We start from the raw sequence: 72,089 nt of genomic DNA, 5'->3' as shown, positions 1-72,089 counted from the left end.
TGACATGGGTGCAAGTGCTAGTGTTATACCGCATACTTTATATGAAGAAATTAAGAATCAAATTACACCTGCTGAGTTCGAAGGTATTGATGTCATAATTAAACTTGCCAATAGAGATACTATTTCACCAATTGGAATTGTTAGAGATGTTGAAGTCTTGTGTGGGAAAACTAAATATCCTGCTGATTTTCATGTTCTTACTTCTCCGCAAGATAGCTTTTGTCCCATTATATTTGGTAGACCCTTCTTAAATACTGTTAATGCTACCATAGATTGCACAAAGAATGTTGTTACTGTTGGCTTGGATGCTATCGTTCATGAGTTTAATTTCTCTAAATTTAGTAAACAACATCATGAGGAAGAATTACCTAGAAAGGATGAAATTATTGGTCTTGCTTCTATTGCCGTACCTCCTAGTGATCCTTTAGAACACTATTTGCTAGACCATGAAAATGATATGTTCATGAATGAAAGAAGGGAAATAGATGAAGTATTCTTTAAACAGGAACCTATTCTGCAACACAATTTGCCTGTTGAAGTTTTAGGGAATCCACCTCCACCTAAGGGTGATCCCGTGTTTGAGCTTAAACCTTTGTCTGATAATCTTACATATGCTTATCTTGATGAAAAAGATATATCCTGTTATTATTAGTGCTAACCTTTCAGAGCATGAAGAAGAAAGATTATTGAAAACTCTAAAGAAGCATGGTGCTGCTATTGGATATACTCTTGATGATCTTAAGGGCATTAGTCCCACTCTATGTCAACATAAAATAAATTTGGAAGCAGATGCCAAACCAGTTCGTGATCCTCAACGACGTCTAAATCCTAAAATGAAAGAAGTGGTAAGAAAAGAAATACTCAAGCTTCTGGAGGCATGTATAATTTATCCCGTTGCTGATAGTGAGTGGGTAAGTCCTGTCCATTGTGTCCCTAAGAAGGGAGGTATTACTATTGTTCCTAATGATAAAGATGAATTGATTCCACAAAGAATTATCATAGGTTATAGGATGGTAATTGATTTCCACAAATTAAATAAAGATACTAAGAAAGATCATTACCCCTTCCCTTTTATTAATCAAATGCTAGAAATATTATGCAAACATACACACTATTGCTTTCTAGATGGTTATTCTGGTTTTCTCTCAAATACCTGTGTCGGCTAGAGATCAATCAAAGACTACTTTTAGATGCCCTTTTGGTACTTTTGCTTATAGACATATGCCTTTTGGTTTCTGTAATGCACCTGCTACCTTTCAAATATGCATGATGGCTATATTCTTTGACTTTTGTGAAAAGATTTGTGAGGTTTTCATGGATGACTTTTCCGTCTATGGTTCCTCTTTTGATGATTGCTTGAGCAATCTTGATCGAGTTTTGCAGAGATGTGAAGAAACTAATCTTGTCTTGAATTTGGAAAAGTGCCACTTTATGGTTAATGAAGGTATTGTCTTGGGGCATAATCTTTCTGAAAGAGGTATTGAAGTTGATAAAGCCAAGGTTGATGCTATTGAAAAGATGCCATGTCCCAAGGACATCAAAGGTATAAGAAGTTTCCTTGGTCACGCCGGATTTTACAGGAGGTTCATTAAGGACTTCTCAAAAAAATTCTCAGCCTCTGACTAATTTATTGCAAAAAGATATACCATTTGTCTTTGATGATGATTGTGTAGAAGCATTTGAAATACTTAAGAAAGCATTAGTCACTCCACCTATTGTTCAGCCACCTAATTGGAACCTACCCTTTGAAATTATGTGTGATGCTAGTGATTATGCTGTAGGTGTTGTTCTAGGGCAAAGAGTTGATAAGAAATTAAATGTTATTCATTATGCTAGTAAGACTCTAGATAATGCTCAAAGAAATTATGCTACTACTGAAAAAGAGCTTTTAGCAATTGTATTTGCTTGTGATAAGTTCAGATCTTATATTGTTGATTCTAAAGTAACTATTCAAACTGATCATGCTGCTATTAAATATCTTATGGAAAAGAAAGATGCTAAACCTAGACTTATTAGATGGGTTCTCTTGCTACAAGAATTTGATTTGCATATTGTTGATAGAAAAGGGAGCTGAGAACCCCGTTGCAGACAACTTGTCTAGGTTAGAAAATATTCTTGATGACCCACTACCTATTAATGATAGCTTTCCTGATGAACAATTAAATGTTATAAGTACTTCTCGTAGTACTCCATGGTATGCTGATTATGCTAATTATGTTGTTGCTAAATTTATACGACCTACCTTCACATACCAACAAAAGAAAAAGTTCTTCTATGATTTGAGACATTACTTTTGGGATGACCCACATCTTTATAAAGAAGGAGTTGATGGTGTTATTAGACGTTGTGTACTTGAGCATGAACAGGAACAGATCCTACGCAAGTGTCATTCCGAGTCTTATGGAGGACACCACGCTGGAGAAAGAACTGCACATAAAGTATTGCAATCTGGTTTTTATTGGCCTACTCTCTTCAAGGATGCCCGTAAGTTTTTCTTATCTTGTGATGAATGTCAAAGAATTGGCAATATTAGTAGACATCAAGAAATGCCTATGAATTATTCTCTTGTTATTGAACCATTTGATGTTTGGGGCTTTGATTATATGGGACCTTTTCCTGCCTCTAATAGATACACACATATTCTAGTTGCTATTGATTACGTTACTAAGTGGGTAGAAGCTATTCCAACTAGTAGTGCTGATCATAACACTTCTATTAAAATGCTTAAGGAAGTTATTTTCCCGAGGTTCGGAGTCCCTAGATATTTAATGACTGATGGTGGTTCACACTTTATTCATGGTGCTTTCCGTCAAATGCTTGCTAAATATGATGTTAATCATAGAATTGCATCTCCTTATCACCCACAGTCTAGTGGTCAAGTAGAGTTGAGCAATAGAGAGCTCAAATTAATTTTGCAAAAGACTAGAACATAGAACATAAGGCATAGAACATAAGGCATATTGGGCTATTAAAGAGCTCAACTATGATTTTAAACTTGTCGGTGAAAAGAGGTTATTTGATATTAGTTCACTTGATGAATGGAGAACCCAAGCATAGGAAAATGCCAAGTTGTTTAAAGAAAAAGTTAAAAGATGGCATGACAAAAGGATACAAAAGCGTGAGTTTAATGTAGGTTATTATGTATTGCTATACAACTCTAATTTAAGATTTTTTGCAGGAAAACATCTCTCTAAATGGGAAGGCCCCTATGCTATCGAAGAGGTCTATCGTTCTGGTGCCATAAAATTCAACAACATCGAGGGCACAAATCCGGAGGTGGTAAACGGTCAAAGAATTAAACATTATATCTCAGGTAATCCCATAAATGTTGAAACCAATATTATTAAAACTGTAACCCAGGAGAAATACATAAGGGACACTTTTCTGAACGTTTCAGACTCCAAAAAGGAATAGGTATGTGGTACGGTAAGTAAACCGACTCCAAAACAATTTTTAAGGCAATATTTCTCCGACGTCCGCGCTCCGCCTCATGCCAACGCTGCACCGCGCCAGCTTCAGCTCCTGCTATCTTCCCCAGATTAATGTCGCGCCCACCCTTCTTCTCCCTCAACTCAAGCAGCTCGACCTCTTTGACGTTGGCATCTCGAAGCAGGCTATGGAGCACCTGCTCCGCAGCTGTACTACGCTCGAGTACATTCGTCTTGAGCAGATCCACGGGTTCATTAGCCTCCACATCGCCTCGACGAATCTCCGATGGATATTTGTGTCTTGCTGGCCCCGCAACAAGACTATAATTGGGAAGAGATCACTCCAGCTGTTCCGGGTTATGGTAATTGAGAATGTGGCTTTCCTTGAGAGATTGCTTGTATCTGATCTAGAAGGTCCAACAAAAATCTGGGTCATTGACGCGCCAAAATTGACAGCGTTGGTGTACTCGTCTGCCAAATTCTCCGAACTCTTTATTGGATCCGTAATCGTTCAGGTACAACACTCATCTTCTTCTTTGTCTTCTTGAAATTCACATTTTTAAATTTCTTCTTGATGTATTTATGACCGTCTTCCAGAAAATGATTCCACAAGCTTGACCCAGTCTATGCGCACAGTGAAGATCTTGGCAATAAAATCTATCATCAAGTTGTTGGATTCCTTACATGCTTTCCGAGCACAGAGAAGCTACTCATTGAGGTGAAACTTCTTTCCTATTAGTAAATGGTAATCACAACATAGCTCAATTTTTTCATAATTTTCCCAAATTACAATGACAAGTGTAGTGTTCAAAATTTCATCTACGCACTGCACCGAAAGAAATGTTTTTAGTATTTTTTTCTCACGTGATCACCTGCATCGTTTTGTTGTTGTACTACTACAGTAGCCTAGGCTAGTCATAGTGGAAAGTAACTTAGACTAGTAACTCTATGCTGGTTTACTCTTCCTATCAAGTACTACCTCCATCCTGGTTTACTCTTCCAATTTTATAGTAGAGTATCAAAATTTGACCATAGATTTAACTGACAAAATGTCAATGCATGTCACTAAAAATTATATCGTTTGACTCATATTTGAACAGAATTTCAAATGGTATAATTATTGGTGACATGCATTGGTATTTTCTTAGGTAAATATATGGTTAAAATTTTACACTAAATATGAGGTAGTACAAAAGTGGGATGTAACAGCCCTCCACTATGTAGGCCAAAACACGTGCCAAATTCACTAGTGATGCATTTGGCATCGATGCCCCTCCATTGCTCACCTGGTGCCCCAATCTGGATCACCTACTTTGCTTCGGTGCCAAATCAACTCACGCAATGAAAAAACACTTGCGTGGGAGAGAGAGGACTGAGGCAATAAAAAACACTTGTTTGGGAGAGTGAGAGGCTGGTGTCGTTGGTTTGATTGATTTGTCTGTACATGTGGTTCTGTGTGCACAGCGGTGCCAACTCTCTTACATCGCGAGAGCGGTGCCAAAATCTTTTGATTTGACATCGATGCGTATTATGTGGCATACTTTTGAGAAATATGGCATCGGCCACATAATGGAAGGCCACAAAAGCCCAAGCTCTTCACGTGATCCTAGGTAAATGAGAGAGAGAGAGAGAGAGAGAGTGAAAAAATATCACTAGCCAGCCAACCCTATCATATGAGCGAAAGATATTGGTACCTCTTGATGACACGACAATCTTATAGAGCCAGCTGCTCTAATATGTTCTCTTATTTTGCGGATAAAAAAGACCCGAAAGTGAAAAATGTGATGCACTATAACAATATCATCGAATGCCTTGATCTCCATCTTACAGAAATTGATTTGATCGACTATCGAGGTAGCACATCTGAGATTAAATTGGCCAGGTTCTTTGTTCTGCAGGCAAGTGTGCTCAAGGTAATGAGGTTTGGCGTTCTCTAGCGCAACAATGAATGGCGTGCTGATCACCGCAAGTGTCTAAGCCTAAATGACAAAGTCTCTGCAGAAGCTGAATTTGTTTTTGAAACATCAAGTGGCCAGAGACTCGAAAATTTATTTGCCCATTAGTGACTTGTTAGGGCGGTGGATTTTAGTTTGTACGATAATCCTGCATCCACCTAAAGCAACGAATGTTCTTACGTAAACTTCCTAGTAATTCCGTCTTCGTAGGTACAACATTACTCCTAACATTTGTAATATCAGTTTGAAACTTGTAATATTGTCGTGTCATGTTCCTGCGTTATCAAAATCTTGCGAATCAAAGAGGGCCTGAGTTGGTGATGATGTTGCGCCTGCCATCTTTCACCAATAGCCGTCGGATCTAGATCTGACGCACACAAACCAAACTTCACCAGTTTTTGCAAAAAGGTGCCCGCACTTGTTCCCTATTTATGAACAACTCGTTGTCTCTCACAATCAGCCTTATCTCCTCCCAACCACATCTAGAAGGCCATGGAAAAATCTGGCATGATGGCCGCTGTCGGTGCCGTCCACCCCCAATCTTGGTGTTCCGTGCAATGCACGGGCATCTACACACGGGAAATTATGTCAAACATGGCTAAGTTGTCAGCAGGCTAGCTCTACAGCCATGATGATAGTGACTGCAGACAGTGAGGCTGACTATGGTATGCCGAACACGGCGCCTATACTCAGGTGTCATCTCCGGCGCAGGGTCTTGTCACATCACTATGAGGAGCAACACATAATAATTCGACCAACAGGTAGTACAGTGCTACTAGTACATTGGTAGTACTACTACTAGTACTAGCACCACCGTCTGGATTTAGTAGTACTACCACGTCCATCTGGATTTAGTATTTGACTAGCAATATCTAGTAATGCATGTCACAAAAAATGTACTACTCCCTCTGTAAATAAATACTTGGTGTATTGTTTTATTCCTATCGGTGAGAGAACTTAGTGTATTTTTGCTAATTAATATGATTACATGCAATGAACTAACCACTTCATGTCATGTTTGGTAGTCTCAAGTCATTGAAAGCATGCACAACTCACATCTCTCATTGGTTGATATGTCACGAAATTAGAAATGAGGAGGGAGTTAATGTACCATGCCCAAGACTACCCAGAGTGGGAGTAACATAGGTGGTAACATGACACTTATCTAGGCAAAATAGATGATGTAGCTTCTAATTAATGAAGAAAGAGAGGCATGTGGTAACATAGCTAGTTACTATAACATCACACATATTAAGAAAAGATGAGTCTATAACATAATAAATGAAGTGATGCATGACACAACACATATGTTACTACCCACTTTGGAGGTAGTAACATATAGTAGTAACATACGCATGTTACTACTCTAAGTTACTCCCCACTGTGACTAGTCTAAGTGTTTTGGGATTACACAACATTTTTTGTTATATGCATTAACATTTTATTAGTTAAATCAAAGGTCAAAACTTGGCGCAAAATGCAAAGGGGAGCAATAAACCAGTAAACATCAAAGTTCTCTCGTTTGGCCCCAACTAGAGGTCCGGTGAGATGACTATACTGCACCGGCATGGAGGGGGACGCAACTTCATTGACTTACTGCACCTGCCTTTAGTTGTATGACACGTGGGCCCAATAGGTGGATGGCCCGCTGCTACCTCTTTTAGCACTGTGTTGGTTTTCCCCGAAGAGGAAGGGATGATGCAGCAAAGTAGCGTAAGTATTTCCCTCGGTTTTTGAGAACCAAGGTATCAATCCAGTAGGAGGCTACGCGCGAGTACCTGCACAAAACAAATAAATCCTCGCAACCAACGCAAATAGGGGTTGTCAATCCCTATGAGGCCACTTATGAGAGTGAGATCTGATAGATATGATAAAGATAACATTTTTTGTATTTTTATGATAAAGATGCAAAGTAAAATAGAGGCAAAGCAAATAGCAAAGTAGTAGGAGAACAATATGATAGAGATAGACCCGGGGGCCATAGGTTTCACTAGTGGCTTCTCTCGAGAGCATAAGTATTCTACAATGAGTGAACAAATTACTGTTGAGAAATTGACAAAATTGAGCATAGTTATGAGAATATCTAGGTATGATCATGTATATAGGCATCACGTCCGAGACAAGTAGACCGAGTCCTGCCTGCATCTACTACTATTACTCCACTCATCGACCGCTATCCAGCATGCATCTAGAGTATTAAGTTAAAAACAGAGTAACGCCTTAAGCAAGATGACATGATGTAGAAGGATAGACTCATCCAATATGAAGAAAACCTCATCTTGTTATCCTCGATGGCAACAATACAATACGTGCCTTGCTGCCCTTACTGTCACCAGGAAAGGACACCGCAAGATTGAACCCAAAGCTAAGCACTTCTCCCATTGCAAGAAAGATCAATCTAGTAGGCCAAACCAAACTGATAATTCGAAGAGACTTGCAAAGATAACCAATCATACATAAAAGAATTCAGAGAAGATTCAAATATTATTCATAGATAGACTTGATCATAAAGCCATAATTCATCGATCTCAACAAACACACCATAAAAAGAAGATTACATCGAATAGATCTCCACGAGGGAGGGGGAGAACATTGTATTGAGATCCAAAAAGAGAGAAGAAGCCATCTAGCTACTAACTATGGACCCGAAGGTCTGAAGTAAACTACTCACACTTCATCGGAGAGGCTATGGTGTTGATGTAGAAGCCCTCCGTGATCGATGCCCCCTCTAACGGAGCTCCAGAATAGGCCCCAAGATGGGATCTTGTGGATACAGAAAGTTAGGGAGGTGGAATTAGGGTTTTGACTCCTGTTCTGATCGTTTGGGGGTACGTGGGTATATACAAGAGGAAGAAGTACGTCGGTGGAGCAATAGGGGGCCCACGAGGGTGGAGGGCGCGCTTGGGTGGGCAGGCGTGCCCCCCTACCTCATGGCCTCCTGTTAATTGGCTTGATGTAGGGTCCAAGTCTCCTGAATTGTATTCGGTGAGAAAATCACATTCCCAAAGGTTTCATTCCGTTTGGACTCCGTTTGATATTCCTTTTCTTGGAAACCCTAAAACAGGCAAAAAACAACAATTCTGGGCTGGGCCTTCGGTTAATAGGTTAGTCCCAAAAATAATATAAAAGTGGATAATAAAGCCCAATAATGTCCAAAATAGTAGATAAATATAGCATGGAGCAATCAAAAATTATAGATATGTTGGAGACGTATCAAGCATCCCCAAGCTTAATTCCTGCTCGTCCTCGAGCAGGTAAATGATAAAAAACAGAATTTTTGATGCGGAGTGCTACTTGGCATAATTTTAATGTAATTCTTCTTAATTGTGGTATGAATATTCAGATCCGAAAGATTCAAGACAAATTTTTATATTGACATAGAAAATAATAATACTTCAAGCATACTAACAAAGCAATTATGTCTTCTCAAAATAACATGGCTAAAGAAAGTTATCCCTACAAAATCATATAGTCTGGCTATGCTCTATCTTCACCACACAAAATATTTAAATCATGCACAACCCCGATGACAAGCCAAGCAATTGTTTCATACTTTTGACATTCTCAAAACTTTTTCAATCTTCACGCAATACATGAGCGTGGGCCATGGATATAGCACTATAGGTGGACTAGAGTGGTGGTTGTGGAGAAGACAAAAAGGGGAAGATAGTCTCACATCAACTAGGCGTATCAACGGGCTATGGAGATGCCCATCAATAGATATCAATGTGAGTGAGTAGGGATTGCCATGCAACGGATGCACTAGAGCTATAAGTATATGAAAGCTCAAAAAGAAACTAAGTGGGTGTGCATCCAACTTGCTTGCTCATGAAGACCTAGGGAAATTTTGAGAAGGCCCATCATTGGGATATACAAGCCAAGTTCTATAATTAAAAATTCCCACTAGTATATGAAAGTGATAACATGAGAGACTCTCTACTATGAAGATCATGGTGCTACTTTGAAGCACAAGTGTGGTAAATGGATAGTAACATTGTCCCTTCTCTCTTTTTCTCTCATTTTTTGGGCCTTTTATCTTTTTATGGCCTCTTTTCTTTCTCTTTTTTTATTTGGGCTTCTTTGGCCTCTTTTATTTATTTTTCGTCCGGAGTCTCATCCCAACTTGTGGGGGAATCATAGTCTCCATCATCCTTTCCTCACTTGGGACAATGCTCTAATAATGATGATCATCACACTTTTCTTTTTCTTACAACTCAACAATTACAACTCGATACTTAGAACAAAATACGACTCTATATGAATGCCTCCAACGGTGTACCAGGATATGCAATGATGCATGAGTGACAAGTATGAAAGAATTATGAACGGTGGCTTTGCCACAAATACTATGTCAACTACATGATCATGCTAAGCAATATGACAATGATGGAGTGTGTCATAAACGGAACGGTGGAAAGTTGCATTGCAATATATCTCGGAATGGCCATGGAAATGCCATAATAGGTAGGTATGGTGGCTGTTTTGAGGAAGGTATATGGTGGGTGTATGATACCGGCGAAAGGTGCGTGGTATTAGATAGGCTAGCAAAGGTGGAAGGGTGAGAGTGCGTATAATCCATGGACTCAAAATTAGTCATAAAGAACTCATATACTTATTGCAAAATTCTACAAGTTATCAAAGCAAAGTATTACGCGCATGCTCCTAGGGGGATAGATTGGTAGGAAAATACCATCGCTCGTCCCCGACCGCCACTCATAAGGAAGACAATCAATAAATAAATCATGCTCCGACTTCATCACATAACGGTTCACCATACGTGCATGCTACGGGAATCACAAGCTTCAACACAAGTATTTCTCAAATTCACAACTACTCAACTAGCATGACTTTAATATCACCATCTCCATATCTCAAAACAATTATCAAGTATCAAACTTCTCATAGTATTCAACACACTCATAAGAGAGTTTTATTATTAATCTTGCATACCAAGCATATTAGGATTTTAAGCAAATTACCATGCTATTTAGGACTCTCAAAATAATCTAAGTGAAGCATGAGAGATCACTAGTTTCTATAAAACAAATCCACCACCGTGCTCTAAAAGATATAAGTGAAGTACTAGAGCAAAATTATATAACTCAAAAGATCTAAGCGAAGCACATAGAGTATTCTAACAAATTCCAAATCATGAATGGCTCTCTCAAAAGAGGTGTACAGCAAAGATGATTGTGGTAAACTAATAAGCAAAGACTCAAATCATACAAGACGCTCCAAGCAAAACACATATCATGGGGTAAATAAAAATATAGCTCGAAGTAAAGTTACCGATAGAAGTAGACTAAAGAGGGGATGCCTTCCGGGGCATCCCCAAGCTTTGGCTTTTAGGTGTCCTTAGATTATCTTGGGGTGCCATGGGCATCCCCAAGCTTAGGCTCTTGCCACTCCTTGTTCCATAATCCATCAAATCTTTACCCAAAACTTGAAAACTTCACAACACAAAACTTAAAGTAGAAAATCTCGTGAGCTCCGTTAGCGAAAGAAAATAAAAGACCACTTCAAGATACTGTAAAGAACTCATTCTTTATTTACATGGGTGTTATACCTACTGTATTACAACTTCTATATTGTTTATAAACTAATTTACTAGCCATAGATTCATCAAAATAACCAAACAACACACGCAAAACAGAATCTGTCAAAAACAGAACAGTCTGTAGTAATCTGTAGCTAGCGCAAGATCTGGAACCCCAAAAATTCTAACTACATTTCTGGACGTGAGGAATTTATCTATTAATCATCTTCAAAACTAATTAACTAAATAGCACTTTCCAAATAAAAATGACAGCAGTTCTCATGAGCGCTAAAGTTTCTGTTTTTTACAGCAAGTTCAACAAGACTTTTCCCAAGTCTTCCCAACGGTTCTACTTGGCACAAACACTAATTAAACACAAAAAGAACAACCAAAACAGAGGCTAAATAATTTATTTATTACTAAGCAGGAGCAAAAAGCAAGGAATAAAAATAAAATTGGGTTGCCTCCCAACAAGGCTATCGTTTAACGCCCCTAGCTAGGCATAACAAGCAAGAAAAGATCTAGGTATTGCCATCTTTGGTAGGCAATCCATAAGTGGCTCTCAAAATAGATTCATAAGGTAATTTAATTTTCTTTCTAGGAAAGTGTTCCATGCCTTTCCTTAACGGAAATTGGAATCTAATATTTCCATTCTTCATATCAATAATTGCACCAATCGTTCTAAGGATAGGTCTACCAAGAATAATAGGACATGGAGGATTGCAATCTGTGTCAAGAACAATAAAATCTACGGGCACATAATTCCTATTTGCAACAATAAGAACATCATTAATTCTTCCCATAGGTTTCTTAATAGTGGAATCCGCAAGGTGCAAGTTTAGAGAGCAATCATCAAAATCACGGAAACCTAACAAATCACACAAAGTCTTTGGAATCGTGGAAACACTAGCGCCCAATCACATAAAGCATAGCATTCATGATCTTTAATTTTAATTTTAATAGTTGGTTCCCACTCATCATAAAGTTTTCTAGGGATAGAAACTTCCAATTCAAGTTTATCTTCAGAAGATTGCATCAAGGCATCAACGATATGTTTAGTAAACGCTTTATTTTGACTATAAGCATGAGGAGAATTTAGCACGGATTGCAAAAAGGAAATACAATCAATCAAAGAGCAATTTTCATAGTTAAATTCCTTGAAATCCATAATAGTGCGTTTAGCAACATCTAGGTTTTAATTTCTTCAATCCCACTTTTATCAAATTTAGCATCAAGATCAAAAGATTCAGAATTCTTGGAATGCCTTCTAGGTAAAGGTGCATCATATTCAGTCCCATCATTATCAAGATTCATATTGCAAAACAAAGATTTAATAGGGGACACATCAATAACTTTTAGATCTTGATCATTATTTTCATAGGAACTAGAAGAACACGCTTTTATAAAGGCATCTTTCTTAGCACGCATCCTAGTGGTTCTTTCTTTGCACTCATCAATGGAAATTCTCATGGCTTTGAGAGGCTCATTGATATCATGCTTAGGTGGAATAGATCTAAGTTTCAAAGAATCAACATCAAGAGCAATTCTATCAACGTTCCTAGCCAAATCATCAATCTTAAGCAATTTTTCTTCAATCATAGCATTAAATTTCTTTTGCGAAGTAATAAATTCTTTAATATTAGAATCAAAATCAGAGGGCATCTTATTATAATTTCCATAAGAATTGTTGCCGGAATTACCATAATTATTAGAGGGATTACTAGGATAAGGCCTAGGATTGAAATTTCCTCTATACGCATTATTACCAAAATTGTTCCTACCAACAAAATTCACATCCATAGATTCATTATTATTATCAATCAAAGTAGACAAGGGCATATCATTAGGATCAGAAGAAACACTCTTATTAGCAAATAATTTCATAAGTTCATCCATCTTTCCACTCAAAACATTAATTTCTTCTATCGCATACACCTTTTTATTAGTGGATCTTTCAGTATGCCATTGAGAATAATTAACCATAATATTATCTAGGAGTTTAGTAGCTTCTCTTAAGGTGATTTCCATAAAAGTGCCTCCCGCGGCCGAATCCAAAAGATTTCTAGAAGCAAAATTCAATCCGGCATAAATTTTTTGTATAATCATCCACAAATTTAAACCATGAGTAGGGCAATTACGTATCATTAATTTCATTCTCTCCCAAGCTTGTGCAACATGTTCATGATCAAGTTTCTTAAAGTTCATAATATCATTTCTAAGAGAGTTGATTTTAGCAGGAGGAAAATACTTAGAGATAAAATCATCTTTGCACTTATTCCATGAATCAATACTATTTTTAGGCAAAGACGAAAACCAAGCTTTACCACGATCTCTAAGCGAAAAAGGAAATAGCTTCAATTTAACAATATCATCATCCACATCTTTCTTCTTTTGCATGTCACACAAATCAACGAAGCTATTTAGATGGGTAGCGACATCTTCACTAGGAAGGCCGGAGAACGGATCTTTCATGACAAGATTCAGCAAAGCAGTATTAATTTCACAAGATTCAGCATTGGTAAGAGGAGCAATCGGAGTGCTAATAAAATCATTGTTGTTGGTATTGGTGAAGTCACACAATTTAGTATTATCTTGAGCCATCGCGACAAACAAGCAAACTAACACACAAGCAAACAAAAAGCAAGTGGACAAAAGGGGGCAAATAGATAGGGAGGATAGGGAGAGAGAGGGCGAATAAAACGGCAAGGGTGAATTGGGGGAGAGGAAAACAAGAGGCAAATGGCAAATAATGTAATGTGGGAGATAAGGGTATGTGATGGGTACTTGGTATGTTGATTTTTGCGTAGACCTCCCCGGCAATGGCGCCAGAAATCCTTCTTGCTACCGCTTTTAGCACTGCGTTGGTTTTCCCCAAAGAGGAAGGGATGATGTAGCAAAGTAGCGTAAGTATTTCCCTCAGTTTTTGAGAACCAAGGTATCAATCTAGTAGGAGGCTATGCGTGAGTCCCTCGTACCTGCACAAAACAAATAAATCCTCGCAACCAACGCAAATAGGGGTTGTCAATCCCTATGAGGCCACTTACGAGAGTGAGATCTGATAGATATGATAAAGATAATATTTTTGGTATTTTTATGATAAAGATGCAATGTGAAATAAAGGAAAAGTAAATAGCAAAGTAGTAGCAGAACAATATGATAGAGATGGACCCCGGGGCCATAGGTTTCACTAGTGGCTTCTCTCGAGAGCATAAGTATTCTATGGTGGGTGAACAAATTACTATTGAGCAATTAACATAATTGAGCATTGTTATAAGAATATCTAGGTATGATCACGTATATAGGCATCACGTCCGATATCCGATACAAGTAGACCGAGTTTTGCCTGCATCTACTACTATTACTCCACTCATCGACCGCTATCCAGCATGTATCTAGAGTATTAAGTTAAAAACAGAGTAATGCCTTAAGCAAGATGGCATGATGTAGAGGGATAGACTCATGCAATATGAAGAAAACCCCATCTTGTTATCCTCGATGGCAACAATACAATACGTGCCTTGCTGCCCTTACTATCACCGGGAAAGGACACCGCAAGATTGAACCCAAAGCTAAGCACTTCTCCCAATGCAAGAAAGATCAATCTAGTAGGGCAAACCAAACTGATAATTTGAAGAGACTTGCAAAGATAACCAATCATACATAAAAGAATTAAAAGAAGATTCAAATATTATTCATAAATAGACTTGATCATACACCCACAATTCATCGGTCTCAACAAACACACCGCAAAAAGAAGATTACATCGAATAGATCTCCACAAGGGAGGGGGAGAATATTGTATTGAGATCCAAAAAGAGAGAAGAAGCCATCTAGCTACTAACTATGGACCCGAAGGTCTGAACTAAACTACTCACACTTCATTGGAGAGGCTATGGTGTTGATGTAGAAGTTCTCCGTGATCGATGACCCCTCCGGCGGAGCTCTGGAACAGGCCCCAAGATGGGATCTCGTGGATACAGAAAGTTACGGCGGTGGAATTAGGGATTTGGCTCCTGTTTTGATCGTTCGGGGGTACGTGGGTATATATAGGAGGAAGAAGTACGTCGGTGGAGCAACAGGGGGCCCACCAGGGTGGAGGGCGCGCCTGGGGGGGAGGCGCCCCCCCTACCTCGTGCCCTCCTATTAATTGGCTTGACGTAGGGTCCAAGTCTCCTGAGTTGTATTCGGTGAGAAAATCACGTTCCCGAAGGTTTCATTCCGTTTGGACTCCGTTTGATATTCCTTTTCTTCGAAACCCTAAAACAGGCAAACAACAGCAATTCTGGGCTGGGCCTCTGGTTAATAGGTTAGTCCCAAAAATTATATAAAAATGGATAATAAAACCCAATAATGTCCAAAACAGTAGATAATATAGCATGGAGCAATCAAAAATTATAGATACGTTGGAGACGTATCACCCGCCTGTCATACAGCCAAAGGCAGGTGCAGTAGATGGCCGATGAGTAGATGGCCAACACGCATGTGAATTCAACGCAGTCTGCACTTCTCATATAAAGGCTCCCCGCCAGTCCAATCTACGAAATCCTATGCGCCTACGCACCCTAACCAAGGGCAAGAGTGATCACTCCAATCGCAAGATTAGTTGACTAGAAGCTGGACCCATGGAGGCGATGAGCGTGAGCATCAGCTGGCTGTGCCAGATGGTCCATGATCCGGCCTGCGGCCCGGCACCGAGGAACGTCTCCAGGTCGTGCTTGAGGCCGCCAGGGTGAGAGGCCTCATGGACGACAGCTTCGTCTCCTTGTTCGACAAGGTCCTCGTTGGCTTCCTCGACAAGTTCATCGTCGTCAAGAAGCTCGCGGACGACCTTGGCTGTAACGCCCCGAGACCGATGTGCCAGGTGTCGTCTAGTTATTCTCTGTTGTTGCGTTCTCATTGCTTGCATGTCATGCATTGCATATCATGTCATCATGTGCATTTCATTTACATACATGTTCGTCTCATGCATCCGAGCATTTTTCCCGTTGTCCGTTTTGCAATCCGGCGCTTCGTTCTCCTCCGGTGGTCATTTCTACCTTTCTTTCATGTGTGGGGTTTAAACATTTCCGGATTGGACTGAGACTTGCCAAGCGGCCTTGGTTTACTACCGGTAGACCGTCTGTCAAGTTTCGTTCCATTTGGACTTCGTTTGATGCTCCAACGGTTAACCGAGGGACCGAGAAGGCCTTGTGTGTGTTGCAGCCCAACACCCTTCCAATTTGGCCCATAGCCCACCTAAACCTCCTCCATCCTCTCGGTCGTTCGATCACGATCGCGTGGCCGAAAACCGCACCTCATTTGGACTCTCCTAGCTCCCTCTACCTATAAATATGTGATCCCCTCCGAAATCCCGCAGTCCAAACCCTAAAACTCCTCCTCTAGCGCCGCCGGACGTGTCCACGCCGCGCCGGACGTGTCCACCACCCGCCGTGACGTCGCCCGGCCAATGGGAGCATGCCACCTCAGCATCTCCGCCGCCTCAGCCACTCAGGCTTCGCCACCTCAGCGTGGACCGCGCCCCACTTCGCCGCACCACTCGCCGAAGCCCGCCGGGGCCCGAGGCAGGCCGGCCCGGGCCCGGATCCGCCGCGACCGCGCCGAGCCGCGCCGGCCAGCTCCCGTCGACGCCACGCTCGCACGCCAACCGAGACCGCCGCCGCCGCCATGCGCCCTCTCGCCGGCGCCGCCCCGCCGCCTAGGCCGCCGTGCGCCGCCTCCACTGCCCGCCGCCTTCGCGCCTCGCCGCACGCGAGCTCGCCACCGCCATCCGCTGTTGCCAGGCCGGCCCGAGCACCTCACCTCGCCGGCGTGCCCCGCTCCTCTCGCCGGAGCCCCTCGTCGCCGGAGCGAGCCGCCTCGCCGGAGTCCTCCTCCCTTGCCGGCCGGAGCTGGTGAGGTTGGACCAGATCCACCGGTTCGTGAACCAAATGCCCGCGCCGTTCCCCAGATCTCTTCGTCCCGGATATCCTCTTCCCGGGTTGACTTTCCCGCGGGGTAAAAATTTCACTAAGTCCCCGAGATTCCCATGTTTCATATGCCCATATTCATTATGCCGTAACTTTGCATCCGTAGCTCCGATTCATGCATATAGCATATCAAAATGTTCGTCTCAGAGGGTACATCATTTGATCTCATTGCATCATTTTCATTTGAGTTCATCTTGATGCCCGAAGTGCTGTTAGAAGTATGCTACTTGAGATAATTGTCAGATCTGCTGCTCCATTTAGCTATTTGTCATTTTTGCCATGATTATTGTGTGCATGATATGCCCATGAGCTCTACATATGTTTTGTTAAGGGTTTTGCCATCTTTCCAGAGGTGCAACCCATGTATTTTTGTGATGTGCGTGGCGACTAGCACAAGCTTGCCAAGTGAGGCACTTGGTAAAGCTGATTTCAGGGACTTAGCATTTCCACCAAGTCCTTGACCTGTTTATCTCATTATGCCATATGTTCATGTTGTTTCCTAGTGATCCGTGCCTCTTTTGAGGATGATCAGTAAGGATGTTTTGTTAATCTTGTAGTGCTCTATCCATCCATGTCTTTGTTTGCAATTATGGAGCACCGTAGCTTGAGTCAATCGAGCTCTACTTTTGCTACTTCGTGAATCTGGGCAGATTGTCTACCTGTTAGCGATTTTGCCGATGATGTTGTAGTTGATCCGTGCATGCTATGCTATTGTTCTTGCCATGTCTAGCTTGTATTTTGTGTATTCTTGATGGGTGTATGCTTAGATTATCATGACTTTCTCCGTAGTGAGTGCATCGAGCTCGTAAACATGCCTACTTGATATCTGTTTTCAGCATGCTCCAGTTTTCACTAAGTCTGAGAACTGATTATGTTTTTGCCATGTTCACATGCTTGCAATTGTATTTTCTGATCCCTTTTGGCTCAAGGTCACTAAGGGACTTTTGTTAAGCTCTTTGAGTAGCTCCATGCCATGCTTTACTTTTCCATGTTCAAGTCCCGTAGCATGTAGTTTTGTTGCTCCAAAGAGTGCTATCTGATCTGAAATTCCAGACAAGTGTTAATTTCACCAAGTCTGAAATCTGTTTGCCATATGCATCTTTGACATGCTTGTTTGAACCTGTTAATGGATGAATTGGCCGTAGCTCAGTGCTAGACTTTTGTTAAGAATCTTCAATGGACCCCTACCATGTATTTGGTTGCCATGTTTGAGTGCCGTAGCATGTTCACCTTGTTGCATTTAGATGGTCACTTGCTGTATATCGCAGACCGGTGCCATATTTGAATTGCTTGCCTTTTCCAAACCGTAACTCCGATTCCGGCGTTCTTTATATCGTTTTCAAGCGATTTCATCTCACCTTTCCAGTGGCACACTTGGATTTCCATGTTGAGGCTAGGTTCATGCATTCATTGTCCAATCATGCATATGCATCGCATACCGCATCCCCGCATATCATACCATGTTCATGTGTTGTTTGTTTACTATGTTGTGTGCTTCTTTTCCGGTGTTTGCTTCTTCGGGTTGGTTCCGTTAACATCGCGTTTGTGAGGAACCGTTCGACTATGCCCGTTTTTCTTCTTCATGGATGCGTTCTTCTTCCTTGCGGGATCTCAGGCAAGATGACCATACCCTCGAAATCACTACTATCTTTGCTTTGCTAGATGCTCGCTCTTTTGCTATGCCTATGCTGCGATACCTACCACTTGCTTATCATGCCTCCTATATTGTTGAACCAAGCCTCTAACCCACCTTGTCCTAGCAAACCATTGATTGGCTATGTTACCGCTTTGCTCAGCCCCTCTTATAGCGTTGTTAGTTGCAGGTGAAGATTGAAGTTTGTTCCTTGTTGGAACATGGAGATGTTGTTCCTTGTTGGAACATGTTTACTTGTTGGGATATCACTATATATCTTTTTTAATTAATGCATCTATATACTTGGTAAAGGGTGGAAGGCTCGGCCTTATGCCTGGTGTATTGTTCCACTCTTGCCGCCCTAGTTTCCGTCATATCGGTGTTATGTTCCCGGATTTTGCGTTCCTTATGCGGTTGGGCTATAATGGGAACCCCTTGACAGTTCGCCTTAAGTAAAGCTCTTCCAGCAATGCCCAACATTGATTTTACCATTCGCCACCTAGCCTTTTTTCCCTTGGGTTTCGCTGACTCAAGGGTCATCATTATTTTACCCCCCCGGGCCAGTGCTCCTTTGAGTGTTGGTCCAACCTGTCAGCTGTCGGTGACCACCAGGGGAAACTCTGGGCTGGCCTACCTGTACCTAGGACAATCTGAGTGTGCCCTGAGAAAGAGATATGTGCAGCTCCTATTGGGATTTGTCGGCACATTCGGGCGGTGTTGCTGGTTTAGTTTTACCCTGTCGAAATGTCTTGTTGTACCGAGATACCGAGTCTGATCGGAACGTCTCGGGAGGAGGTCTATTCCTTCGTTGACCGTGAGAGCTTGTGATGGGCTAAGTTGGGACACCCCTGCAGGGATTTGAACTTTCGAAAGCCGTGCCCGCGGTTATGGGCAGATGGGAATTTGTTAACGTCCGGTTGTAGAAAACCTGAAGTTGACCTGAATTTAAAATACATCAACCGCGTGTGTAACCGTGATGGTCTCTTTCCGGCGGAGTCCGGGAAGTGAAGACGGTGTTGGAGTTATGCTTGACGTAGGTTGTTTAGGATCACTTCTTGATCATACTTTTATCGACCGTGCTTTGCCTTCTCTTCTCGCTCTCATTTCCGTATGTTAGCCACCATATATGCTTGTCGCTTGCTGCAGCTCCACCTCATACCTTTTACCTTACCCATAAGCTCAAATAGTCTTGATCGCGAGGGTGTGAGATTGCTGAGTCCCCGTGGCTCACAGATACTTCCAAAACCAGCTTGCAGGTGCTGATGAGTCCGTGCAGATGACGCAACCAAGCTCAAGGAGGAGCTCTATGAAGATCTTGTCCTTTATGTTGTTTCGTTCTAGTTGATCAGTAGTGGAGCCTAGTTGGGGTCGATCGGGGACCTTTGTCGCATTTGGGGTTCTTCTTTTATTTTGGTTCCGTAGTCGGACCTTGAGTGTAGTATGATGATGTAATTCTTTATTCATGTAATTGTGTGAAGTGGCGATTGTAAGCCAACTATGTATCTTTTCCCCTATTGTATTACATGGGTTGTTTGAAAAGATTACCTCACTTGCGACATTGCTTTCAATGCCGTTATGCCTCTAAGTCCTGCTTCGACACGTGGGAGATATAGCCGCATCGAGGGTGTTACATTGGCGTACGCCTCCAGCCCACGCGCCCAGGCTCTGCGATGCCCGCCACCCTCAAGGGCCTCTATGGTGACAACCTCTCGATGCACTGGTGGCCCTGCGACTGCCCGGCGTCACGCCGGAGAATGTCCACCTCGAGGTCGCGCTCGCCGCACAGTGCCTAGCGCAGCAAGACACCGTCGACATAATCTCCCACGTCTACCCGCAAATCGTCCACAAGGACTACTACGTGCTAGAGGAGGACGATAGGTCGCTGGCCTTCTTGACCCGCAGGGCAACCTTGGACGGCATTGTTCAGAAGCACGTTGAGCTCGCCGCCAACGCCGTTGCTCCTCACACGTCAGTTGGTGACCAGGGGCACTAGGGCGTGAGGATGTCGTTGATGGATTCGTATGTACCTTTATATTTCCATCAAATCCATGTAGTAGTATATGGTACTACTTGTAATTATCTTACCTTTCACATCAACTTCATAATTTTTGTACGTACTCCATGCATGAACTGCGCCAGAACCTAACTTCTCATTACTCTAGGGAAAATCGTTATTTCTATCTATCGGTCACACCATGTAGCAGAAACAAATTTTACAAGTTACAATTTCAAAAGGAAAAGCTTGTCGTGTTCGCGTCGCACCCCGCTGCCGACACCGTTGGTCCAGCATGCCGCTCAAGGGGTAATGTGTGCTATGTTGCATTTTCACTTACAAGTGGGACCGTAGTTGAGCGAACCGACTATCGGCAAACCCCCACCCCGCCCAGCGTGCGATGGCTGAGAAAACAGGAGGGAGAAGAGATGGATGTAGCATGGACTCCAAGAAAATTGGTGTCAGATGGGACTCGTGTGGGTGGCGTGTGTCGTACTACTAAACATGAATGCTAGTTATGGCCCATGCCACCCCACCATATCGAGCCTATATCGAGGTGCTGGTTACATACAACCAATTTCCTAGAGTCCGTGCTCAGCCCTCCTCTAATCTCTCTTCTCAGCCAGCCAGCAGATATGCGGAGCCCATCGTTTGTTTGCTCACATGCGGTCCCATATGTCAGTGAAAACGCAAGAGGACCTACTGAACCTGCACATCTTTCACCTCGACGTGCTGGTGATGAAAAACTAATCCAATAAAGATCTTTGGTGGCCGCTTTTGGAGTTACTCAAGAGTAGTAAGATTCTATTTATAGTTTAACCCAAGATGCACATCATGTGGCTTCAATACCACTCCATTTTCTTACATGACACGACCTGGATGCTGGATGTCCCACGTGTCGGCAAAAGGAGGAAGACCTCGACCAAATCTTCTCAACATTTAGACCGGAGGAGTAGGAACACGGCAAGCCCTGTGCGTACATCATACTACGTACAAGCCCACCTCACGCAATCACGCTATCACCACATTTCCCGGCCTCCGTGCGACACCTAACTATTGGTTGGCTCTATGTGATGTGGCAACTTCATACTACTACAGATGCTGGCTATAATACTATGGCACTAACAGTCCAAGAAGTGAGTCGAAAACCATTTATAAATTGACTTTATGACATGCATATGCAAATGTACCATTAATTACATACAACAAGTCATCAACACACAACGGCAACGAGGATACATGTTGGATTATAGATTAGTTCCAACAAAACATTCTAGTAGATACTAAAGTTTTCATCACACAACAAATAACAAGCAATGAAATGAACTTCAGCTCAACCACTCCTCAGCGTTGGAAACTCTTGCTTTGAACCAGAAGAATTTGTCTCAAAAGGGCAAACTACTGTCATTCTCGAGACCAACGCAGGACTGATCATCCAGGCTGAAGTAGCCTATTTCTTGACCCATATTGTGATAGCCACGGTAGGGAAGCATAGAAATGTCCGAGGTATAGATACAATTGCTTCTCATAAATGGTAGTAATGTTGTGTCAACAGCAGCTGGATCGCCTTTCACCATAATTGGATAGTTTTGTCCAAGGAAGAGCGAGTTTCCTCCAAGAGTATCAGTACTAAACCAGGGAGAAGGTGTTGGCGCTAGCACAGTAGTATCCATTCCGAATACCCTGCAACGGATGTTGGAATAGGTTCGTAGAGTGCGACCATGGGAGACAACACCTGCTTCCTTAGTCACATCAACGGTGCCCTGTACAAGAAGAGGTGATCCATCGAAATAAGTTGCCAGGCGCCACTGGTGATTCATCAAGTGCTCAACTGATGGGGTATGTGCTACTTTAGCTTTGGTTGTGCTCTCGGATTAGACTTGTTGTGCTAACTTAAAATTTTATTGTGTAGAATGGATGCAAGTTTTGGTATTCGGAAGAAGAGTACATCGACATATTCATAGGGAGCAATTTAGCAGATGTTGTAGCACTTTTAGCTAGCATAGAGGCTAGAGATGAGACTAGTGCACTTGTTGATAGAATAGGGGCTATACATGAGACTAGATGCGAGGAAGAAACGTCTACTTCTTTACACTCGTAGAAGAAATAAGCACGCAAGATCGAGCCTCTGCAGATCAACAATGAATGCATCGAGAAGGCACTAATCCAACTTACAGGAGCAATTATGGAAGTTGGATATCTTCTAAAATGTATTCTTGTGGTTCTTGTTTTCTTTGGTATTGCTTTTCTAGTAAAATTTTGGTAATGTATTTCCATGTACGAAAAATCAATGATGAAAAAAAGATATGTGTTTGCAAAGAAAAATGTACGCGGCCGGGATGCGTCCGTGCGTTGGGCGCACAGCCAGCGCATCCGAGAAATGGCCTGGACACGACCCCATTCCCCTACCCAAACAGACATAATCCGGGCAAAACAAAGGTCCGTTTTGGGTCATGCATTGGAGTTGGCCTTACAAGTGGGACCGCAATTGAGGAAACCGACTATCGGCAAACCCCCGCCTCACCCGCTGCGCGATGGCTGAGTTGGAGAAACGACGAGGTTGAAGAGATAGTTGTAGCACGGACTCCAAGAAATATGGTGTCAGATGGAAGTCGTGCTGGTGGCGTGTGCCGTACTCCTGGACGTGAATGCTTGTTCTGGCCCATGCCACCCTATTAGTACTCCAAGTAGTAGTATATAATAGTAGTAGTATCGAGGATTTGAGGTGCTGGTTACGTAGAGTAACCACATTAACATATGGCCCACCTCGCACTGTGGCCAAATTTCCTGGAGTCTGTGCTAGGTTAAAAAGTGTTCTTTGTGAGGGTCGGTGGCTGGTCTCAAGTTTAAAACTTGTTGTATTACGTACGTAGACATAGAGATAGTGCAACATGTGAAGATAGTACAAATAGTGTACTATTGTTGATTGGTCTCATTCGATAACCTGTTGCAATGCACGTACAATTATGTGTTCGGAAAATATTTTTTTTGCCTCATTGCAGCACCCACTTAGAGAAGTGACTCGAAAGCCATTCATAAATTTAGTAAGTATCTCACAGGCATATCATTTTATTACATACAAACAGGTCATCAACCCACAACGACAACGAGGATACATTTTAAATACTAAAGTTTTCATCACACAACAAATAACAAGCAATGAAATGAACTTCACCTCAACCAATCCTCGACATTGGAAACACTTTCTTTGAACCACAAGTGATTCTCTGGGAAGGGAAAGCTACTGTCGATCTCGAGACCAACACAGGACTAATCCAGGCTAAAGTGGCCTACTATATCACGACCAGGGTAGGGAACCACCGCAATGTCTGAGGTATAGATACAGTTGCTTCTCATAAATGGTAGTAATGTTGTGTCAACAGCAGTTGGATCACCTTTCACCATCATTGGATAGTTTTGTCCAAGAGCGAGTTTTCTCCAAGACTATCAATACTATACCAGGGAGAAGGTGTTGGCGCTATCACACTAGTATCCATCCAGAATACCATGCAACGTGTGTTGGAATAGGTCCGGAGAGTGCGACCATGGGAGACAACACCTACTTCCTTAGTAGTCACATCAGCAGTGGGCTGTATACAGACAAGAAGGGGTGATCCATCGGAATAAGTTGCCAGGCGCCACTGGGTATATGGGCCCTCATCGTCCTCATGCTCGTGATCATCACCATCGTCATCTCCCCCTTGGTTATAAAAACTTTCAAGTATAGGTGGTGGAATGTTCACAGGACCTTGGAAACACAAGAAGAAGGTTAATTAGTAAAGGGGAACTTGCTAACTCGCATGCATGTGGACGAAACAATTATAATTACGATGGAAGACAAACGTACCAAAACTACGAGGATCCCATGCAAAAGCAGTGCCATGAGTGGTGGAAGAAAACACAACATCCTCGTATTCAATTGCATCACAGTACACATACGTGTATAAAAACTGATTTTTGAGCAATATCCATCCAGTCGAACCATGAAGGATGGCAACAAGCTTGTCGAAGATAGCAACAACTCCATAGTTCCTGTAGTGCCAGGAGCGGTTGGGAACTCGACAAATTGCTATCTTCCGTAGAAGACAGTCACCATGATCGTATTTGAACATGCGTAGAATACTTGTGTGCTCAACCTCTGGGCAGTCTAAGATTTTTGGAAGTGGAACACGGTGACGAGTGTACACATTTACAAGTTCCCACTCGCAGTTGTACCCACTATAAATAACCCAATCTCCATTTGCGCCTGCCCAAGCCTTGCCCTCAAGTGATGGCATCTTAACATCATACGTATCATTATCAAGCGGCATCAACTTGCACAAGGTAAGGCTTCCCTCGTCCCCGGGCCAGTCAGCAGGGTCACGGCAAAGAAGATAGGGGAGATCAAACCGCTCCTGGACCCTTGGGTTCCTTGCAATGATGTTATTAGTTGCCTCGAGAATGGTCTTGAACGAACCTGCCATGCTAGCCGAGGTGATGACGTCGCACCAGTCAATGAGTTCCTCCACCATGTCATCTTTCAGATCGGGCCAAGAATAACGTGGTCGTTTCTGGCCTATTCCCTCCATGGAGAAGACGATCAAACAATGGCAGAAGGAAAGGGTGAAGGCAAATGGAGAAGGGAGGAAGAGCATGTGACAGCAGTTCCAAATCGAGAGGGAAAGGCGAAGAGTCGGTGGACGGTTGCCAGTTTGCCATGGTTCCCGAAGAGGCGCCCCGGCCTACACGTACGTTCGAAAAATGTACAAAAGGACTCGCCATCGTCTCACTGCCATGTTTGAACAGAACCACATGTCAACGAAACATGGTGTGTAACTTCTCGTGCAAAATGCCATCTGGCCGTGTTGGCCTGAGGTGTCGCATTAGTTATCGACCTTTATTTTTTTAACATACAATCTGAGTGGATAGCTCCTGTGGTCATCACACGCGAGCGGATATATAGGTGGGCTAGGTGGGCAGGCGTCAACAATCTAAGTGCTAATAGAATGGTATAGGAACGTGGAGAGATTTGGCTGATTTTATATCACTGAATAATATAAAATATTATGAGTGCAGACGCTCCACCGCAAGGTTTGTTGCTCCTTCTTGGTCGTCGGGAATCTATGTGCTTCAACTCTTTCGTTTAAGGCATGAGCTTTGTTCATCGTTTTGCTGACATACGGCACATCTATATGCCTCCATTTTAAAAATCATACTATATGCCTCCATGACACGCGGGGCATCTAGCATCAAGGTGGCGTGTCATGCAAGAAAATGGAGATATGCAGTGCGTAAGTGAGTCATGTACTTCGATGGCACCTAGTACTACGCAATATTTTTGCTCCTCGAGGGCACATCAGTAGTGCACGTACTCAATGACAGAGCACGGGATGGTAGCCATGGACATGGTCGGCCCTTTTTGAAGAGAGTACTAATAAATGTATGTAACTTTGATGTGTCCCGTCAACTCGCAGAACGACAAGAAGCTTGCTTACTATGCCTTATCCCTCGCCAATGCGTGCATAGTGGCTCGCAACACGAGGAGAAACTTTTGCTTACAAGCATTGGACGTGCAACAGTTCATTTGGTGTCAGATTACTAGAAGTACTACTGTAGTACCGTCATTATTGTTCGACTTCCGAAAGAGGAGAAGAGGCAAGCGCAAGGTCACCTACTTACCTAGTACAGTACTACTATAGCCAAAGCTGATCCACCTTTTTAGAGCATGGTTAATTAATATAGGCGGCTGAGGGAGTCCAGGACTAAGGTGTCCTCGGGCGTCCGGCCTGTTAGCCATGGGCCGGACTGATGGGCTTTGAAGAACACGAAGACCAAAGACTGCACCCTTGTCCGGATGGGACTCTCCTTGGCGTGGAAGGAAAGCTTGGAGACCAAATATGTAGATTCCTTTCTTTGTAACCGCCCTTGTGTAACCCTAGATCCTCCTGGTGTCAATATAAACCGGAGGACTTAGTCCAGACGGATGAGATATATATTCATTACCGTAGCCATACAAGCTAGACCTCTAGGGTTTAGCCATTACGGTCTCGTGGTAGATCAACTCTTGTAATACTCATATTCATCAAGATCAATCAAGCAGGACGTAGGGTATTGCCTCCATAGAGAGGGCCCGAACCTGGGTAAACATCATGTCCCTTGTCTCCTGTTACCATCGACCATAGACGGACAGTTTGGGACCCCCTACCCGAGATCCACCGGTTTTGACACCGACGTTGGTGCTTTCATTGAGAGTTCCACTTTGCCGTCCTCAAAAGGTTTGATGGCCCCTTCAATCATCAACAATGACGCTATAAAAGGAGAAACCTTCCTCCACGGACAGATTTTCGTGTTCAGCGGCTTCGCACTACGGGCCAACTCATTTGGCCATCTGGAGCAGATCGATAGCCATGCCCCTGGCCATCAGGTTAGATTTGGGAGCTTGAACTATGTCACAGACATCCATGGAGATTTGATCTTCACTGGATTCGAGACCGCGGTGATCGCTCCTGGTCACCTTGATGAACATGACCTAAATCTGTCATAGGACCACATTCAGGAAATAGCTCCTGTAACTACTCTGGCCTTAGATCCGGAGCATACGGCGACATCTAAGGACTGGAGGTTCAACCCCACCACGAATGCCATAGATTCCCCGACGTTGGAGCCGCTCATGGACTTAACCTCACATGATATATGCGTCTCCGGAACTCCGGACTCATTTCCCGCAGTAAGTTCCGAACCATGTGAGTTCGCGGACGCCGAACTTGATCGTTTATCGATCTTCGAATTCAGCACCGCAGACTTCTTCAGGCGATGTGCTAAACTCATTAAAGAACCTGTCCTTGGCGGGGGACTCACAGCCGAACTATATCCGGTTCGAACTAGAAGCTGATGGCAGGGAATTTCGCTCCCCACCCATCACCCACTTCATAGCCACTGTCGAGGATTTAACAAACACGCTCGATTACGACTTCGAAGACATCGATGGTATTGACGACGATGTTGATGAGGAGCAAAGTCAAAGTCTGCCATTCACTGGATGCTGGACAGCCACCTCTTTGTACGATGTGTACATGGTGAACACATCCAAAACAACCAAGGACAATGACAAAGAAAATCGAGTTGAGAATAAACCTCCTGAGACATAGCAAAAATGCCGGCATCCTCGGTGCCGCTCTAAGTCACGTCGTTCAAAGGATAGTAACACTGGCACCGGGGAAAATAGTACTCCGGATGAACCCAAAGATAATAAAGACCCCGTTGAGGTAACCCCCGAACAGGAGGAATAGGAAAACAGGCAAGTTAGCCCTGATGAACAGGCCATACATGACGATTTGGAGGATGATAATTATCTTCCGCTCTCCGAAGATGAGGTAAGCCTCGACGATGAGGATTTCATCATGCCCGAGGAACCTCTCGAGCAGGAGCGCTTCAAGGAGCCTAAAAAGAAACAACAGCAGTTTCAAGCTGACCAAGATCTGCTCAAGGACAGATGGACTAATGTCCTGGCAGCCGGAGAATAGCCTCAAGCTCCCAGCCAGGAGTTACCAGAAGCGCAAACTGCTACCCTAGTTTGATAAGGAGGCGCTAGAGCTCATACCTCACTCATGCAATGCGGCCGACTGAACACAACGCAGTCGGAACAATGCTGCAGGTCGACCACAACTTGGCCGGGATAAAGCGGCAATTAAAGCCAAACAACAACCTACCCCACCGCCACGTAAAAACAGAAACAACACAGCTCAGTGTAATACATACGACCTTCGGTAGGACCTGGACTGTAAAGCAGGATATACCAGATCGATCTACAGATCACGAGGACGTACCGCGACACGCGATGATGGCTATCTATTTGGATGCGACAAACCTTGTCACGCCCGGGCCGGAAACTGCAGACGGACTCCATCGGAGCTACGTCGCGATGCGGCCCGATATAGAGGCGCCGCACACCCTCTTTGCTTCACGGATGGAGTAATGTGTCACGAGTTCCTAGAAGGGTTTAAACCCGTAAATATTGAATCATATGACGGAACAACAGATCCCACGGTGTGGATTGAGGATTTCCTTCTCCATATCCTCATGGCCCGCGGAGACAACCTTCATGCCATCAAATACCTCCCATTAAAACTCAAAGGACCAGCTCCGCACTGGTTAAAAGTCTGCCTGAAAACTCAATTGGCACCTACGAGGAGTTGGAAGATGCCTTCCACGATAACTTTCAACGTACATATGTCCGGCCACCAGATGCCAATGACCTAAGTCACATTGTCCAGCAGCCCGGAGAGTCTGCCGGAAAGCTCTAGACTAGGTTTTTAGTTAAAATGAACCAAATTGTTGACTGTTTGGACGCGGAAGCCCTCGCAGCCTTCAAACACAGCGTCCATGACGAGTGGCTTCCCCGGCACCTCGGTCAGGAAAAACCAAAGTCTATGTCAGCCCTTACCGCTCTGATGAGCCACTTTTGCGTGGGAGAAGAGAGCTGGCTCGCCCGTAGAAGCAATAGCGCCAGCGATCCGCGCATCTCCGAAATGCGGGACGGTAATGGAAAGCCACGACACAATAAAAACAAACGTCACAATAATAATGAGGGAACATAGGACACATCGGTCAACGCTGGATTCACCGGCCGCAAACCCGGCCAACGTAAAAAGCCATTTACGTCAAACAAAGACGGACCATCCAATCTAGAAAAAATATTGGATAGGCCTTGCCAGATCCATGGCCACCCCAATAAACCTGCTAATCACACCAACAAAAGCTATTGGGTCTTCAAACAGGCCGGCAAGTTAAATGCTGAACACAAGGGGAAGAGGCCGCCCGGCGATAGCGATGACGAACAAGCTTGCCAACCAAACAACGGGGGTCAGAAGCAGTTACCCCTTGACGCAAAAATAGTAAACATGGTATAGTGACACACACCCCTAGAGGTGAGCACATGGAGCACTTCCTCCGTACAGGAGATCATACTACGACTACCTTAGCCGAACTACACAGCGGCCTTATCACGCTGCATACCATGTCGGCCATCATGCCGCTGGTCTCCATTCAACATGACCGATCAATGTCCATATTGGACTAGCAATTCGGCTTCCGCCATTCACCTAATATGCCTTCGAAGTTGGTACCACGCATACATAATTATGCACTTGAAATACCCTGGGCATCGGCGGAAGCACAATGAGGGTGGGCCTGCAAACCCCCATACTTCTGTAACTGCCCTTTTCCTTTTTTACTATTCCCTCTACAGGTAGCTCAAGGGCCGGTCACCCCGGGGACTCTACCAGAGTTCGGGTTCGTACAATCACCCAAGGGTTATTCCTGTCAAGGAATCCCTTAATCGAGGATAGGCGGCGCAGACATGCGACAGGAGGTCCAAAATAATTTTTGTAGACCGTGCTCTCTATTCTGAGCCTGTAAAGTGCCTTTTTCCTCAGCCTTCGACCCCTGGCATGTTAAATAGCCAGAGTCATGGCTTTATTATCTATATAATAATTGGCATATCTCTCAGCTCCTAGTAAAAGTAACGAGTGTCCAGTATTGACTTTTTCCTAATCAATCCAAAATTTTGCTCTTCTGGTTGTTTTACACACACACCTCGGCATAACCCGTCAGAGGCTTGGTATGGGAACAAATGAGTTGCCAGCAAGTCCGAACAGCTTTATAGCGTACTTCGCGTCGCGAGTTTGGCCTTATATGCATTAGCTCCGAATCATGTCTTGGGTCAATAGTTGGCTTGCCCGACTCCTGTGCTTGCTACCCTACGTTCCGCTCTATCGCCTAGGGTAGTAAAGGGAGAACTACTACGATTGTGCTTCCGGTTCATCTGGTCAAGCACCTCAGCAGAGAAAGCCGAAAACTGACTCTCATGATGCGGTGAGAGCTGGTTAACCACTCGACGACTTATCTGAATCTTTAGCAATTCTCTCCGTGTCATACGAAGGATCTTTTTCAGATCATTTTTTGCAACGCATCTTATCAAAAATAAGCCATGTATATACCAAGGGCTATATTGTAGACCCACCATAAAACTCCTATGGCTAAGTGAAAGTGTTAACGCCCTATAGTCTGATTGCCTGGTTCGCCGCATTATCACCTCCTTCATGGACCAAGACGTTGGGTCAAGAGTGATCAAATGCTTTTCCGAAGACCCCCATACTTCCTACGAGGGGGTTGAAGCCGACGACTGGAAAACTTTCAGACTATATAAAAACAACCGCACATGAGGACCAAAAGCTTTCAAGCAAAACATAAATATAGACTGATTATAAAAATTGTCTTTTACAATTCATAGAGAGTTCATTCAAATATTATGCCTTTCGAACATTGACCCTCTATCAAGCGGGCAGCCTCCAAGCTGTCCTCAAAATAATGCTATGGTACGTGATGGTCCTTGCCCTTGGGTGGACCCTTCGCTGTAATATCGATAGCCTTCATCTTCCCCAAGTATGTCTTGACTTGGGCAAAGGCCATCCATGCACCTTCAATGCACGCCGACCGCTTTCCGGCATCGATACATGGCACCGCATCAGTAAGCCGTTGTACCAAGCCGGAGTAGCTATTCGGAATAGGCTCTGTCGGCCATAGCCAGAGTATAATGTTCTTCATGGCAGCGCCAGACATCCTGTGAAGCTTGACCCATTGGGAAATCTGTTCATTCCGCAGCAGAGGGCGTTTTGATGCACCAAACTGCGACCAGAAAAGCTTCTCCGTTGCATATCCCTCTTGCGCCCGGTAACACTGTGCCGCATCGGAAGAACTCTTCGGCAGGTCCAAAAACACGTTTGTAGAGCTCCACACTTGGTTTAGTTGAGCATAATTCCGATCGCCGAACTTAGTCTATAATAAAAAGGGCTTACCAGCCGCAATCTCCCCAGCTTGCCGGATCTCCTCACAGGCCGCTCTAGATTCGGATCATGCTTCTTTCACCTCCTGCAAGGCCTTGTCAAGATCAGCCGTTTTGGCTTTATTTGCCTTCTCAAGGAATTCACAGCAGCTAGTAGCATTCTTTAGTTCGAGCGCCATCGAGGATATTTTCCCCGCGTCTTGGTGCCGAGCAGCTCGTTCGCCCTTTAACTTGGCCGATGCCTTTTCTACATCTGCATTACTAAACCGGGCCTGCTCCTTGGCCTGGGCCAGCTCCGCTCGAAGAATCTCAATGGCGGCGGCACCATCTGCAGCCGTATATATCCCAGTATGCAACTTTGAGCGTCACGCTTATATTACAGACACGTATGTATAAGGACTGCTCCGAATACATGCTTTCCGACTCGTCAAGACGCCTATTGATTAACACAATGTCATCACCTACCAGATCAAGCTTCCGCTGTAGCTGGACAATATCCGTAGTACTGGTAGTCGTCAGGGGAGAAACAACCTATGTTCCAATTAATTAGGTCAGTCCCTGGGCATTTATTTTGATCCTCTGATTGCCTCCCTCAGGGGCTACTATCTATACACAGGTGCATTTCGTGAATAAAACACAATTGAACATATTATAGTACAAACCTCAAAACCTCTTAGTAGGCCCACAATGACCTCATTCAATCCGGGCTTCACGGACATGACCTTTTCAACCACCATGCCCATCAAGGTACGATGTTCCTCTGAGACGAACGCTTGCTGCAGCATGTTAGTCAATATATCCGGCACCTCTGGATCTCCAGAGGCTGTTGTTGAAGTACGGCCACCCTTCGAAGGGATCCATTTATTTGTATCCGGTTGTATACCAGATTGTTTGGGGCCTTCATTACTGGTCCCCGGACCCTCGGCCATCGAAGTATCACCTTCGAGTAATATCTTCATCATCCCTCGCACCGCCTGTTGGTCGGGGGAGACCCTCTGCTACCTCTTGAGCACTGCGTCCATTTTCCCTTGAAGAGGAAAGGGTGATGCACCAAAGTAGCATAAGTATTTCCCTCAGTTTTTGAGAACCAAGGTATCAATCCAGTAGGAGGCCACACACAAGTCCCTCATACCTACACAAACAAATAAGAACCTCGCAACCAACGCGATAAAGGGGTTGTCAATCCCTTTACGGTCACTTACGAGAGTGAGATCTGGTAGAGATAATAATGATAAGATAAATATTTTTGGTATTTTTATGATATAGAATGAAAGTAAAGATTGCAAAATAAAATAGATTGGAAACTTATATGATGGAGAATAGACCCGGGGGCCATAGGTTTCACTAGTGGATTCTCTCAAGATAGCATAAGTATTACGGTGGGTGAACAAATTACTGTGGAAGAATTGATATAAAAGCGAATAATTATGAGAATATCTAGGCATGATCATGTATATAGGCATCACGTCCGTGACAAGTAGACCGACTCCTGCCTGCATCTACTACTATTACTCCACACATCGACCACTATCCATCATGCATCTAGAGTATTATGTTCATAAGAACAGAGTAACGCCTTAGGTAAGATGACATGATGTAGAGGGATAAACTCAAGCAATATGATATAAACCCCATATTTTTATACTTGATGACAACAATACAATATGTGTCATTTTCCTTTCTGTCACTGGTATCGAGCACCGCAAGATTGAACCCAAAGCTAAGCACTTCTCCCATTGCAAGAAAGATCAATCTAGTAGGCCAAACCAAACTGATAATTCGAAGAGACTTGCAAAGATAACCAATCATGCATAAAAGATTTCAGAGAAGAATCAAATATTGTTCATAGATAGACTTGATCATAAACCCACAATTCATCGGATCTCGACAAACACACTGCAAAAAGAGTTACATCGAATAGATCTCCAAGAAGATCGAGGAGAACTTTGTATTGAGATCCAAAGAGAGAGAAGAAGGTCTGAAGTAAACTACTCACACATCATCGGAGGGGCCATAGAGTTGATGTAGAGGCCCTCCTTGATCAATGCCCCCTCCAGTGGAGCTCTGGAAAAGGTCCCATGATGGGATCTCTTGGGTACAGAAGGTTGCGGCGGTGGAAATAGGGCTTCGTGGAGCTCTTGGATGTTTTCAGGGTATGTGAACGTTTATAGGAGGAAGAAGTAGGACGGTTGAACCACGAGGGGCCCATGAGGGGGAGGGCACACCAAGGGGTGTAGCCGTGCCCCCTACCTCATGGACTCCTCGTTGGTTGCTTGACGTCCACTCCAAGTCCTCTGGATCATGTTTGTTCCAAAAATCATGCTCCCGAAGGTTTCATTCCGTTTGGACTCCGTTTGATATTCCTTTTCTGTGAAACACTAAAAAAAGGCAAAAAACAACAATTTGCACTAGGCCTTGGGTTAATAGGTTAGTCCCAAAAATAATATAAAAGTGTAAAATAAAGCGCATTAACATCCAAAACAGGTAATATAATAGCATGGGACAATCAAAAATTATAGATACGTTGGAGACGTATCAGCATCCCCAAGCTTAATTCCTGCTCGTCCTCGAGTAAGCAAATGATAAAAACAGAATTTTTGATGTGGAATGCTTTCTAGCATGTTCTTCAATGTATTTTTCTCTATTGTGGCATGAATGTTTGGATCCGAAAGATTCAAGATAAAAGTTTATTGTTGACATAAAAATAGTAATACTCCAAGTATGTTAATCAAGCAATTATGTCTTATCAAAATACCATAGCCAAAGAAAACATGTCCCTACAAAGTCATATAGTTTGGCCATGCTTCATTTTCATCACACAAAATGCTCCCATCATGCACAACCCCGATGACAAGCCAAGCAATTGTTTCATACTTAGCCTTTTCAAACTCTTTCAACTTTTAGGCAATATATGAGCGTGAGCCATGGACATAGCACTATGGGTGGAATAGAATATGATGGTTGAGGTTGTGTGAGAAGACAAAAAGGGAGAAAGTCTCAAATTGACGGGGTAATCAATGGGCTATGGAGATGCTGTAACACCCCGGATGTAATTTTCCATATTTGTATTCCAACTCTTGCCATTTTCGGCTCTAAGTTATGGGATTCATGGTTGGGTTTTTGTCTTCATTTGCATTTTTCCATGTCATGCATTTCATATCATCTCATCAAGTGCATCGCTTTTGCATACGTGTTTGTCTTAGGCATCCGAGCATTTTCCCCGTTGTCCGTTTTGCATTCCGGCACTCATATCTCCTCCGGCGCCCCCTTTTGCCTCTTTTTGTGAGAGGGTGTTAAACATTCTCGGAATGGACCGAGCGCCTTGGTACACCACTGGTAGACCGCCTGTCAAGTTTCATGCCATTTGGAGTTCATTTGATACTCCAACGGTTAACCGGGGAACTGTAAAGGCCTCGTGTGTGTTGCAGCCCAACACCCCTTCAAAGTGGCCCAAAACCTATCCAAAACCCCTCCAACCTCTCGGCCGTTCGATCACGATCGCATGGCCGAAAACCGCACTTCATTTGGACTCTCCTAGCTCCATCTACCTATAAATATGTGCACTCCTCCGAATTTTCGGGTCCAACCCTAGCTTTTTCCCCTCTCCGCCGCCGGGCGAAAGCCTCACCGGCCGGATGTGTCTGCCACCTCCACCGACGCCACGTGTCGCCCGCTGGTTTGCCGAGCCGCACGCCCACTTCGCCACGCCTGCCCGCGCGCCGGCTCGTCGGGGCCCAGGCGGGGCCCTCCCGGCCCGTGTGTGCGCCGCCGCCCACGCTCGTCCGCTCCGCCGCCCGCGCCTTCCCGGTGCCTCCCCGCGCCTTCGTTGCCCGCCTATGCGCGCGCCGTCCGTCGCTGGTCGCCGTCGACCAGGCCTCACCACCGCCGACCGCGGGAGCCGCGCCTGAGCCCCGTGGTAGCAGCCGCCGCCGCCTGACGTTCGTTCGCCGCCCTTCCCGCCCTGTCAACCGCGCCGTCTGGCGACCAGCTCTCCGACTCCGGCCACCGCCTTCTCCCCGAGCTCCGGTGAAGTTCCCGACGAACCTCGGCTTCCGCGCGCCAGATCTGGATCGGGAGAAACCCTAGGGTTGGCTTCGATTTTTCTCTAAGTCATTTATATTTTGCATTCCGAAGCTCTATTCATTGCATCATAACTTCTCATCCGTAGCTCCATTTTGCGAGTGAAATATATCAAAATGTTCATCTCGTTGTGCTCTTCATTTTGTTTCATTACTCCATGCTTGTTTGAGTCCATCTTGATGCCAAAATTGTTGATGCAAGAGTGCTATAAAATGTTAGTTCCTGGTTCTTAACAGATCTTGAGCATTTGTCATTTTTACCATGATTATTGTGTGCTTCCTATGGACTTGAGCTCTACATGTGTTTTGGGCTATGGCATGCCACATTTACAGGAGTGTATGCCATGTATTTTTGTGATCAATGTGGTGACTAGCACATGCATGCAAAGTAGCTCTCGTGATATTGCTGATTTCAGGGACTTAGAATTTCACTAAGTCATTTCCCTACTGTTATTTTTATGCCATGTATTCATGTTGCTACAGAGAGATCCATGCCTCTTTTGAGTATGTTCAGTAAGGATGTTTTGGAAATATGGTTGTGCTCTATCCATCCATGTCCCTGTTTGCATTTATGGAGTGCCCTAGCATGACTCAATCTTGCTCTACTTTTGCTATAAAATGTTCCTCGTAGGTTGTTTACGTGTTAATCAATTTTGCCAAGGTTGTTGTAGTTGATCCATGCGTGCTATGAGTATGTTCTTGCTTTGGATAGCTTCATGATCATGTCTTCTTGTTGTTAATATGCTTAGCTTGTCATGCAATGCCTTGTGTTGAGTGCATCGAGCTTGCAAACATGCCTTCATAATTCTGTTGATGCCATGTCCAGTTTTCTGCAAAGTCGGAATCTGTTAACGAAACTTTCTATGTTTACATGGGTGCCATCATATCTTCTGATCCTTTTTGGCTTATGTTCAGTAAGGGACTTTTGTTATATGCTTTGAGTAGATTCGTGCCATGCCTTTGTTTGCTATGTTATGTTCCTGTAGCATTTTGATATCTTGCTCTAAACATTGCTTCCTGATGTTAATTCCTGACATGTTCTTTCCACTAAGTCTGTGAAGCTGATATCTTTTGTACTTTTGCCATGCTTGTTTGAACCTGCTATTGTGTGATTTAGCCGTAGCTCAGTGTTCATCTTTTGTCAAGAATCTTCAGTAGATCACTGCCATGTGCTTTGTTGCTATGTTAGAGTGCAGTAGCTTAGTTTCTTGTTGCATTTAGATGGCATCGTGCTGTTAATCACAGAATTGTGCCATTATTGTTTTGCTTGCCATTTGCAAACCGTGCATCTGTTTCAGGTGATCTTTATATCAATTTCGACCAAAATCAACTCATATTTCTAGCGGCGCACTTGGCTTGCCAAGTTGAGGCCTGGTTCAATATTTTCCTTCCAGAGCACCATATGCATTGCATTTCCCATCCCGCATATCATGCCATGTTTTGCATCATGTTGCTTGCGCATTGCACCATCGTTGATTGTCGTTTCCTTTGCTTGTGTTCTTGCTTTGGGTCGGGAGACGAGTTCGTGATCAAGGAACCAGTTGAGTACGCTTATGAGGATCAAGCTTATGTCAACTCGGAGAACTTTGCAGGCAAGATGACCATACCCTCGAAATCACTTCTATCTTTGCTTGCTAGTTGCTTGCTCTTTTCCTATGCCACGATACCTACCACTTGCTATATCTTGCCTCCGATGTTTCCATGTCAAACCTCTAACCCACCCTGTCCTAGCAAACCATTGTTTGGCTATGTTACCGCTTTGCTCAGCCCCTCTTATAGCGTTGCTAGTTGCAGGTGAAGGTGGAGTTTGTTCCTTGTTGGAACATGATTATTGTTGGGATATCATTATTATATCTTGTATACTCTAATGCACCTATATACTTGGTAAAGGGTGGAAGGCTCGACCTTATGTCTGGTGTTTTGTTCCACTCTTGCCGCCCTAGTTTTCGTCATACCGGTGTTATGTTCCTTGATTTTGCGTTCCTTACGCGGTTGGGTTATAATGGGAACCCCTTGACAGTTCGCCTTGAGTAAAACTCCTCCAGCAAGGCCCGACCTTGGTTTTACCATTTGCCACCTAAGCCTTTTTCCCTTGGGTTTCATGGACTCAAGGGTCATCTTTATTTTAAACCCCCGGGCTAGTGCTCCTCTAAGTGTTGGTCCAAACTAGAGCACCGTGCAAGGCCGTCCCTTGGCAACTTGGGTTACGTTGGCTCCTGTACGCTTAGCTTATCTGGTGTGCCCTGAGAACAAGATATTTGCAGCTCCTATCGGGATTTGTCGGCACATTGGGTGGTCTTGCTGGTCTTGTTTTACCTTTGTCGAAATGTCTTGTAACCAGGATTCCGAGTCTGATCAGGTCGTCCTGGGAGAAGGAATATCCTTCGTTGACCGTGAGAGCTTGTGATGGGCTAAGTTGGGACACCCCTGCAGGGTCTTGAACTATCGAAAGTCATGCCCACGGTTATGGGAAGATGGGAATTTGTTAATATCCGGTTGTAGAAAACCTGACACTTAACTTAATTAAAATGAATCAACAGCGTGTGTAGCCATGATGGTCTCTTTTCGGCGGAGTCCGGGAAGAGAACATGGTCTCGTGTTATGCTTGAACGTAAGTAGTTCTAGGATCACTTCTTGATCTTATAGCTTCTCGACCGTGCTTTGCTTCTCTTCTCGCTCTCATTTGCGTAAGGTAGCCACCATATATGCTAGTGCTTTCTATAGATCCATCTCACTAACCCCTTTTCCTACCCATAAGCTTCAATAGTCTTGATCATGAGGGTGTGAGATTGCTGAGTCCCCGTGACTCACAGATTACTTCCAAAACTAGATGCAGGTGCCGATGATGCCAGTGCAGGGGACGCGACCGAACTCAAGTTGGAGTTCGACGAGGATTCAGGACGTTATTATGTGTCTTTTCCGGACAATCAGTAGAGGAGTCCAATTGGGGCAATCAGGGATCTTTTGCATTTGGGGTTGTCTTTATTTATGTTGGTTCCGTAGTCGGACCTTGATTGTATTCTGGATGATGTAATGCTATATTTATGTATTGTGTGAATTGACGATTGTAAGCCAACTCTTTATCTCTATCTCTTTCAGTACATGGGATGTGTAAAGATTATCCCTCTTGCACATGCCTACTATGCGGTTATGCCTCTAAGTCGTTCTCTGACACGTGGGAGATATAGCCGCATCGTGGGTGTTACAGATGCCCACCAATTGATGTCAATGCAAGGAGTAGGGATTGCCATGCGACAGATGCACTAGAGCTATAAATATACTAAAGCTCATCAAAGAAACTAAGTGGGTGTGCATCCAACTTGCTTGCTCATGAAGACCTAGGGCATTTGAGGAAACCCATCATTGGAATATACAAGCCAAGTTCTATAATGAAAAATTCCCACTAGTATATGAAAGTGACAAAATATGAGACTCTCTATCATGAAGATCATGGTGCTACTTTGAAGCACAAGTGTGGAAAAAGGATAGTAAGGATAGTAACATTGTCCCTTCTCTCTTTTTCTCTCATTTTTTGGGCCTTTTTATGGCATCTTTTTTTCGTACAGAGTGTCATCCCGACTTGTGGGGGAATCATAGTCTCCATCATCCTTTCCTCACATCGGACAATGCTCTAATGATGATCATCACACTTTTATTTTCTTACAACTCAAGAATTACAACTCAATACTTAGAACAAAATATGAATCTATGTTAATGCCTCCATCAGTGTACCGGGATTGCGATGAATCAAGAGTGACATGTATGAAAAATTAAGCAAGGTGGCTTTGCCAGAAATACGATGTCAACTACATGATCATGCAAAGCAATATGACAATGATGATGTGTGTCATAATAAATGGAACGGTGGAAAGTTGCATGGCAATATATCTCAGAATGGCTATGGAAATGCCATAATAGGTTGGTATGGTGGCTGTTTTAAGGAAGATATTAGGAGGCTTATGTGTGATAGAGCGTATCATATCACGGGGTTTGGATGCACCGGCGAAGTTTGGACCAACTCTCAAGGTGAGAAAGGGCAATGCATGGTACCGAAGAGGCTAGCAATGATGGAAGGGTGAGAGTGCATATAATCCATGGACTCAACATTAGGCATAAAGAACTCACATACTTATTGCAAAAATCTACAAGTCTTCAAAACCAAGCACTACACGATGCTCCTAGGGGGATAGATTGGTAGGAAAAGACCATCGCTCGTCCCCGACCGCCACTCATGAGGAAAGCAATCAAAGAACACCCCATGCTTCAAATTTGTCACATAACGTTTACCATACATGCATGCTACGGGACTTGCCAACTTCAACACAAGCATTCATCAATTTCACAATTACTCAACTAGCGCACCTCTAATATTACCAGCTTTATATCTCAAAACAATCTATCAAGCATCCAACTTCTCTTAGCATTTAAAATTTATAAGCAAAGTGAATTACCATGCTGTTCTAAAGGACTCTCAAAATGATATAAGTGAGTCATGAGAGATCAATTATTTCTATAAAATAAAACCACCGATGTGCTCTAAAAGATATAAACAAAGCACTAGAGCAAAAATTATCCAACTCAAAAGATATAAGTGAAGCACATAGAGTATTCTAATAAATTCCAATTCATGTGTGTCTCTCCCAAAAGTTGTGTACAACGAGGATGATTCTGGTAATATAGAAAGCAAAGACCCAAATCATAAAAGACGCTCCAAGCAAAACACATATCATGTGGCAAATAAAAATATAGCTCCAGGTAAAGTTACCGATGGACGAAGACGAAAGAGGGGATGCCTTCCGGGGCATCCCCAAGCTTAGTCTTTTGGTTGTCCTTGAATTTTACCTTGGGGTGCCTTGGCATGCCCAAGCTTAGGCTCTTGCCACTCCTTGTTCCACAATCCATCAAATCTTTACCCAAAACTTGAAAACTTCACAACACAAAACTTAAAAAGAAAATCTTCGTGAGCTCCGTTAGTAAAACAAAACAAACCACCGCTTCAAGGTACTGTAATGAAGTCATTCTTTATTTATATTGGTGTTAAACCAATTGTATTCAAACTTTCCTATGGTTCATAAACTCTATTACTAGCCATAGATTCATCAAAATAAGCAAACAACACACGAAAAAGAGAATCTGTCAAAACAGAACAGTCTGTAGTAATATGTAGGTTTCGAATACTTATGTAACCCCCAAAATTATAAACTAAATTGCTGGACGTGAGGAATTTATCTATTAATCGTGTTCAAAAAGAATTAACTAAATATCTCTCTCCAATAAAAAAATGGCAGCAAATCTCGTGAGCGCTAAAGTTTCTGTTTTTTACAGCAAGATCGCAGAGACTTTCCCCAAGTCTTCCCAAAGGTTCTACTTGGAACAAACACTAATTAAAAGCATAAAACTGTTGGGTTTCGTAGTAATTTCAAAATTTTTCCTACGCGCACACAGGATCATGCGATGCATAGCAACGAGAGGAGAGTGTTGTCTACGTACCCAACGCAGACCGACTGCGGAAGCGATGACACGACGTAGAGGAAGTAGTCGTACGTCTTCACGATCCAACCGATCAAGCACCGAAACTACGGCACCTCCGAGTTCGAGCACACGTTCAGCTCGATGACGATCCCCGGACTCCGATCCAGCAAAGTGTCGGGGAAGAGTTCCGTCAGCACGACGGCGTGGTGACGATCTTGATGAACTACAGCAGCAGGGCTTCGCCTCAACTCCGCTACAGTATTATCGAGGAATATGGTGACAGGGGGCACCGCACACGGCTAAGGAATCGATCACGTGGATCAACTTGTGTCAACTTGTGTGTTTAGAGGTGCCCCTGCCTCTGTATATAAAGGAGGAGAGGAGGGGAGGCTGGCCGGCCAAGGGGGGGAGGCGCAGGAGAGTCCTACTCCCACTGGGAGTAGGATTCCCCCTCCAATCCTAGTCCAACTAGGATTCCTCGGAGGGAAAAAGAGGAGGAGGGGGCCGGCCACCTCTCCTAGTCCTAATAGGACTAGGGGAAGGGGGGGCGCGCAGCCCATCTAGGGCAGCCCCTTCTCTTTTCCACTAAGGCCCACTATGGCCCAAATAGCTCCCGGGGGGTTCCGGTAACCCTCCCGGTATTCCGGTAAAATCCCGATTTCACCCGGAACACTTCCGATATCCAAATATAGGCTTCCAATATATCAATCTTTATGTCTCGACCATTTCGAGACTCCTCGTCATGTCCGTGATCACATCCGGGACTCCGAACAACCTTCGGTACATCAAAATGCATAAACTCATAATATAACTGTCATCGTAACCTTAAGCGTGCGGACCCTACGGGTTCGAGAACAATGTAGACATGACCGAGACACGTCTCCGGTCAATAACCAATAGCGGGACCTGGATGCCCATATTGGCTCCTACATATTCTACGAAGATCTTTATCGGTCAGACCGCATAACAACATACGTTGTTCCCTTTGTCATCGGTATGTTACTTGCCCGAGATTCGATCGTCGGTATCCAATACCTAGTTCAATCTCGTTACCGGCAAGTCTCTTTACTCGTTTCGTAATACATCATCTCACAACTAACATATTAGTTGTAATGCTTGCAAGGCTTATGTGATGTGTATTACCGAGAGGGCCCAGAGATACCTCTCCGACAATCGGAGTGACAAATCCTAATCTCGAAATACGCCAACCCAACATCGACCATTGGAGACACCTGTAGTACTCCTTTATAATCACCCATTTACGTTGTGACGTTTGGTAGTACCCAAAGTGTTCCTCCGGTAAACGGGAGTTGCATAATCTCATAGTCATAGGAACATGTATAAGTCATGAAGAAAGCAATAGCAACATACTAAACGATCGGGTGCTAAGCTAATGGAATGGGTCATGTCAATCAGATCATTCTACTAATGATGTGACCTCGTTAATCAAATAACAACTCATTGTTCATGGTTAGGAAACATAACCATCTTTGATTAACGAGCTAGTCAAGTAGAGGCATACTAGTGACACTTTTGTTTGTCTATGTATTCACACATGTATTATGTTTCCGGTAAATACAATTCTAGCATGAATAATAAACATTTATCATGATTATGAGGAAATAAATAATAACTTTATTATTGCCTCTAGGGCATATTTCCTTCAGTCTCCCACTTGCACTAGAGTCAATAATCTAGTTCACATCGCCATGTGATTTAACAGCAATAGTTCACATCATCATGTGATTAACACCCATAGTTCACATCGATATGTGATCAACACCCAAAGGGTACTAAGGTGTGATCATGTTTTGCTTGTGAGATAATTTAGTCAACGGGTCTGTCACATTCAGATCCGTAAGTATTTTGCGAATTTCTATGTCAACAATGCTCTGCATGGAGCTACTCTAGCTTATTGCTCCCACTTTCAATATGTATCTAGATCGAGACTTAGAGTCATCCAGATCTGTGTCAAAACTTGCATCGACGTAACTTTTTACGACGAACCTTTTGTCACCTCCATAATCGAGAAATATTTCCTTATTTCACTAAGGATAATTTTGACCAATGTCCAGTGATCTACTCTTAGATCACTATTGTACTCCCTTGCCAAATACAGAGCAAGGTATACAATAGGTCTGGTACAAAGCATAGCATACTTTATAGAACCTATGACTGAGGCATAGGGAATGACTTTTCATTCTTTTTCTATTTTCTGCTGTGGTCGGGATTTGAGTTTTACTCAATTTCATACCTTTGCAACACAGGCAAGAACTCTTTCTTTACCTGTTCCATTTTGAACTATTTCAAAATCTTGCCAAGGTATGTACTCATTGAAAATCTTATCAAGCGTCTTGATCTATCTCAATAGATCTTGATGCTCAATATATAAGTAGCTTTTTACTGAGGTCTTTTCTTTTTAAAGAACTCCTTTAAAACACTCCTTTATGCTTTGCAGAAAAAAATTCTACATCATTTCTGATCAACAATATGTCATTCACATATACTTCATCAGAAATGCTGTAGTGCTCCCACTCACTTTCTTGTAAATACAGGCTTCACCGCAAGTCTGTATAAAACCAAATGCTTTGATCACACTATCAAAACGTTTATTCCAACTCCGAGAAGCTTGCACCAGTCCATAAATGGATCGCTGGAGCTTGCACACTTTGTTAGCTCCCTTTGGATCGACAAAACCTTCTGGTTGCATCATATACAACTCTTCTTCCAGGAATCCATTCAGGAATGCAGTTTTGACATCCATTTGCCAAATTTCATAATCATAAAATGCGGCAATTGCTAACATGATTCGGACGGACTTAAGCATCGCTACGGGTGAGAAGGTCTCATCGTAGTCAATTCCTTGAACTTGTCGAAAACCTTTTGCGACAAGTCAAGCTTTGTAGACAGTAACATTACCATCAGCGTCAGTCTTCTTCTTAAAGATCCATTTATTCTCAATTGCTTGCCGATCATCGGGCAAGTCAACCAAAGTCCATACTTTGTTCTCATACATGGATCCCATCTCAGATTTCATGGCTTCAAGCCACTTTGCGGAATCTGGGCTCACCATCGCTTCTTCATAGTTCGTAGGTTCGTCATAGTCTAGTAGCATGACTTCCAGAACAGGATTTCCGTACCACTTTGGCGCGGATCTTACTCTGGTTGATCTACGTGGTTCAGTAGTATCTTGATCTGAAGTTTCATGATCATTATCATTGGCTTCCTCACTAACCGGTGTAGGTGTCACTGAAACAGTTTTCTGTGATGAACTACTTTCCAGTAAGGGAGCAGGTACAGTTACCTCGTCAAGTTCTACTTTCCTCCCACTCACTTCTTTCGAGAGAAACTCCTTCTCTAGAAATGATCCATTCTTAGCAACGAATGTTTTGCCTTCGGATCTGTGATAGAAGGTGTACCCAACAGTTTCCTTTGGGTATCCTATGAAGACACATTTCTCCGATTTAGGTTCGAGCTTATCAGGTTGAAGTTTTTTCACATAAGCATCGCAGCCCCAAACTTTAAGAAACGACAACTTTGGTTTCTTGCCAAACCACAGTTCATAAGGCGTCGTCTCAACGGATTTTGATGGTGCCCTATTTAATGTGAATGCGGCCGTCTCTAAAGCATATCCCCAAAATGATAGCGGTAAATCAGTAAGAGACATCATAGATCGCACCATATCTAGTAAAGTACGATTACGACGTTCGGACACACCATTACGCTGTGGTGTTCCGGGTGGCGTGAGTTGCGAAACTATTCCACAGTTTTTCAAATGTACACCAAACTCGTAACTCAAATATTCTCCTCCACGATCAGATCGTAGAAACTTTATTTTCTTGTTACGATGATTTTCAACTTCACTCTGAAATTCTTTGAACTTTTCAAATGTTTCAGATTTATGCTTCATTAAGTAGATATATCCATATCTGCTCAAATCATCTGTGAAGGTGAGAAAATAACGATATCCGCCACGAGCCTCAATATTCATCGGACCACATACATCGGTATGTATGATTTCCAACAAATCTGTTGCTCTCTCCATAGTACCGGAGAACGGTGTTTTAGTCATCTTGCCCATGAGGCACGGTTCGCAAGTACCAAGTGATTCATAATCAAGTGGTTCCAAAAGTCCATTAGTATGGAGTTTCTTCATGCGTTTTACACCGATATGACCTAAACGACAGTGCCACAAATAAGTTGCACTTTCATTATCAACTCTGCATCTTTTAGTTTCAACATTATGAATTTGTGTATTACTACTATCGAGATTTAGTAAGAATAGACCACTCTTCAAGGGTGCATGACCATAAAAGATATTATTCATATAAATAGAACAACCATTATTCTCTGATTTAAATGAATAACCGTCTCGCATTAAACAAGATCCAGATATAATGTTCATGCTCAACGCTGGCACCAAATAACAATTATTTAGGTCTAATATTAATCCCGAAGGTAGATGTAGAGGTAGCGTGCCGACCGCGATCACATTGACTTTGGAACCGTTTCCCACGCGCATCGTCACCTCGTCCTTTGCCAGTGCCCGCTTATTCTGTAGTCCCTGTTTCGAGTTGCAAATATTAGCAACAGAACCAGTATCAAATATCCAGGTGCTACTGCGAGCATTGGTAAGGTACACATCAATAACATGTATATCACATATACCTTTGTTCACCTTGCCATCCTTCTTATCCGCCAAATACTTGGGGCAGTTCCGCTTCCAGTGACCAGTCTGCTTGCAGTAGAAGCACTCAATTTCAGGCTTAGGTCTAGACTTGGGTTTCTTCTCTTGAGCAGCAACTTGCTTGCCGTTCTTTTTGAAGTTCCCCTTTTCCTTCCCTTTGCCCTTTTTCTTGAAACTAGTGGTCTTGTTAACCATCAACACTTGATGCTCCTTCTTGATTTCTACCTCCGCAGCTTTCAGCATTGCGAAGAGCTCGGGAATAGACTTGTTCATCCCTTGCATATTATAGTTCATCACGAAGTTCTACTAACTTGGTGATGGTGACTAGAGAATTCTGTCAATCACTATCTTATCTGGAAGATTAACTCCCACTTGATTCAAGCGATTGAAGTACCCAGACAATCTGAGCACATGCTCACTAGTTGAGCGATTCTCCTCCATCTTTTAGCTATAGAACTTGTTGTAGACTTCATATCTCTCAACTCGGGTATTTGCTTGAAATATTAACTTCAATTCCTGGAACATCTCATATGGTCCATGACGTTCAAAACGTCTTTGAAGTCCCAATTCTAAGCCGTTAAGCATGGTGCACTAAACTATCAAGTAGTCATCATATTGAGCTAGCCAGACGTTCATAACTTCTGCATCTGCTCCTGCAATAGGTCTGTCACCTAGCGGTGCATTAAGGACATAATTCTTCTGTGCAGCAATGAGGATAAACCTCAGATCACGGATCGAATCCGCATCATTGCTACTAACATTTTTCAACACAATATTCTCTAGGAACATATCAAAATAAACATATGAAAGCAACAACGCAAGCTATTGATCTACAACATAATTTGCAAAATACTACCAGGACTAAGTTCATGATAAATTTTAAGTTCAATTAATCATATTACTAAAGAACTCCCACTTAGATAGACATCCCTCTAATCCTCTAAGTGATCACGTGATCCAAATCAACTAAACCATGTCCGATCATCACGTGAGATGGAGTAGTTTCATCGGTGAACATCATTATGTTGATCATATCTACTATATGATTCACGCTCGACCTTTCGGTCTCCGTGTTCCGAGGCCATATCTGCATATGCTAGGCTCGTCAAGTTTAACCTGAGTATTCTGCGTGCGCAACTGTTTTGCACCCGTTGTATTTGAACGTAGAGCCTATCACACCCGATCATCACGTGGTGTCTCAGCACGAAGAACTTTCGCAACGGTGCATACTCAGGGAGAACACTTCTTGATAATTTAGTGAGAGATCATCTTATAATGCTACCGTCAATCAAAGCAAGATAAGATGCATAAAAAGATAAACATCACATGCAATCAATATAAGTGATATGATATGGCCATCATCATCTTGTGCTTGTGATCTCCATCTCCGAAGCACCGTCATGATCACCATCGTCACCGGCGCGACACCTTGATCTCCATCGTAGCATCGTTGTTGTCTCGCCAATCTTATGCTTCCACGACTATCACTACCGTTTAGTAATAAAGTAAAGCATTACATTGCGATTGCATTGCATACAATAAAGCGACAACCATATGGCTCCTGCCAGTTGCCGATAACTCGGTTACAAAACATGATCATCTCATACAATAAAATTCAGCATCATGCTTTGACCATATCACATCACAACATGCCCTGCAAAAACAAGTTAGACGTCCTCTACTTTGTTGTTGCATGTTTTACGTGGCTGCTACGGGCTTAAGTAAGAACCAATCTCACCTACGCATCAAAACCACAACGATAGTTTGTCAAATAGACTCCGTTTTAACCTTCGCAAGGACCGGGCGTAGCCATACTTGGTTCAACTAAAGTTGGAGAGGCAGTCGCCCGCAAGCCATCTCTGTGCAAGGCACGTCGAGGGAACCGGTCTCGCGTAAGCGTACGCGTAAGGTTGGTCCGGGCCGTCTCGTCCAACAATACCGCCGAACCAAAATATGACATGCTGGTAGGCAGTATGACTTGTATCGTCCACAACTCACTTGTGTTCTACTCGTGCATATAACATCAACATCATTAACCTAGGCTCTGATACCACTGTTGGGTTTCGTAGTAATTTCAAAATTTTTCCTACGTGCACACAGGATCATGTGATGCATAGCAACGAGAGGAGAGTGTTGTCTACGTACCCAACGCAGACCGACTGCGGAAGCGATGACACGACATAGAGGAAGTAGTCGTACGTCTTCACGATCCAACCGATCAAGCACCGAAACTACGGCACCTCCGAGTTCGAGCACACGTTCAGCTCGATGACGATCCCCGGACTCCGATCCAGCAAAGTGTCGGGGAAGAGTTCCGTCAGCATGACGGCGTGGTGATGATCTTGATGAACTACAGCAGCAGGGCTTCGCCTAAACTCCGCTACAGTATTATCGAGGAATATGGTGGCAGGGGGCACCGCACACGGCTAAGGAATCGATCACGTGGATCAACTTGTGTCAACTTGTGTGTTTAGAGGTGCCCCTGCCTCTGTATATAAAGGAGGAGAGGAGGGGAGGCTGGCCGGCCAAGGGGGGGAGGCGCAGGAGAGTCCTACTCCCACTGGGAGTAGGATTCCCCCTCCAATCCTAGTCCAACTAGGATTCCTCGGAGGGAAAAAGAGGAGGAGGGGGCCGGCCACCTCTCCTAGTCCTAATAGGACTAGGGGAAGGGGGGGGCGCAGCCCATCTAGGGCAGCCCCTTCTCTTTTCCACTAAGGCCCACTATGGCCCAAATAGCTCCCGGGGGGTTCCGGTAACCCTCCCGGTATTCCGGTAAAATCCCGATTTCACCCGGAACACTTCCGATATCCAAATATAGGCTTCCAATATATCAATCTTTATGTCTCGACCATTTCGAGACTCCTCGTCATGTCCGTGATCACATCCGGGACTCCGAACAACCTTCGGTACATCAAAATGCATAAACTCATAATATAACTGTCATCGTAACCTTAAGCGTGCGGACCCTACGGGTTCGAGAACAATGTAGACATGACCGAGACACGTCTCCGGTCAATAACCAATAGCGGGACCTGGATGCCCATATTGGCTCCTACATATTCTACGAAGATCTTTATCGGTCAGACCGCATAACAACATACGTTGTTCCCTTTGTCATCGGTATGTTACTTGCCCGAGATTCGATCGTCGGTATCCAATACCTAGTTCAATCTCGTTACCGGCAAGTCTCTTTACTCGTTTCGTAATACATCATCTCACAACTAACATATTAGTTGTAATGCTTGCAAGGCTTATGTGATGTGTATTACCGAGAGGGCCTAGAGATACCTCTCCGACAATCGGAGTGACAAATCCTAATCTCGAAATACGCCAACCCAACATCGACCATTGGAGACACCTGTAGTACTCCTTTATAATCACCCATTTACGTTGTGACGTTTGGTAGTACCCAAAGTGTTCCTCCGGTAAACGGGAGTTGCATAATCTCATAGTCATAGGAACATGTATAAGTCATGAAGAAAGCAATAGCAACATACTAAACGATCGGGTGCTAAGCTAATGGAATGGGTCATGTCAATCAGATCATTCTACTAATGATGTGACCTCGTTAATCAAATAACAACTCATTGTTCATGGTTAGGAAACATAACCATCTTTGATTAACGAGCTAGTCAAGTAGAGGCATACTAGTGACACTTTTGTTTGTCTATGTATTCACACATGTATTATGTTTCCGGTAAATACAATTCTAGCATGAATAATAAACATTTATCATGATTATGAGGAAATAAATAATAACTTTATTATTGCCTCTAGGGCATATTTCCTTCAAAAACCACATCTAAACAGAGGCTATATGAATTATTTATTACTAAACAGAATCAAAAATCAAGAAACAAAAATAAAATTGGGTTGCCTCCCAACAAGCGCTATCGTTTAACGCCCCTAGCTAGGCATAAAAGCAAGGATAGATCTAAGTATTATCATCTTTGGTAGGCAATTCTTCAATAGAACACTTATAACCCTTAGGAGTTTACTTCTTTATATTGATGGTTAATCTCCTAGGCAAGAAATCAAGAAAATCATTTGTAGAAAAAGGTTCCCTAATGATAGTGAGAAAGTTGGGGTGAACACTTATGTATTTGAGATCCGCATTTTCCTTACTAGAAGTTTCACCCTTATTCTTAGGAACGTACATTAGTTTGGCAACTTTGGTAGGAGGATTTGGAGTATTCCTTATGTCAGAAAAATCAGACCCCAAGTTGGTAATAATACCCTCAAGTTTATCAATTCTAGTGGAATCTTGGTCAATTTTTTCATTAACTACATGTTCTTTTTCTTTAAAACTTTTCAGAGCAACTCCTACCTTAGATCCATATTGGGTAATTTGGTTATGGATCTTTTTATCCAAATTCTCATTCAATTCAACAGTGGCAACTTTATTTTCAATAATATCGAGCCTTTGCATAACATGTTCCAAAGTTAACATAGTTCCATTAACTAAGAGAGGTGGTGTGCCAAACAAATCTATCATAGCATTGTAAGAATCAAAAGTGTGGCTACCCAAGAAATTTCCTCTGGTAATAGTATCAAGAATATATCTACTACAAGGAATGATGCATACATAAAAATTGCAAAGAAGAACGGAAGTAGATTTCTTCCTAGTAGATCTATTTTGCGCATTGCAAATTCTGAACCAAGCATCTTTTAGATTTTCTCTCTCCCTTTGTTTAAAATTAAGGACCTCATTCTCGGGAGATAAAGGAGTAGATAAAGGACTAGACAAAACGACGAAGCAAGCGAAAGAAAAGGCGAATGGAAAAGAGGACGAATAAAACGGCAAGGGTGAAGTGGGGGACAGGAAAACGAGAGTCAAATGCAAATAATGTAATGCGAGGGATAAGAGTTTGTGATGGGTACTTGGTATGTCTTGACTTGTGCGTAGACTCCCCGGCAACAACGCCAGAAATCCTTGTTGCTACCTGTTGAGCACTGCGTTGGTTTTCCCTTAAAGAGGAAAGGGTGATGCACCAAAGTAACGTAAGTATTTCCCTCAATTTTTGAGAACCAAGGTATCAATCCAGTAGGAGGCCACACGCAAGTCCCTCGTACCTACACAAACAAATAAGAACCTCGCAACCAATGCGATAAAGGGGTGGTCAATCCCTTTACGGTCACTTACGAGAGTGAGATCTGATAGAGATATTAAGGATAAGATAAATATTTTTGGTATTTTTATGATATAGATTGAAAGTAAAGATTGCAAAATAAAATAGATTCGAAACTTATATGATGGAGAATAGACCCCGGGGGCATAGGTTTCACTGGTGGCTTCTCTCAAGATAGCATAAGTATTACAGTGGGTGAACAAATTACTGTCGAGCAATTGATAGAAAAAGAGAATAATTATGAAAATATCTAGGCATGATCATGTATATATGCATCACGTCCGTGACAAGTAGACCGACTCCTGCCTGCATCTACTACTATTACTCCACACATCAACCGCTATCCAGCATGCATCTAGAGTATTAAGTTCATAAGAACAGAGTAATGCCTTAGGTAAGATGACATGATGTAGAGGGATAAACTCAAGCAATATGATATAAACCCCATCTTTTTATCCTCGATGGCAACAATACAATACGTGTCGTTTCCCTTTCTGTCACTGGTATCGAGCTCCGCAAGATTGAACCCAAAGCTAAGCACTTCTCCCATTGCAAGAAAGATCAATCTAGTAGGCCAAACCAAATAGATAATTCTAAGAGACTTGCAAAGATAACCAATCTTGCATAAAAGATTTTAGAGAAGAATCAAATATTGTTCATAGATAGACTTGATCATAAACCCACAATTCATCGGATCTCGACAAACACACCGCAAAAAGAGTTACATCAAATAGATCTCCAAGAAGATCGAGGAGAACTTTGTATTGAGATCCAAAGAGAGAGAAGAAGCCATCTAGCTACTAGCTATGGACCTGAAGGTCTGAAGTAAAATACTCACGCATCATCGAGGGGCCATGGAGTTGATGTAGAGGCCCTCCGTTATCAATGCCCCCTCCGGCAAAGCTCCGGAAAAGGCCCCAAGATGGGATCTCTTGGGTACAGAAGGTTGAGGCGGTGGAAACATGGTTTTGTGCTGCTCCTGGATGTTTTCGGGGTATGTGAACATATATAGGAGGAAGAAGTTGGTCGGTTGAGCCAAGAGGGGCCCACGAGGGGGGAGGGCATGCCCAGAGGGGGTAGGCGCACCCCCCTGCCTCGTGGACTCCTTGTTGGTTGCTTGACATCCACTCCAAGTCCTCTGGATCACGTTTGTTCCAAAAATCACGCTCCCGAAGGTTTCATTCCGTTTGGACTCCATTTGATATTCCTTTTCTATGAAGCACTGTAATAGGCAAAAAAACAACAATTTGCACTAGGTTTTGGGTTAATAGGTTAGTTCCAAAAATAATATAAAGGTGTAAAATAAAGCCATTAACATCCAAAACAAGTAATATAATAGCATGGAATAATAAAAAATTATAGATACGTTGGAGACATATCACCCTCCGCGACGACACGTCGAAGTCGTCTGCCCTATGGGGCGGAGAGGCCGGTGGAGGCATCTCGTTTCCATCATCCCTGGGAGAAGGTCCCCCGAGGAAGAGGATTGTTGAAGAAGATTGTGTGCTGAACTGCAAAAAAAATATATTCTAGGCATCAAAAGAAAAAGAACGTGACATGTCTAAAACATCCTCTTACGATTTGGCATGTGGCTTGTCCTCATCATGAGACTACGCATCAAAGTCTTCCAAGCCTGAGCCGCCCAAAAGAGGCATCTTGCCTCGCTTAGGAGCCTTTTCCTCCCAATCTTCAGAGGCGGCCCTTTTCTTTCCATGGGGGGAAGAGGTGTTGACCTCCCCCTCATTTTTTTCTTCAGACGATGGGATCTTGATTCCTCCGGACACAATGTCTGATGCACCTTCGGGATGGAGGCCATCTTTTGTCCTCTCTGCCTTGCCCACCTTTGCAGGTATCTGGTATGGTACCAGGGCCAGCATCCTTGTTAAAACAGGATTCACTGGGCCTTCGGGCAAGGGGGCCGAACACATGATTAGTTCCGCTTTCTTTAGACAGCCCTGGAAGAAGATTGTTTGCTCAGTACCATATTACGGTATGCATAACTACAAAGTGTTCGGAAGACATGTGCTTACCGGGGTATCCGGTCACTGGCAGTCAAGGCCAGCATCCTCAGTAGTGTCCGGCCAATGTTTTCGCTTCCCGAAAAATAGCTTCCACATCCCTTCGTGCGTAGTGCCGAAGAAGTGTTGGAGGGTTCGTGGTCCTTCTGGATTAAGCTCCCACATGCGGTGAAACCTGCGCTGGCATGGCAGGATTCGGCGAACAAGCATCACTTGAATCACGTTGACAAGGTCGATGTCTCTCTCAAGGAGGGTTCATATGCGGCTCTGTAGAGTTTGCACTTTGTCAACTGATTCCCAGTCCAGCCCCTTGTGAATCCATGATGCAAGCTGTGGCGGAGGGTTGGAACGGAACGCAGGCACAGCTGCCCACTTGGTGCTACGGGGTTCCGTGACATAAAACCACTCTCGCTACCATTGGTTGGAGGTTTCGGTGAAAGAGCCTTTTGGCCAGAAAGTGTTGGTAAGCTTGCTCACTAAGGCACCACCACACTCCGCCTGTTCCCCGTCGACCACCTTCGGCTTCACAGTGAAGGTCTTGAGCCATAAGCCGAAGTGTGGGGGGATTCGGAGGAAGGCCTCTCATGTAATGATAAACACCAAGACGTGGAGGAAAGAGTCCGGAGATAGATCATAAAAAACTAGTCCGTAATAAAACATTAGCCCCTAAACAAAGGGGTGAAGAGCGAACCCTAGGCCTCGGAGGAATTGGGATATGAATACGACCCTCTCGCCAGATCTGGGGGTCGGAATAACCTGTCCTTGAGCCGGAAGCCTATGGTGGATCTAGGGGTCCTGACATGATGGGGAGGCTTGAAGCAATGAAGTCGGACCTTGGGTGGTAAAACTCGAGGTTGGGAAGGCTGAGGAGAGGTTTATCATAAATAAGACGGCCCTTGGTTCCTTTATAAAGGCAGTGGGTATTGAATGCCTCCTCCTAAGCCTGAGAACCTGCCTATTCCTAAGGAATCTTTCCTGCAGGACGGTTGGGTAACACATGCTCATATTGATGAGAATCCCGTGATAATGGGGACACAGTCTCTTCTTCGACAGGACGTGCCAACAAAAACCATGCCCTGAAACATGGAACGGAGGGATGGGAAACGGTTCGAAATAATAACTGGGCAAGCGTGATGTCATGTTACTAAAGTGGTCAGCAGATTGGATTCGTGAAATATTATACTCTCTACAGCTGTGTGTTGCAGATCCAGACACGTTTGTTTCGTCCGAAGACTATCTTGTAGTTCGGAAGGAGGAACCCGCCTTGCAATGCCAAAGACAGATCTACGCGCCGGATACCTTGTCATTGAAGCTAGGTCAGGGGCTACTAAGGGAGTCCTGGACTAAGGGGTCTTCGGGCGTCCGGCCTGTTAGCCATGGGCCGGCCTGATGGGCTGTGAAGAACACGAAGACCGAAGACTGCACGCGTGTCCGTATGGGACTCTCCTTGGCGTGGAAGGTAAGCTTGGCGACCAAATATGTAGATTCCTTTCTTTGTAACCGACCTTGTGTAACCCTAGATCCTCCCGGTGTCTATATAAACCGGAGGGCTTAGTCCGGAGGGAGGAGATATATATTCATTACCATAGCCATACAAGCTAGACCTCTAGTGTCACATCCCTAGCTGCTGGTAGTGCTCTAGGCTAGCTTCATCTGTGCATCATGTTTAAATTTTTGAAAACTTGAACTGAGGAAAATTGGAAGCCTCAAAACCGTAAATAAAAGAAGGGCAAAAACCCTAAAAATCTCATTCATTGTTCCAAAATGCTCTTCTTAAATGTTTGATAATTTTTGGCAAGGGTTCTGGTCCCAACCAAAATATTGAACATTTTTAAGGATTTATTTTTGGGACTTTGAATTTAATTCATTAGCTATTTGAATTTGAATTACATTCATATAATTAGAATATAATTTCAAATATCCCTGAAATATTTTATGAGCTTTTGGAAAAGTCCATCTAGCAAAATAAAAATATTCAGAGGAGCTTTTGGCATTGTTTGAATTATTTTTAAATTCAAAACAGTGGCAAAATAAATTGAAAAACAAAACAGAAGAAAAGTAAAAAGAGCAGAAGCCTACCTGGGCCACTTACCTCCAGCCCACCCAGCGCCCCACCTGGCCCAGCAATGCGGCTGAGGCCCAGCCCAGCTCCCCACCGTCTTCAACCACTGCCAGTAGGCAGAGGCGTGTCGACGCGCCCGCACGCGAGCGCCACGCCACCAGGCTGCCTGCCTGCGTCCGAGGACAGCGCGACGCCGCGAATCCCCTCCTCGGTGTCGTCCCAGTCCGTCCGACTCGCTCACTCGATCCCCTGTTCTCTCCCTCGCCCTCCAGTCCCTTCCTCGAGCACGACCGAACATAGCCGTCGCCGCCGACGACGAGCACCGTAGCCATCGTGCACCCTAGGCCTCGCCCCGTGTCCAGCTGCTGAGAGAAGGTCGTCCTCATCTGCGCGCTCAAGATCAGAAGCCCGGGGCGCACTGTATCGCCGTCAGCATCATCGTCTTCCTCGCCGGCAACCATGGATCCCCGCCGTCGATTCGCGCCAAAGAGGGCCTCCCCGAGCCGTCCGAGCTGCTCAACGACTCCGCTGTGAGGACTCCTTCGTTTTCCCCTCCTTTTCTGCTCGTTCCCGTGCCGTAGCCACCATCCCCGCAAGCACCGAGCTCCGGCCGCCGCCTCGGGCTCAACTCCGGCGAACCCCGGCCACCCCCGCACCTCCCGTTGGTCCCCCTAGATGCGCACGGGCACGGGCTACCTCCTGGTGCCCTTGGCGCGTCGATCCGTCGTCTCTGGCGCAACTCCGGCGAGCCACCGCCGCGTCTGGTCGTTGCCGGCGGCTAGACGCCGGTGGATTAGCCCCGGTTGACCAGGGATTTGACCCCCCTGGGTCACTGACGTGTGGGCCCGTCCCCTGCTAACTTTTGGTTAAGTTAATAACTAATTTTAGTTAAGCCACTGACGCACTGACATGTGGGCCCTAGTGCCCCTAATCTTTAATTAAACTAAACTAAACCCCCCTGTTTAACCCGTGTCACTGACGTGTGGACCCCACACGTCAGGTTTGACCTGGGACGTCCAGTTGACTCTGCTGACATCAGCATGACCTAGTGCTGACGCAATAAATCATTTTCTGGATTTATTTTAATTCAGGAAATTCCAGAAAATTGTATAAACTTCTAAAATTCATAGAAATTCAACCGTAACTCCAAATTAAATAAATTATATATGAAAAATTATCAGAAAAATTCAAGGAATCCATCTGTACCATTTTCATGCATGTTTGAACAATGTTTGTCCTCTGTTTTGGACAAAACAAATAAAGGGCATTTAAATAACCATATATGGAGTTGGAATTTGAATCATGTATTCAAACCAACTTCATTTAAATCATAGCTAAGTGCATTAGCCCAGAACACATTCATATTGCCATGTCATAGCATGCATCATATTGTGCATTGCATTGATTGTGTTCCCTTCTGTGTTGCCGGTATTTGTCCCCTCTCGATAGACGTGATACCGATGATGTGATCGTTGACACTGATGAAGACTCAATGCTATCTTCAGAAGTGCCAGGCAAGCAAAACCTCCTTGTTCATTCCGATACAATCCCACCCTCTCGCTCCTACTCTCTTTTACTGCATTAGGACAACAACGACATATTTGTTACTTGCTGCAGTAATTGAACCCCTTTATCCTTTGCATGACCTGTCATTGCCACAGTAAATAGATGAAACCCACTAGCATGAGTAGGAGTTGTTTGAGCCCTATTGTGCCTACTCATTCATGCTTATTGTCATGCCTGCTACTGCTTAGAGTTGTGTCATGTCTGATTCATCCGGGATGAATCAGAGGTGTGTGAACATGTCCTACTGTGTGTGAGCTAAGTGTGTGAACACGATTGGTAAAAGGTGTCGGTGAGAGGCCATGTAGGAGTACATGGTGGGTTGTCTCATTGAAGCCGTCCTTAGGAACTGAGTTCTGTGTTTGTGATCCATGATTCAGCTACTACCATGCATTGGGCCCTGAAATATGACCCCGCTCGACTTCTTATTCACCCTAGTCCTCTGTCCAGGAGTTGCAAGTAGTTTCTGGTGTTTGTAGCTTACTGGAGGCCGTGGACAGCGCTGACCGTAGGGGTGGGCTGTGATGCGGTAGGTACGTGGCACGGTGTACCGGATGCCTATTTGGTATCTCGGGAACCCTGTTCACATCGTTTGGGGCTGTGAGCGAAACTCCGGCCGGATCTCCTCATGGATGGAACCCGAATAGGCGATAAACCTGGACTAGAGACTTGAGTGTTTAGGTAGGTCGTGGTCTACACCCACGTCGGCTTTCGCTTGAAGTCTGCCGAGCACATGTCGTGTGCAGACGCTAAGTGGTGGAAACATGTATGAAGAAGTACACCCCTGCAGGGTTAACATCATCTATTCGAATAGCCGTGTCCGCGGAAAAGGACTTCTGGGTTGCTTATATCAGTTCATATACAAGTGAAAGTGGATACTCTAAAATACGCAAGATAAGCGTGAGTGCTATGGATGGTGTTCTCGTAGGGGAACGGGAGCGGTTCCATAGTGGTGTATTGGTTGGTGAATATGTGGACTCGTGTGCGCCACCTCAAAAGAGTTACATTGCAGTCGTAGTTCAGGTTAGCCACCGAGTCAAAGCTGGCTTGCTGCAGTTAAATCCCACCATTCCCTTGTTGATAATGATGCATATGTAGTTAGTTCTGATGTAAGTCTTGCTGGGTACATTTGTACTCACGTTTGCCTATTTTATGTTTTTGCAGAGAGACTTCAGTCTCACTAGTAATTCCGCGTGGTCTTCGATGTTTAGCTTGTTACCTCAGCTACGATCTTGTGCCCTCGGCAGGATCTGGTAGATAGTCAAGCTTTCAGCCTTTTCCATTTATAGATGTCTGTACTCAGACGTTTTGACTTGTATGCTCTGAATGTTGGGTCATGAGACCTATGTTTGTAATATCTCGCTCCTCGAAGCCTATTGAATAAATATTTGAGTTGTAGAGTCATGTTGTGATGCCATGTTGTGTTTGCACATATCGAGCATATTGTGTGTATGTTATTGAAATGCTTGGTATGTGTGGGATCTGACAACCTAGTTGTTTATCCTTGGTAGCCTCTCTTACCGGGAAATGTCTCCTAGTGTTTCCACTGAGCCATGGTAGCTTGCTACTGCTCCGGAACACTTAGGCTGGCTGGCATGTGTCCTTCTTCGTTCCTGTGTCTGTCCCTTCGGGGAAATGTCACGCGATGAATACCGGAGTCCTGTTAGCCCGCTACAGCCCGGTTCACCGGAGTCCTGCTAGCCCAGTGCTACAGCCTGGATTCACTCGCTGATGACCGACACGTTCGATGCTGGGTCATGGATGCCTGTCCCTGTAAGTTTGTGCCACTTTGGGTTTACGACTAGCCATGTCAGCCCGGGCTCCTTATCATATAGATGCTAGCGACACTATCATATACGTGTGCCAAAAGGCGCAAACGGTCCCGGGAAAAGGTAAGGCGACACCCGTGGGAATACCGTGCGTGAGGCCGCAAAGTGATATGAGGTGTTACATGCTAGATCGATGTGGCATTGAGTCGGGGTCCTGACAGCGTTGGTATCAGAGCTTGACTGCCTGTAGGATTACCAAGCCAAACTGGTCGAAGTTGAGTCTAGAAATGCTTTAGTTATATAAGGGAATTGATTGTGGGATGGAACGTAAGGCTCTTTTACTCCTTATACCTTATGCCCTTCTGATCTGAGTCATCTTATCTTTCCTACGGGGTTAAGGAACTAGGCTTTCTCCTCTTTCTATCAGGATCACGTGTTATTAATCCGTAGACTTATAAGATTGTTGGATTTAAGTCTCAGCTCAATTCCTATTATTTTCGTATGATAATTGTTGATCTCGAAACCTTGATATTGTGCTTCTGAGTGGTTATGCCACCAATTTTGTGGATGTCTCAAATCTTTTCTGAGCATTTACAGCCATTATGTTGTCCGAGTCATCCCAGGTTTCTAAACAATCTGATGCATTTGCAAAATCCTTCCCTCTGGTTTCGATGTTCCTTTATGCCAGCTCAATCACACTAATTGTTGAGTTGAGGTATTCTATTGCCTCGACATTTATGTTGGAGTTATTATTATGACCCTAGGTGTCTTAGGGGATCATCTAGTAATTTAGCCATGATTTGTGTCTCAGTGTGATGATTCTGGCCATCATTCTCGTAAGCATCCCGTGATGCCACTTAGTTAGTAGGCATTCTACTCCTTGGGTTTTCGAACCAAGATTCACCCTACTTGCTTCATGTTGATAGTGTTTGCTAGTTCCTTTAGGATATTAGTAACCTTTGCGATAGTCCTCGAGGTTCGTGGTACATCCTTCTTCCAAATACCATGAACTACTTATGGCAGAAGTTCCTTGTTGAACTGAACGATCACAACCAGAGTGCTCTTGATGAGTTCTCCATTTTATATTGTGGCTCTGCCAGTCCTACCTCTCTGCATGGGTTATCCGGAAGAAACATGTGGAACTTGGTTCGACATACTAATCTATGCATCCACAACTCAGAAAATTATATGTTCTTTGAGTTGTCCCTCTTAGTTGTCTTCTGACCCTCGTCTATCATTTGATAGTAAAGAGTATGCGTGCGTTCATTCATCGATGCCTATTACTCTTGTGGTCCGTCAAGCCATTCTATTCCAGAATGACTAGGAGAAACAAACTCCAGTACCTTGTCCATTTCCAGGATTGGGTCAAAGAAGTTGTGCTTCGCAGATCAAATTGCTAATTCAGCTTTTGTTCTGCTCTACCTTGGAGTATTACATCTTTATATCGGGAATGTTATAGGAATTGCACACCACCCTATGAACTCTTTGTACAGTGATACTTCTTGCCATCATTATTCATTCCTCGGTTCCTGTGTTATTGTAACCAGAATGTCGACAAGTAAATCGTGATGTGTGAAATCAATACTCCTAGCAACCTCGTTGCTTGGTAGTTAAAGGACAATAATTTCATTCTTAGCGTGTTGGTTCTTGAATCATCATTCTAAGACTGTTCGTGCTACCTAGTCCTTATTTCTGGTGCACTCTCCGATCAGTGAGTTAGGATAGTGCCAATCCTTGCTTATTTGATCATATCGTCTTGCCCTGGAAAGCAAGATTGTTCTCGAGCTTAGTAACATACCGGTGGTTCGTGATTTTCCGAAGATTTTCTCGGAAGTATTACCAGGTTGTCACCTAACCGCTGTGTTGAGCTCGTGATCAAGTTGGTTTCTTGTGAACCACCCTCTCTCCAAGATCGGTGTTAGATATCCCTGAGCTAGTTGGTTAAGCTAGACAACAACTTGGAGAGTTGGAAGATAAAAGCTTGCCTGACTTAGTTCGTTCCAAAGGGATATTCTCGTGTTGTGTGAGTTGAAGAAAGATGATATCTTCAGTGATTGGTCCCTGTGATCAGTTATTGGACCTATTGCCTTATAAAAACTTTGATTTGAGTATGGGTTATCGTCAAATCAAATCAGAACCAACGATGTTCGTAATGTTGTCTTACTCGTGGTTGACTCCTCAAGCATACACCATTATATCTTATGGGTCTGACCAATACTATCACCTTGTTCACATAGTTATGGAATTCCATCTCCATGGGAAGCTGGATGAATTGTTGTTGAGCCCATCGACAACATCCTTGTCTTCTCCATAATTTTGCTGAACATTAAGCTAGTGTTGGAAACTTTTGAAAGCATTTTCTTCATGCTAGCTCATGAAGTACTTGTTTGATGAAAGGAGTGACTTCCTCTTATACACGTGCATTTGGTGAAAGTTTCCGCCGTGAATTGAGAAAGTTAGTTTTGCTTCCTCTGGAATCATCCCAAATCAGTCATGCATACGTGCGAAGTATTCTGTGGTTCGGAGACTTGCAACCTCCATTCTATATGTGTCCCTAGCACACCAAAGCCACTGACTGATTTGTTCAGGAAAAGGAGTTAAGTGTTAATCCATGGTAATGCACAGGACTCTGATATCCCCAATGATGGTTCCCTACCAGAACTCGGTAGTGTTTTATTGTAAGGCTACCATGTGATCATGTTTGTCTGGGGCAGCGTGTTCACATGTTTGTAGCAGAACCAGCTCATGTTTTGGAGCTTACTATCGTAGTTCATTCCCCGAGAATCTCGCAACGTCATCTCGTCGATTCGTGTTGCAAACTTCCGTTTTTCTTCCTAGACTCGATGAGTCTGGAATATCCTGACACCAACCAGATCTGAATCTCAGGCAGATATGATGGTTGGAACATTTCCCAAGAATTATAATATTGGTCGCGCGATAACCGGTAAAGTGGATGTCGTGGCCAACACACCCAGCCGGAAGACCTGTTATTATAATATCTTGATTGAGGAAGTTGGCCACCTCCCCATAAGGACTTCGTAGGATCTACCCCCCCTAGCTATGCTTTATGATTTTAGTATTTCCGAAGTACGACCTTTACCTGATGTTCTAGATACCAGACCATTTCAAGGAATGGGATACGCTAGTACATCAAGGAGAACATTAGAAGCAGAGTGCTAAATGTCTCTCGGTCGATCATCCAGATTTTGTTTCCTTGGCCTCGCTAAGGTGAAATCTGAGAAAGTGTTATCTTCCTTTGCATCTGCATCGTCCATCGCTATTCATCATGGTAGTATGTTGTGTTGTCAGCACCCTTGACACGGATGTTAATAAAACCCTGATGTTTGTGGGAATGCTCAAGTTCTTGAGGGCACGCACAAGCGCTACGTATTATCATCGGCACTAACTGGGATTCCTCTCAGTTTCCTCAGCAATGTTATGACCTTTTCAAACAGTGGATTCACTCTTTACTATTGGGTTCTTCCCCAGTTACTAGAATCATTCCCAGCATTTGCATTTTGTTCCCAGCTTGCACCGCCAATGTGCCATTCTACCACGGGTATCTTCCATTTCCGGTGGTAAGCAAAAATCATCCATTGCGTTGTCTTCAACAAGGTAATCCACATCATCCAAGTCCGAGTATGCCATTCCATCGACCCCCTCCAAACGATCGCTCGAAAATTGCCTTAGGCTGGTTTAAAGAGTTTCAATGATATCTGAATCAAAGGTAATTCTTTTTGCCACTTAAGGGGATATATCTTCGAGTCACCTTCCCTAAGGTGCATCATTATGGTGTCATGTCAAATTAACTCCTCGCTACGTTGACAATCGTTTACCACCTTCTTAGGTGTGGAATTATTGTCCATCTAGTGAACCTTCGTCATCCGTTTCTTTCCACCCCTCTTGATGTGTATCTCGTATCTCAACCGAGAGATGGTTCTATGTCTCATTCCGTGAGTTGTTCGACCTTCGAGAAAATCGATCCTTCTAGAGTTTTCCTTTCCTCTTCTTGTCATGATTAGCTAGAGTTCTCAGAGCAAGACATCAAGACAATGATGGTGATCGAATCAATGTTCTTATTAAGGGCAACCTGGATCGTGAAGATTATACTAGTTTGCGTTTCCCCTTCATCTTACCCTACGCTTGAATCTCGGGACGAGATTTTTGTTTAGTAGGGGTGAGTTGTCACATCCCTAGCTGCTGGTAGTGCTCTAGGCTAGCTTCATCTGTGCATCATGTTTAAATTTTTGAAAACTTGAACTGAGGAAAATTGGAAGCCTCAAAACCCTAAATAAAAGAAGGGCAAAAACCCTAAAAATCTCATTCATTGTTCCAAAATGCTCTTCTTAAATGTTTGATAATTTTTGGCAAGGGTTCTGGTCCCAACCAAAATATTGAACATTTTTAAGGATTTATTTTTGGGACTTTGAATTTAATTCATTAGCTATTTGAATTTGAATTATATTCATATAATTAGAATATAATTTCAAATATCCCTGAAATATTTTATGAGCTTTTGGAAAAGTCCATCTAGCAAAATAAAAATATTCAGAGGAGCTTTTGGCATTGTTTGAATTATTTTTAAATTCAAAACAGTGGCAAAATAAATTGAAAAACAAAACAGAAGAAAAGTAAAAAGAGCAGAAGCCTACCTGGGCCACTTACCTGCAGCCCACCCAGCGCCCCACCTGGCCCAGCAATGCGGCTGAGGCCCAGCCCAGCTCCCCACCGTCTTCAACCTCTGCCAGTAGGCAGAGGCGTGTCGATGCGCCCGCACGCGAGCGCCACGCCACCAGGCTGCCTGCCTGCGTCCGAGGACAGCGCGACGCCGCGAATCCCCTCCTCGGTGTCGTCCCAGTCCGTCCGACTTGCTCACTCGATCCCCTGTTCTCTCCCTCGCCCTCCAGTCCCTTCGTCGAGCGCGACCGAACATAGCCGTCGCCGCCGACGACGAGCACCGTAGCCATCGTGCACCCTAGGCCTCGCCCCGTGTCCAGCTGCTGAGAGAAGGTCGTCCTCATCTGCGCGCTCAAGATCAGAAGCCCAGGGCGCACTGTATTGCCGTCAGCATCATCGTCTTCCTCGCCGGCAACCATGGATCCCCGCCGTCGATTCGCGCCAAAGAGGGCCTCCCCGAGCCGTCCGAGCTGCTCAACGACTCCGCTGTGAGGACTCCTTCGTTTTCCCCCTCCTTTTCTGCTCGTTCCCGTGCCGTAGCCACCATCCCCGCAAGCACCGAGCTCCGGCCGCCGCCTCGGGCTCAACTCCGGCGAACCCCGGCCACCCCCGCACCTCCCATTGGTCCCCCTAGATGCGCACGGGCACGGGCTACCTCCTGGTGCCCTTGGCGCGTCGATCCGTCGTCTCTGGCGCAACTCCGGCGAGCCACCGCCGCGTCTGGTCGTTGCCGGCGGCTAGACGCCGGTGGATTAGCCCCGGTTGACCAGGGATTTGACCCCCCTGGGTCACTGACGTGTGGGCCCGTCCCCTGCTAACTTTTGGTTAAGTTAATAACTAATTTTAGTTAAGCCACTGACGCACTGACATGTGGGCCCTAGTGCCCCTAATCTTTAATTAAACTAAACTAAACCCCCCTGTTTAACCCGTGTCACTGACGTGTGGACCCCACACGTCAGGTTTGACCTGGGACGTCCAGTTGACTCTGCTGACATCAGCATGACCTAGTGCTGACGCAATAAATCATTTTCTGGATTTATTTTAATTCAGGAAATTCCAGAAAATTGTATAAACTTCTAAAATTCATAGAAATTCAACCGTAACTCCAAATTAAATAAATTATATATGAAAAATTATCAGAAAAATTCAAGGAATCCATCTGTACCATTTTCATGCATGTTTGAACAATGTTTGTCCTCTGTTTTGGACAAAACAAATAAAGGGCATTTAAATAACCATATATGGAGTTGGAATTTGAATCATGTATTCAAACCAACTTCATTTAAATCATAGCTAAGTGCATTAGCCCAGAACACATTCATATTGCCATGTCATAGCATGCATCATATTGTGCATTGCATTGATTGTGTTCCCTTCTGTGTTGCCGGTATTTGTCCCCTCTCGATAGACGTGATACCGATGATGTGATCGTTGACACTGATGAAGACTCAATGCTATCTTCAGAAGTGCCAGGCAAGCAAAACCTCCTTGTTCATTCCGATACAATCCCACCCTCTCGCTCCTACTCTCTTTTACTGCATTAGGACAACAACGACATATTTGTTACTTGCTGCGGTAATTGAACCCCTTTATCCTTTGCATGACCTGTCATTGCCACAGTAAATAGATGAAACCCACTAGCATGAGTAGGAGTTGTTTGAGCCCTGTTGTGCCTACTCATTCATGCTTATTGTCATGCCTGCTACTGCTTAGAGTTGTGTCAGGTCTGATTCATCCGGGATGAATCAGAGGTGTGTGAACATGTCCTACTGTGTGTGAGCTAAGTGTGTGAACACGATTGGTAAAGGTGTCGGTGAGAGGCCATGTAGGAGTACATGGTGGGTTGTCTCATTGAAGCCATCCTTAGGAACTGAATTCTGTGTTTGTGATCCATGATTCAGCTACTACCATGCATTGGGCCCTGAAATATGACCCCGCTCGACTTCTTATTCACCCTAGTCCTCTGTCCAGGAGTTGCAAGTAGTTTCTGGTGTTTGTAGCTTACTGGAGGCCGTGGACAGCGCTGACCGTAGGGGTGGGCTGTGATGCGGTAGGTACGTGGCACGGTGTACCGGATGCCCGTTTGGTATCTCGGGAACCCTGTTCACATCGTTTGGGGCTGTGAGCGAAACTCCGGCCGGATCTCCTCATGGATGGAACCCGAATAGGCGATAAACCTGGACTAGAGACTTGAGTGTTTAGGTAGGTCGTGGTCTACACCCACGTCGGCTTTCGCTTGAAGTCTGCCGAGCACATGTCGTGTGCAGACGCTAAGTGGTGGAAACATGTATGAAGAAGTACACCCCTGCAGGGTTAACATCATCTATTCGAATAGCCGTGTCCGCGGAAAAGGACTTCTGGGTTGCTTATATCAGTTCATAGACAAGTGAAAGTGGATACTCTAAAATACGCAAGATAAGCGTGAGTGCTATGGATGGCGTTCTCGTAGGGGAACGGGAGCGGATCCATAGTGGTGTATTGATATGGTGAATATGTGGACTCGTGTGCGCCACCTCAAAAGAGTTCATTGCAGTCGTAGTTTAGGATAGCCACCGAGTCAAAGCTGGCTTGCTGCAGTTAAACCCCACCATTCCCTTGTTGATAATGATGCATATGTAGTTAGTTCTGATGTAAGTCTTGCTGGGTACATTTGTACTCACGTTTGCCTATTTTATGTTTTTGCAGAGAGACTTCAGTCTCACTAGTAATTCCGCGTGGTCTTCGACGTTTAGCTTGTTACCTCAGCTACGATCTTGTGCCCTCGGCAGGATCTGGTAGATAGTCAGGCTTTCAGCCTTTTCCATTTATAGATGTCTGTACTCAGACATGATAGCTTCCGCTTGTGTTTTGACTTGTATGCTCTGAATGTTGGGTCATGAGACCTATGTTTGTAATATCTCGCTCCTCGAAGCCTATTGAATAAATATTTGAGTTGTAGAGTCATGTTGTGATGCCATGTTGTGTTTGCACATATCGAGCATATTGTGTGTATGTTATTGAAATGCTTGGTATGTGTGGGATCTGACAACCTAGTTGTTTATCCTTGGTAGCCTCTCTTACCGGGAAATGTCTCCTAGTGTTTCCACTGAGCCATGGTAGCTTGCTACTGCTCCGGAACACTTAGGCTGGCCGGCATGTGTCCTTCTTCGTTCCTGTGTCTGTCCCTTCAGGGAAATGTCACGCGATGAATACCGGAGTCCTGTTAGCCCGCTACAGCCCGGTTCACCGGAGTCCTCCTAGCCCAGTGCTACAGCCTGGATTCACTCGCTGATGACCGACACGTTCGATGCTGGGTCATGGATGCCTGTCCCTGTAAGTTTGTGCCACTTTGGGTTTACGACTAGCCATGTCAGCCCGGGCTCCTTATCATATAGATGCTAGCGACACTATCATATACATGTGCCAAAAGGCGCAAACGGTCCCGGGAAAAGGTAAGGCGACACCCGTGGGAATACCGTGCGTGAGGCCGCAAAGTGATATGAGGTGTTACATGCTAGATCGATGTGGCATTGAGTCGGGGTCCTGACATCTAGGGTTTAGCCATTACGATATCGTGGTATATCAAATCTTGTAATACTCATATTCATCAAGATCAATCAAGAAGGACTTAGGGTATTACCTCCATAGAGAGGGCCCAAACCTGGGTTAACATCTTATCCCCTGTCTCCTGTTACCATCGACCTTAGACGCACAGTTCGGGATCCCCTACCCGAGATCCGCCGGTTTTGACACCGACAGCGGCTCTTGCAGCGGCACATCATTTAGAGCAAGTACTCTCTTCGTAGGAACAAAGGAAGTGAAATAAAAATTGAAGTGGTTGCTAGATTGCTAATTAAAACATGACTACATAGGAAAAAAATCCTATAGCATTCTATCCTATGAATCAAACGACCAATGTAGGAAAATTATGAGGGAGGGTCTCTCCAACAGTGTTCCTCGGCTCGCACCAAGCATCACGGTGGTCGAACTTGGAGTCATTCATCTGGTACACGTGGCATCTCAGATCTGGACACATGGTGATGCGACCTCTCACTTCGTCCGCCATTTGAAGCGGCGCGTCCATGGAGGGCTAGCACTCCAATATTAGGTTGGCTCTATGTGATGTGGCAACTTCATATACTAACCGGATGTTGGCTATACTACTACGGTACTCACACTCCAAGAAGTGACTCAAAAACCATTCATAAATTGAGTCTATGACATGCATTTGCAAATGTACCATTCATTACATGCAACAAGTCATCAACACACAACGACAACGAGGATACATGTTGGATTATAGATTATTTACAACAAAACATTCTAGTAAATACTAAAGTTTTCATCACACAAAAAATAACAAGCAATTAAATGAAATTCAACTCAACCAATCCTCGGTGTTGGAAACGCTTGCTTTGAATCATAGGTGCTCTGGGAAGGGCCAGCTATTGTCAATATCGAGAGAAACGCAGGACTGATCATCTAGGATGAAGCGGCATATATCAAGACCAGGGCAGGGAACCACCGCAATGTCTGAGGTGTAGATAAAATTGCTTCTCATAAATGGTAGTAGCATTGTGTCAACAGCAGCTGGATCGCCTTTAACCATCATTGGATAGTTTGGTCCAAGGAAGAGCGAGTTTTCTCCAAGACTATCAATAATGTACCAGGGAGAAGGTGTTGGCGCTAGCACACTAGTATCCATCCCGAATACCCTGCAACGGGTGTTGGAATAGGTCCGAAGAGGGTGACCATGGGAGACAACACCTGCTCCCTCAATAGTAACAATCTTAGTGCACTGTATACAGACAAGAATAGGTGATCCATCGGAATTAGTTGCTAGACGCCATTGAGTATATAAGTTCTGCTCGTCCTCATGCTCGTGATCATCAGCATCGTCATCCCCCCCCCCCTTGTTCATAAATTTTTTCAAGTATAGGTGGTGGAATGTTAACAGGACCTTGGAAACACAAGAAGGTTAATTAGTAAAGGGAAACTTTCTAACCCGCATGCATGTGGATAAAACAATTATAATTATGGTGGAAGACAAACGTACTGAAACTACGAGGATCCCATGCAAAAACAGTGCCACGAGTGGTGGCAACACACACAAGATCCTCGTATTCAATTGCATCACAGTACTCATCCATGTACACAAACTGATTTTTGAGAAATATCCATGTACGAACCGTGGAATCTGTAACGACGGCAACAAGCTTGTCGAAGATAGCAATAACTTCATAGTTCTTGTAATTCCAAGAGCGGTTGGGAACTCGATAAATTGCTATCTTTCGTAGATGACAGCCACCATGATCGTATTTGAACGTATGTAGATCATCTGTGTGCTCAACCTCAGGGCACTCAGAGATTTTTGGACGTGGAATCCGCTGACGAGTGTACACATTCACAAGTTCCCACTCGCAATTGTACCCAATATAAACAACCCAATCTCCATTTGCGCCATCCCAAGCCTTACCATTAAGCGATGGCATCTTGACATCACACGTATCATTATGAAGTGGCATCAACTCGCACAAGGCGAGGCCTTCGTCGTCCGCGCCCATGTGAACAGGCTTATAGAGAAGAAGATAAGGGAGGTCAAACTGCTCCTAGGCCCTTGGATTCCTTGTAATGATGTTATTACTTAAGTCGAGAATGGTATTAAACGAACCTGCCATGCTAGCTGAAGTGATGACGTCGCACCGATAAATGAGTTCCTCCACCACGTCATCTTTCAGATCGGGGAAATAATAACGGGGTCATTTCTGGCTTGTTCCCTCCATGGAGAAGACGATCGAACAATGGCAGAAGGAAGGGTGAAGGCAAATGGAGGAGGGAGGAAGAGCGTGCGACAACAGTTCCAAATCGAGATGAGAAGGCGAAGAGGTGGTGGATGGTTGCCATGGTACACGAAGAGGCGCCCCGGCCTACATAGACGTCCATTCGGAAATTGTAGAAAGGGACTCACCGTCGTCTACCTGACATGTTGGAACAGGACCACATGTCAACGAAACATGGTGTGTCATTTCTCATGCAAAATGCGAGCTGGCCGCGTTGGCCCGAAGTGCCGCATTATTCCTCGACTTTAATTTTTTAAAGGCATGCCATTCAGTTTTGAAGCACAACTAACTGGTACTGTATGCAGACAAAATATAAACTACTCTACCACTACTCCAGCTCTAGTACTAGTAGTATAAAAAAGATATATAGGCTAGAGCTTTAGCGCTTTCTTGCTAAGGGCTGACCACTTGCTTCTCACACTATCACCCTCTTTCCAGATCTAAAAAAGACGGCCTCTCTCTCCCTCCTCACTAGTGGTCACAGATCCGCCGGGGAAGAAAAGGACGTGCAGCGTTGACGCACTCCTCGTCGGCGAGTGAGGTCATGCACTGACGACAAGGCCGTCCTCTCAGACCTAGCGCCCGCGCGAGATGGCCTCCGTCCCCAAGCTCGCTGCCGTAGTGTGTGCAGAGGCGACGACTACGAGCGAAGCCACTTCCCGCCGACCCTCAGGTATGCTACCTCTTTTTGAACCATACCCTTGTTCTATTGCTCCATCTGCCACGTCGCAGCATGTGGATCTTTTTCCACTCCACCATCTTCCCAATTTTCTATCCTCTACTCTGCTGGTCACGCAGACAAAAACCTTCATTTGCACTATTAAAGGAAACCCTACTTCATGCAGACTAATCCATGTCTGGGTTGAATAAGAAAAGGAAGGGAGACTGTACTGTCCAAGAGAGTAGGCATCGAACCTGCATCTAGGTTGAAAAGGGAAAAATCAGTAGCTAAGGAACGAGTCTCGTGTCTCTTGGTTGAAGAAGGGTAGAAAGGCATGACAACGCAATAGAGAATGACCAGGTCGATCGGTTTGTTGTTCTCACATTGGAAAAAGGTGGCTAAAGAGAACAAAAATGGGATGTAATCCACATATGATGCCTGGATATTTGTTGCTCTGGGCAACCATACCTCCCTCACCACTCTATGCATCTATGGAGGTACATCGTACTAGTGCGCCCACTGTTTGAATGGGCCTCCCATGCTCTTATTGCCACTTTTTTGTTGTTAGTATAACGCCACCAGTCAAGTCAAGCAATGCTACTGCTAAAGTGATGCCACATTTAACTAATGCCACACTCAGTCTAATGCCACTGATAAATTTAAGCAATGCCATTTAATGTCGCTCGATTATTTCAGGGCTAGCTATTGATTGTGGATGTATTAAAGATTTTTCAGCTAAGGCATTCTAATGTTGTTGCACATCCAATATACCAGCGATGAATCTTGTTACTACCATCAGATTTTTGCATTGTTAATGCTTATAGGTTACATACGTCACATTCATGAGATAAGTTAATTTTTTTGTACAGTGTCAAGAGGAAAGGTCAAGAGTGGGCACCTCCTCCTCCGTCTGTTCTCTTGATTCGTTCGACCAAGTTTTTATGTTTGATCGATTATCAAGATTGGGATAGAAATTTTTAGGTCCCGTTGAGTTCGAAATGATATTTACCTTGAAGGTACATGGTTTGCAATTTTTTATACTGTCATTAGTTAATAATGCTAGTTACCTTCATATATTTGTATTATGTTTAATGCTCATGCACATCTAGTATACGAATGCTTAAACTTGTTACCTTTACATTTTGAATCGTTAATTCTTATAGAAATCTTCCAGTGCTAGAGTTTATTGAAATCTATTCAGTAAAACTATTGTATGGTACCCTGTAATAAAATAACTACTCTACTATTTCACTAGCCACTAGATTAGTGTATATTTGTACTATTCAAATGGTGTTGCATTAGCGTATGGACATAAATAAAGTGTGGAAAGCTTTCCCAGATACATGCTCAAGAAAACTACTACCTGTTTTTCTAAATACTAGACATTGGGCACTTTAAATTGAACGGCGAAAACGTCTTATATTAAGGAACAGAGGGTGTAGAGTTCACTCAAATTATCTCGGTAAAGGTAGTCACACCTTTGTTAAAATTAATGTTCATTATGTTATCGGAGGAGGTTTGTATGTTTGTCTCTAATGCCTGTCGACTACATACCTGACATCATGATGTAATGTTAAGTCATTTCCTTTTATACAGTGTCACTAATTGTCAAGGTGGTGATGGCATTTTATTTTAGTTGAACTGCACAAAATATGCTTAAAATAAGAGGAAAGGTGAGGAATGGTTCAATTTTTCAGAAAAAACTATGTATGTCTTCCTAACATCAGCCGTTATTTCCTTATTTATTCCTTCAAACAGGTGGTTAGAAACATTCTTCCTACCTTTTCCCATTTAGAAATTGGAATGCTTATATTTGTGAGTCTATGCTTCAACTGGTGCCACTTTTATAGTAATCACACTTAAATATCTATGCAAACAGGGATGCTCGATTTTAGTGGAACTGCACAAAAAGTCCAAATGGTTCAACATTAGGAGCATGTTTTCTTCCAAACCTTTATATCCAATTGGTGGCACTATGAGCTGTTCATTATGCAGTTACATGGTTTGCTACTATCTTGCTACTCTTTTTGTACTGTCATTAGATAGTAATACTAGTGGTTTGCATGTGAATTTATTGGCAGGGTGGACCTACGTTGGAGGTGCAGGACAGGATTGAATGATTGGATGCTCAATTTTGGTTGTACCGATTTCACCACTTCCATCACTGCGAACATGGATATCCTTGGTCTGATGAAGAATAGGCGCTATATTTCTGCTCTGAACCAGCAAATCAATTTAGTATGAAATTGTCCAGGGGAAAAGATGACTATATCAAATTGTTCAGTGCAAAACATGACAGATGCTAAGCAGAAGAGATGTGTTTAAACCGAAAATACAAGGTGGGGTATATGTTTACTAGCTGCTTGATATTTGTGCAGACAGAGATGCCTGCCCGTTGCTATTTGGCAAACAAAAAAAGTGACCACAATTTTGGTTGAAATGCACAAGAGAATAGTATAGTCACTGCATGCAGTGCCATTTGAAAATAGACACGGAAAGATTGGATAGTCGCTTCATGGACTGTAGAAAAGTAGTACTATACTATTTATTGGCCAACACTAGGTGCTTCGTTGCTTTGGTCTGATTATACAATGGGCATCATTTTGCCTAAGTTATAGTTTGTATTCCGAAAATAGTCTCGCCATGTGAATGAGAGAAGACCAAATCATATTGCAGTGGATGTTCCTCCATCAAGTGTGGTTCATTCTCATGGTTCCAGATGTTGGTGAAACCACTTATGTTTGCAAGAGAAATTGTAGACTTCACAAACAAATTTGTCTTTCAGTCTGTACTGAATGTTGGCCAAGAGAAGCATCCATG

Source organism: Triticum aestivum, chromosome 6A (genome assembly GCF_018294505.1).
Source record: "Triticum aestivum cultivar Chinese Spring chromosome 6A, IWGSC CS RefSeq v2.1, whole genome shotgun sequence".
Lineage (NCBI taxonomy): Eukaryota > Viridiplantae > Streptophyta > Magnoliopsida > Poales > Poaceae > Triticum > Triticum aestivum.
This window is presented reverse-complemented; position numbering follows the sequence as displayed.